The sequence below is a fragment of the Aristolochia californica genome, unplaced genomic scaffold, assembly GCF_029961685.1.
Source record: "Aristolochia californica isolate CCGP_79_NKW_82.1479 unplaced genomic scaffold, dmAriCali1.0.hap1 SCAF_14, whole genome shotgun sequence".
Taxonomy (NCBI): Eukaryota; Viridiplantae; Streptophyta; class Magnoliopsida; order Piperales; family Aristolochiaceae; genus Aristolochia; species Aristolochia californica.
In genome coordinates this window covers 6,813,585-6,883,238 of record NW_027181815.1, presented here as the reverse complement: position 1 = coordinate 6,883,238, position 69,654 = coordinate 6,813,585, and the positions used below count along the sequence as shown (strand labels likewise).

Here is a 69,654-nt window from a genome sequence, read left to right as displayed (position 1 = left end):
TAGGTCATGAATTTGATAAAGCCAATTGCAGCTGTGAAAAAGTTGTCCATACAATTGATGTTGGCACCAGATTTACCAGTTGTTGTTGTTGGTGATGAAAAGAGGTTTATGCAAACAATCCTCAATGTTGCGGGTAATGCTGTCAAGTTCACCAAGGAAGGTTATGTTACAGTCACAGCTTATGTTGCAAAGCCAGAGATGCTTAGAGATTCACGAGCTCCTGAATTTTATCCAGTTTCCTGTGATGGTTACTTTTACTTGCGCGTGCAGGTTTGTCAGCAGCTTACAATTCCTTTGGTTCTTTGTGTTAGTACTGTTGTTGTATTTCTACATCACCGGTGAATGTTATGTTCACTTCTCTCAATGCAGGTCAAGGACACTGGTTGTGGAATTAATTCTCAAGATATTCCAAACCTTTTTACTAAGTTCACGCAGTCTAGAAGTGGAACTAGAAGTCAAGGTGGGACTGGACTTGGATTAGCCATCTGTAAGAGGTAATCTTTTGTTTTAAAGGCAACTGACAAAACAGTGCTTATTTGTTAGTGGTCGCTGTTGTTGGTTCTTTTTTCTAACTGGGAAATAATTTATAATCAGGTTCGTAAACCTCATGGAAGGTCATATTTGGATTGAAAGTGAAGGACTGGGAAAGGGTTGCACTGCAACGTTTGTTGTCAAGCTTGGGATTGGGGATGTTTCGAATGAGCCTTCTCAGCAAGTTATCCCCAGAGTTCGGTCAGATAACAATGGTGTAGATTATTGTGGACCTAGGGCTTTATCCAAGGACGAAAATGGAGTAATAGCTTCTAGAGCACGATACCAAAAAAGTGTGTAATAGTGTGCAGATGAACTCGAACTTTTTTATTCTGAAACCCTGGGACCAGTTTTTCTATGGTTCAACGATTAAGAGTATCGGAAGGATAAAGGTATACATGAGTTTGACGTGAATATGATGAGCTGGGTCACATCAAACAGCCTCATACAAGGGAAGCGTGTCGTCGTTGAAGGGTGTTCTGTTGTATAAGATGACAAAAACAAAATTTATAGCGACTATTTTGACCGAGTGATTCGGCCTTATTTTATTGCATAAGTTGCATTCTCATTGAGTTCGTGCGCCATTCAGATGGACCAGATGTTTGCATCTGTTGTTAGAATTACAGTTCCACCACCGTTACAATGGCGACCATCTCCTATTTGGGTCAAGGCGTAAGATTGATTTAGTACCTAAGAGTTTGAGAGAAGCTAATATTGTGATTGAGAAGAATGGATTGAAAATTTGAGTCATAACACCTTGTAATAGGTAGAAGATGTTGTAAATCACTGGCTGGTGTGTCAAGTGAGTCTCTGAGAATTCCTGTGTGGATCTAAGCATGTATACCCAGTGAGAAAAATTATTTATTGTTGTTGTCATAGGGAGTTTCAAGCTATTGTAACAAACCAACCGTGAACTACCTAAAAATTCTATTTGCTTTATAATTGCTTCTACTAGTACCATTGATCATTGTACAATAACGTAAAGTTGACCTTGTTCTTTGAATTAACTTTAAAAAAAAAAAAAGAATTGAGGTAAAGGAGTTAAAATTAATAACATCCCTAGTTTTATTTTTCACCGAACCTTATAATATGTGTAAAATTGTTATATCTGCTAGTATTCTAGAAAAAAAATTGATCTCTTTCGACAAAAAGGTTGCAATTCCATCGCTAGGGATTTCTTGGAATTTTTTGTATTCTATTTTAAAAATATCTTTCAATAAAAATTGTGATTTCCACTGACAAAGTTTTTGCAATTTATTTTGGATTTTAACATGCTCTTAGTCGCACAATGGAACTTCTTTTTCCGAGATTCTATTGGTGGAATTTCCATGCAAACAGTTTTTTTTGGTGGATGTTTTCTATTGGCAAACATTTTTTACCGGAACAAGTTATTTTCCTTTGTAGTGAGCCAAAGGATGCAACAAAAACATGGGAAACTCTCAACTTAGTAGTGAAAGTAATGACTATTCGAATGTTTTCGTAGAATGTTTCCCTTCACGGAGAACTCAAAGAAGAAATTCATATGAAATAACCACAAGGTTTTGTTGTAAGATACTCTAAAAGGTATATCTATAAACTCAAATGATCCTCTCACCATTTAAAGTAAGTTTTAAAAATTTGGTATTACCAAATAGTCATTGCAGGAATCCAAAATAGCCTCCTTACCAGAGGTATTAGGCAAATCTGTGTTTAGAGCCCTTACTAATACAAACTTACTACTAGAATCCTAACCCGTCAAAAGCTGGCCAAATTTTGAAAGTGCAGGAAATTTTTTGACATGTCAGCTCCCTTAAAAGATTTCATGTTCCTTTCTCCATCAGGAACACCAATGAAGCTTGAATTGGCGCAAAAGTTAGTTCAGATCTCTTGCCTATTATCAGTAGGAGGAGAATCAACAAACTGGCCTCTTCTAAAGAGACCAGTTTATCTGATCGGTAGTAGATTCATAGGCTCTGGATTGTCCAATATCCATGTACTGTCTGCTAGCCTGATGAACTAACTCGGGGTCACAAGGGAATTGATTACTGATAGACCCTTGAATTTGGCTGTGACCCAGGTCATGAGGGACTTCATGTGCCAGTGAGCCACTACTAGCTACACCACTTTTGAAACCCCAAGAAGCATTGTTGCCAGCAATGTTGTTTGCAGCAGTGCCATTCTGTATTGGTTGACCCAAGTGGGGAATATTTTCCCGCACAAAGTTGTTTAAACCAGAAGGTCGACCTCTGTTTCCCCATGGCTGACTTGACAGAAGAGAGAGAGCACAACTAGAGTCTGAAACTGCTGAGAGACGTTCACCCACCGGAATTTCTTGACTGGGAAAAACTATGCCACCTGAAGAACCATGCAGATATGGGTGGGCCACATTAGTGACAACATTGTTGGACTCCTCGAAGCCTTCCTGCCAGAGATGTGGAAGGTACTTCCCCATAGGTGGCACTTGACCGATGGATACCTGTTCACCACTTCTGATTGTGGGCCATACATCTCGGCCAGGTAGCCTTGAGCTTGAGAAGTTCAAAAGACCTCCAACTCTGCCGGTGTCTTCTGTCAATGAAAAGTGTTAACAGTTTGAAAAGTATGAAACTGCATACAAGCTTAAAAAAAGAGAAATAAAAGTTCTTTTTAAAAATAACAACATTTACGTAAGTGGTTCTGACCATTGAAAGATGAAGCCAGTCTTCCATAGCGAGAAGAAAGTAGAGAACCAGGAGGTGGTTTTCTGCGACGCTCATTGTGGCCTGCAAGTCGTCTGCGACAGCTTCTTTTTCCTTGGTCGAACTCTACCAACTGATGAAATCTGTAAGAAACTCTCTGCCTTGGGATTAATCATAAAAAGTAAATAATACTCACCGAATCTGTTTAGCTTATACCTTGGACTCGGCATAATTGAAAAAAACAGACATGGTGTACAAAGTTCAATACATAAGATATCTTTGTAGGTTAATTTATACAGCAACGCTGTTTTTATATTGATTACATCAGAAAATTGGTAGATTGGAGTTGATTTGACAGTGTTCATGGATGGCCTCTCAGAAAGTCAAGCCTATGTTAGGTTTATGCAGTTCAAACCCTTCTCTTTTATGTCACATGATCCACTTTTTGTCCCCATCTAAGTCACTGCTGCTGATTTTTCAAATTCTAGTGAATATCCATTTTTTTAGTGCGCAAATTCTGTCTTCCTCTGTCTTAAGATCAAGCTTATATTTTCCTACATATCACATGTTTTGGCAAAGAGCATATGGAACACAAATTCCACATAAAAATAGTCATAGCAAGGAGGAAAGCTGCTAAAAAATCTTATCATCTGTTTGCTTTTGGAAGGCTAACACACACTGCCCTCTTTTAGCTGATTATCCTTATTCCAGAATTCTTTTTCAAATGAAAAATCTAGGAGAGTTGTTTTATAAAAAGCATTCAGTTAGTAAATTAAATGTCATCTTTTATTAGTAGTTGCTTTATTTTGAGTAAATGTGTATGATATACGCCTCTGTTCTTTCCCAGAAGCTTCCAGCAATCTAACTGTTAGCTAATTGTTTCAGTTTCAGCAAGTCAAGTAGTAATTATTGGCCTCCTAAATAAAATTGGGTTTCAGTACTGCTCCTCACAATATCTGCCATCAATATTCTCTCAATCACCGAAAGTTGCTACTCTCATGCTGCGTTGGACATATCCTTTGGGCTCTATAGAAGGAAAGAAATAGCAGAAAATTCAATTTTAAATCTACCCATACTGAAATTTTGATAGATAATATTATGGGTCATGTAACAACTTGGCTATGGACCCAAAAGGAGTTTAGCAGTTTTAGTGGTTCCAATCTCAGAGGAACTGGCAGTTGGTAGCTGGGTTGACACAACCTCCCGTCCCCCGACTATGGCTATCTTGGCTCCTCCACCAGCGAGCCATTACAAACTAAACTTTGATGGTAGCGCTTTTAGCTGTCCCAATCCTACGGGATATGGAGTTATCCACGATGCAAACGGTTGTCTCCTCTTGTTCTTTGTTGGGCCACTTAGAGTCTCCAACTCCACCACTTTAGAACTCTTTGGACTGCTCGATGGGCTTCAAATCTTCAAAAGCCGTCTCACAGGCCCCCTTTGTATCAAAGAGGATTCAAAAATTGTCATTGATAGGTATGGAAAGTCAACCCTTCCTCTTTGGTGGCATTGGGATATATATTTTGATATTTGTAATTTAATTTCTTTTATAAACTGTAATTGGAAGCACATTCCTAGATCTGCCAATTTGGTAGACATTTAGGCTAAATTGGGTATTTCACTCCAATAACTTGTTGTGGAGGAAGGCCCACTTAGTTAGGTTTGTTGCACTCTTCTCCTTATTTAATAGTTTATATATCCTTTATTTTTTAAAAAAAAAGTTGTAATTATTGGCCCAGGAAAGTTCTGCATCTAGTAAGTTACTTAGCCTAACAAGTCTACGAGTAAGATATACAACAAAAAAAAAAAAAAAATCCTCAATTTAAAGATGTTAAAAATAAGGGATTGAAGGAACACAATTAGATTGATATTCATATAAATCAAGTTTTTAAGAACCTATTGCTCAAGTCTTCATCTTTTCTTCTTAGTTTTTCCTTGTTTTTTGCATGCTTCTTTCACAAACTCAAATCTAGCTTCTAGACTGCATTAGATGCGTATTAGTAGACTAAATGTGAAGCTTAAGAGACTGTTTGAAAGACACCAAACATTAGAGAAGATTGAGGAAAATGACTTATAGCTCAAATGTTCATTTTCTTCTGTTTTTCTTGCACTTTTACAAGATTCACAACTCAACCCTAGCTCCTAGATTGCATCAGATGAGTATTAGTACCAAAGCTTGAAGCTTAAGATATTGCTTGGATGATATCAAACAGTACAGAGGAAAAGGAAAAAGTCGTCAAGCTCTCCACAAACGAGGACTCTAGCAATGACATTGCAGCACTAAGAAAATCGGTTGAAACAATAAAAAGACAATTGGATGCCATCTAAGTCACGTATCTAAGAGAATTTTCAAAAACCAAATCCATGATGTCATACCTAAGAGTGCCTAGATTGGGCCAACCAATCCATACAAAACATTGCTCCAAATAGATAGCACAAGAATTACACGTCTGACAGTGGAGGAGTTCACAGACTCCCAAAAGATGAAAAGTTCCAACATTTAAATTATAGAGAATAATTATTGATAGCTACAGATTGAAGCTTCTGAGTTATATTACCTCTCATGATGTTTTTAGTGTCAACATCACAATCCAAGGGGATAATTTAAAGGAATATGAGACACTGAGAGCAGATTAATATATTCCTGAGTGAGGAGACTGAAAGAGAAAAGAAAGATAACAATCCTATGCAAAGCACATTAACAGAAAAGCAAGAAGCAGCTTAAAATATAAACTTTTATAGTATGTTCATTAGTCGAAATGTTGGAGTAATGAAAAAATCTTTACTGAAGGATTAGAATTCTCTTACAAGTCTTTTTCTATGGGAAGAAAGTTGTCTAGCAATCAAATTCAATTAGCTTTAGGAGTTCTAGTTAGTTTATGTTTCTAAGTATTTGCACACTCCTTTCTGTACTCAAAAGTCAATTAATAAAATTTCTATAAAGGTAGGTCAACTGGTGGCTGGAAGGAGAAGCTCAACTTCTTTTCTCAGATTTTAACATGAAGAAGAGGAGGTTGTTGGAATTATGGTTTCAAATATATTATTTATAAAATAAAATTACCATGATTTTATAGGCGTGGGGCCCACTTCTAGATGCTTTGTCATTGGATGTTCAGTACAGAGAATAATGGCCAGCACATCCCCCTATAGAGGTAGATTAATTGGGTGCATTGACTTAGTGGACACATCCCTTAGGAATAAGGAGATGTATCTCTCTTGAGGGGATGTATCTCTCCTAAGAGGATGTATCCTTATGAATAATCATTAGTGCCACACCCTTTGGAAATCTATAAATTCCACCATGGTCTTACAAGTGAGGCTAATGCTATTTGCACACCTAGTCTGGCTGAACGGGAGCAACCTTGTAACTTGTAAACAAATTATCAAAGGTTATCTTGTGCATTTCAAATTTTATTTATATTCTTCAAGATGAAAGGTATGCTCTCTTTATTTCAATTCTATGATATATGTATGGCTCTCATGATAAGGAGAATTTAATATCTATGATGTTTATTTTATTATTAGACATCAAGTCTAACAATTACAAGTGATTTATGTATTTGATTGTATCATAGAGATAGATCCTATTTTTCCATATTTTTTGGCTATTTATTTGTGAATGGATATAAGCCTAGTTTAGGCTTATTGTGTTCTGGCACCGCAGGCGAGGGCCTACATGCGTGCGGGCCTTCATACAAGCGGGCCTTCATGCACGCGGGCTGCTGTACATGGGCCTGCTGGTGCAGGCCTGCCAATACACGGGCTGCTGTTTGGGCATGCCTGTTTACGCACGGGCGTGTGCGGTCTGGGTCTATAATGACCCAAGACCATGAACCAAACCAGGTTTTGCTTATATAATGAGCCAAAATGTGTTTTAAGGGTTGTTTTTTACCCAAAATTTTATTTTTAATGGAATTTCCATGTTATTTGGAATTTATTTGGCTATTTGAAGATTTATATGTAGATATTTTATAAATAGTTCATATCTAATGGGTTTAGTTTGTTGTTAATTATTTCTTTGCTATAATTTCTTGATGTATTTATAATTTGTCTTATTGCATGCCTTGTTATATATTTGTATGTGAAAATTAATTTAATTATATAATTTGCAAAATCCCCAAAGGGTAATGCATTTTGTATTAGATTAAATCAATTTTATGTGTGTTTATTTTGAGTATAATTTGTTTTATGTGTTATATTAATTTCATTATACGATTAGCAAAATCCCCAAAGGGTAATGCAAGTTGTATAATTAGATTAGTATATTGTAAATTAATTCATATGAATCCCCAAAGGGTAAGTATGAATTAATATTTTTTGTTTGTTTGTGATATTGTTTATTATGTGTGGAATGATTTGGCCAGTAACTCTCATGTATCCCTAGAGGGTAAGTGGGAGTACTAGATGGCTGAGATGATTGTATAATTATGTATGTTCTCCCAAATATTAAAATATTTTCTGGATGATAGGAACATCCAGTAGTGGACATAATTTTGCTGAGTCCCTAAAGAAAATGTACTTGATGGGACTAATTATGTGACCTGGTCACAACGGGTTGACTTAATGCTACGAGGCTATAGGTTTGATAAGATTATCAAAGTGGATACTCCTCCTCAAAGACCTTCTCGAGTAAACTACCCCAATAATCTGAAACAGTATAAGAAGGACCTTAGAAAATTTAAGGAATGGGATGATGCTAATGAAATTTCTAGGTCACATATTCTTGGGGCTCTAAGTGAGACTCTTATTCCTTTCATTAGCATCATCCCATTCCTTGAATTTTCTAAGGTCCTTCTTATACTATTTCAGATTATCGGGGTAGTTTACTCGGGAAGGTCTTTGAGGAGGAGTATCCACTTTGATAATCTTATCAAACCTATAGTCTCGTAGCATTAAGTCAACCCGTTGTGACCAGATCACATAATTAGTCCCATCAAGTACATTTTTCTTTAGGGACTCAGCAAAATTATGTCCACTACTGGATGTTCCTATCATCTAGAAAATATTTAAATATTTGGGAGAACATACGTAATTATATAATCATCTCAGCCATCTAGTACTCCCACATACTCTTTGGGGATGCATGAGAGTTACTAGCCAAATCATTCCACACATTATAAACAAACAACAATATCACAAACAAACAAAAAATATTAATTCATACTTACCCTTTGGGGATTCATATGAATTAATTTACAATATACTAATCTAATTATACAACTCGCATTACCCTTTGGGGATTTTGCTAATCGTATAATGAAATTAGTATAACACATAAAACAAATTATACTCAAAATAAACACACATAAAATTAATTTAATCTATACAAAATGCATTACCCTTTGGGGATTTTGAAAATTATATAGTTAAATTAATTTTCACATACAAATACATAAATATATATTAAGGCATGCAATAAGACAAATTATAAATACTTCAAGAAATTATAGCAAAGAAATAATTAAAAACAAATAACAAACTAAACCAATCAGATATGAACTATTTATAAAATATCAACATATAAATCTTCAAATAGGCAAATAAATTCCAAATAACATGGAAATTCCATTAAAAATAAAATTCAGGGTAAAAAAAACCCTTAAAACACATTCTGACTCATTATATAAGCAAAACCCGGTTTGGTTCATGGACCTGGGTCATTACAGACCCGGACCACACAAGCCCACACATAAACAGGTATGCCCAAACATTAGCCCATGCATTGGCAGGTTCGCACTAGCAGGCCCGTGCATAGCAGCCCGCATGCATGAAGGCCCGTGCATACGAAGGTCCGCACGCATGAAGGCCATCGCCTGCGGCGCCAGAACACAATAAGCCTAAACTAGGCTTATATCCATTCACAAATAAATAGCCAAAAATCCAAAAAAATATGGAAAAATATAGAAAAATAGAATTTATCTCTATGATACAAGCAGAGACATAAATCACTTGTAATTGTTAGACTTGATGTCTAATAATAATAAAATAAACATCATAGAAATTGATATTAAATCCTCCATAATTCTCCTTATCATGAGAGCCATACATATATCATAGAATTGAAATAAGAAGAATAAAGTGAGTGCACCTTTCATCTTGAAGAACAAAAATAAAATTTGAAGTGCACAAGATAACCTTTGATAATTTGTTTACAAGTGATAAGCTTGCTCCCGTTCAGCCAAACTGGGTGTGCAAATAGCATTAGCCTCACTTGTAAGACCATGGAAGAATTTATAGATTTCCAAAGGGTGTGGGGTGTGGCACTAATGACTATTCTTAAGGATACATCCTCTAAGGAAAGATACATCCCCTCAAGAGAGATACATCTCCTTATTCCCAAGGGATGTGTCCACTAAATCAATGCACCCAATTAATCTACCTCTACAGGGGGATGTGCTGGCCATTATTTCCAGTACTGAACATCCAATGACAAAGCATCTAGAAATGGGCCCCACACCTATAAAATAATGGTAATTTTATTTCAAAAATAATATAATTGAAACCATAATTCCAACAGAGGTGAAGCTGAAGTTTCTGGTTTCTAGTATTTCTCGGTCATTTCTAGTTTTAATACTCTTTCAATTCAAAACCAGTTCTATTGTTTGTTTTTCTTATTCATGTCTTACCGCAACTGGCTAAGGCAGACTTTTCCAACACTTATTTTGTTGGTTACCTGAGGTTGGAAAGGATTTTGGGCCAGATAGTTAGTGTTGATACAATGAAGAATTTGTGAAGTAGGAAAAAGTCCGACATAGTGAAATCTTAAGAGAAGTGAATGAGTTATAAGGTTGAGTAATAGGTATCCTAAGTGGCTAGTCATTTTGGGAAGGACCCAAATAGTGATATCAAAGTAGGTTGAGTGTGTGATCCCCAAGTTACTTGTGTATTATGGGCTCCATTAGGGGTGGCATCGAGCCGAGCCTAGCCCGAACCTGCCCATGTTTGAGCCGAGCTTGATTTAAATATTTCGAACTGAGCCGAACCTAGGCTCGAACCTAAATTTGTTATCGAACTCGAGCCTAATAATTTTAACCGAGTTCAAGCCGAGCTCAAGCTTCAACATTCATTTAAAACTTTTCAAAAAATACAAGTCTCGAGTTCATGCTCCAACATACATTTAAAACTTTTCAAAAAATACATGTCAAATAAATTGTATATAAAATTATGCATACATTTTACATAAAATTGGGAATGACATCTACTTAAAATTGGGCATAAGGGTGGCATCGAATCCAGCTGAGTCCGAACCTTGTTCAAGTCGAGCTTGATTTAAATATTTTGAACTCGAGCTCGACCAACCCTAGCCTCAAACCTAAAATTATAATCGAACTCGAGCCTAATAATTTTAACCGAGTTCGAGCTCGAGCTCTAGCTGAGTTTGAGCTTAACTTACATTTAATACACTATATAAAATATATGTCAAATAAACTATACATAAAATTATGCATATATTTTTAAAAAAATAATGATAGGGGAGGTTCAAGATTGAATTTCAATAATAGATTAGAAAACACCAATATTAATTTTTTTTACTCCAAATGTTGTCTAACTTATTTTGTAATTTTTGAATCTGGCCATAAATTGACTATGGCCTCCTTAGCGCCCCTAGTTGAAATTTTATATTCTAGGAAAAACTAGAAATGTTTTTCCTATAATACATATTTCCAAAAAAAACTTTCAATAAAATCTTATTACTATTAGTGACTTATTAGAAAATTACAAGAAATATTTTAAAATTTTCTTAGGAAAGCTAAATGGACCTCTTATTGCCTCTTTTAGGAAAATAAATAAAAATTAATAATCAATCTAATATATTACTATACTTATTGATAAATTTTTAATCAAATAAAATGTCAAACACAAAATTGCTATGAAAATTGCCTTATGCTAAAAGTATTACAGCATCAATTGTCAAATACTTATTCAAAAAATTTCAATACGGTTTTTTAGCCCATCTTGGAAGGAAAATCTTACTTAGAAAATTATATGATTTTTTAATAAGAATTTTCAATTAGAAAAATGTTTACAAAAAACATGAGACACTAATAGTCCCTTTTCAATTTCTTCAAGAGCCAAGAGGAAGGAGAGTTTAAGGAAAAAAAATCACTTTATGATCTCACACAAGCGAAAGTCGCACGTGCGAAATCATCTTCGCAGGGGGGAAGAAATTATGTCTTCCCCTGCTCGTTCTGGTTTTCAGCTGAGACGAGGAACAACGCCGAGGGAAAAGCTTCTAGCGACACCGGCGATTGTCGGGGATAATAGCTGCAAGGGGGAAGAAATCGAGCGGCGGCCGGCGAGGCAGCCGTCGACGGCGACAGAGGTGGCCACAGCAGCGGCCAGAGGGGCTCGGCGGTGACGAGGGGAGGAAGAATTTTTCCCCTCTTGCTCTTGCGCCCGCTCCGGTCCCACTCCCCAGTCCTGAATCCCGCGCCACTCGTTAAATTAACGAGCTGACTCGCCAACTTTCAAGTTGAACCTAGATTCAGTTGAGCTCGGCTTGTTAATTCAAATAAGTCGATCCTAGATCTCGAACTCGGCTCGAGATTCGGGTATACCGAATCGAACCGAGCCGAAATCAAGCCGAGCTTGAGCTATTCGCGAGCCGGCTCGGTTCAAAGCCACCCCTAGGCTCCATGAGATGAGAGCCAAGTTGTATGTGTGTTGTGGACATGTCGCAAGTTTGTTCATGTACGCTTGGACATGAGAGGTGGGAAAAAGTCATATACTAAAAAGTCTTAAGAGAAGTGAATAAGTTAAAAAATTGAGCAATAGGCCTCCTGAAGTGGCTAGTCATTTTGGGATGGAACCAGGTTCAACCCGTGTGCTGGTTAGGTCTAGTGAAAAAGCAGTGTATAAAGCCATGACACATACAGTTAGTAAACTTATGTGGATAAAATCAATTCTAGTGCAAATGAGACTCCCAAGTCAATGAGCTTATAGTCATTCAATGTGATAACTAGGCGGCTATATTAATTGTAAAGAACCCGGTGTTTCATGAGAGGAAAAAGCATATCAAAGTTCTTTGTCATTCTATTCGAGACGTTGTCATCCAAGAAAAGATAGTTGCCCCTTAAGTAAGATCTTTTGAACAACTAAAAGATATTTTTACCAAACTACTTGGGAAATGTGAGCATATGATACTCTGCAACAAATTGGGAATGTTAGATATTTATGCTCCAATTTGAGAGGGAATAATAGAAAATGTGTTTCAAGGGCATTTTGGTCTTTTTAACTATGTAATATCTACTTCTAATAGATAGCACATTAGGAAGTTAGTCTTCGAGTCTATAGTATTATCTATTATACAACTTCAAAATTAACTGTATATAAATTCATGTAATGAGGGGCATTATTGACCTTTAAGTAGGTTAGGAGTTGAGTTCCTCCACTAATGAGAGCAGTTTCTCCCGCTGCCTTTCATTCTTTTCTCTCTTTCTCTTCTCTTCTTATTACTTCGATTTCATGTTTTTCTATACAATTTATATTGCTGGACCTACAATTCCAAAGTTATTGTTCTATGGAATTCAATTTCCTGAAATCTGGTTCTCCATAAACTGATTTCTTATAAACCATTAGAGAACATACATCAACTTCACAAAATTCATTACATGAAACTACGTTCAAACAAACTATTTACAAAGAAACTATTTTCAGAGAAATCAATTTCGAGGAAATTGGTTTTTAGAAAAACACTTTCCTACACTAGCTTTCTAGGAACTTTCTTTTTCTTTAAATTTTTTCCTGTTGAAAAGAAATCCTGAACATCCAAGAATGTTCCATAACATGTCTCAAAAATCTTGGAGAAAAAAGGAAATTTCCCCAAAATTCTTGGGAGTTCAATCCTCAAATTCAAGAAAAATCCTCAATTTTTTCAGAAAAAAAACATAGAAAATTTTAAAAACTTTATAAAAATTTCTCAAAAATGCCAAAATTTATAAAATCCCCAATAAATTTAAAAAGAAAAAGAAAATTTGAAAAACCGGAAAACCCAGAAAGATTACATTCCCTTATTAGAGGCTCCTCTACTGCCTCCTCTCCCTTTGTTTCACCAAGGCTGGTCTATCCTTCACTGGAGTCAATTTGTTAAGTCCCAAAAACTGCTATCATTTTCCAGCCCAAAAAAAAAAGGAAGTGAAGGAGGGCTCAATTGATTTTCCTGAGATCAAATTTGTGTTTTCTTTTGGAACTAATTGATTTGTTGTTTTTAAATTCAGACCCACTTTATTTTTTTTTTTTCTGAACCTTTTATTACATTGTTTGGTTCTGGGAAAAACAATATCCTTTTGTTGTGATATTTAAATTATATGTTATGTTTTATGTTCCTTGGATAAGTCTCTTTCTGGTGGAATCTACGGGGTAATTCTTTCATGCTTTAAAGGCCATGTGTGGGATAAAACTGCTTTCACATTATCTGATCTAAATTTCTTGACTTAGTGATTATTATCACTAATTTTTGCATGAAATAAACTGTCATGTCTTTGTTGATTTTGAATTTCACTTTGCATCACCCTTTCTTTTACCCCTACGCTTCTGATTTTGTACATAAGAGTACCTCTCTTCACTTTATAAATTGTCTTATAGCCTATCAATTTGCCAAAGAGTTCAATCCAATTGGACTTCTTGAGATGGTGTTACTATTTAAAGGTGAGAAGAAAAAAAAAGTTTAAAGTTGAACAGCAATTTGAGGCTTTCTATTATGGTACACATATTTATTGGTTTAAGGTGGAGTTCATGTTTTGAAATCTCCAGCTTGAAGGGGAGTTACAAAATAAAGGCATTGGTGTTGATGAAGATTGGAACAAAAATATATTCGACAGATGCAAAAGTTCAGGGAACATATAAAGCCAAGAAGCTTTATAATTTTTTTGTGAAACAAGTTGCAGCACAAAGTTGGATCTACACAGAATGGTTCATTAGCTTCAACTTAAGGAGTATTTACCAAGATTTTGGCATCAGCTTCAATGTCATTGTTGGCAAGCTAACCTATATATGCCAACTTCAGGTGTAGTTATTAGAGAATCCATATCGAAGGATTAGAATTCTAATCTAAGTCTTTTCCTATTGGAAGAGAGTTGCATAGCAGTCAAAGTCAATTAGCTTTAGGAGTCCTAATTAGTTTATGTTTATCTTCAGACTCCTTGTACTAAAAAAAATCTATTAATAAAAAAGCTACAAAGGCAGGCCACTGGTGCCTGGATGGATGAGTTCAGTAAGCTCTTCTCTTCTCTCAACTTCTCCATCTTTCATTCTGATTTTCAAATTCTCAGAATTTTAACAGGAAATCAGTATGTATTCTAGGTTTAGAGTTCTTAAAGTCAGTCAAAAGTCTTAATATCTCAGGTGGTTTGTAAGCCCTAATTCTTCGTTTTGGTATCAATTTTTTTTTTTAGAAACTCTAAAATCAGTAAATCTATGATTAGCAACTCAAAAGTTGCTTTCCTCATTAGCTTCTAAAGTTTTTTAATTATATAATTATATCAGTCTCTGTTTGAAAATTTATTGAAGGACAACATCGTTATTTTGCACTTACTACAAAGTCCAGCAGCTACACTATCTTGTTCTGTGTGTTTAATTTATCTTTAGTTCCATTTTTATGTAATTAGGACAAGTATGTAGGGAGATATAAGGGCTTAATTGATTTTAAGTGACTATGGGCATTTCTATAATTTAGTTTTCAGAACCTTATCAAAGCATTGGGGTCAAAGTCTTTTCAGAACTCTGATTTCTCCTCTTTTCTCTGCTTCTCCTTCCCCAAAACCCTAAAATTCACTCTTTTACATAGTATCAAAGCAGTGGGTCTTGGTTGAAGCCTTCCAGTCCTCTCCACATCTCTCAATCAAAGCATGTGACTTCAATAAAGGGGATTTTCCAGAATCTACCTCCACAGGATAGTAAAAATCTAAAACTTTTGCCTTCCTATCCTACCATAACCCCAAGGTTGATGGCTCTAATTGTCTATTGAGCAGTTTTGAACTAATTAGTGCCCTATGATGATCATCACTGAGTGATAAAAAATCACTTTTTGGGACAGTGCAAACCCAGCACTGGGTCCTCTGCTTGCATCATCTAATCTTTTTTTATTTTTGCACAAATTGTGTAAACTTAAGTGTTTAAACCTGGAATTATATCCTAAAGGAGAGTTCTTTCCTTGAAATTCCAACCTTTTCTTACTGAGCAGCCTATTACTAGGTTGAACTACCTATATCATCACTGGATCAAGTGACGTCAGCCCTAAAAATTGTGGATTTTTTAGGGAATTACCTACAGCAGCAAAGAATTGCATATTAGGGTAGATTGGTTCTTCCAATTTATAAAAACTTAATTTTTCCTACAAAGTGGGGCCCACAGCACCTACGGATAGTCTCTGTGTGTTGTTTTAGGGCTGTTTAAAAACTATAATGGCTGATTCAGGTGAGGTTTTTACTCCTTCAAGGGGGTCTGTAAGCTCAGAAGGAAGAGATACTATTATGATAACTACCAAGAGACTAAATGGTCAAAATTACCCGAGCTGGTCACGATCAGTCACTCTATGTTTGAAAGGTAAGAAAATGACAAAATTCATTAGGGATGATCCTCCTGTCCCATTGAATAAAGACTAGGAAGCCGAGGATAGTCAGGTTATGACCTAGATACTTAACAACTTGGAACTTTATTAAAGTAATCTGGTTATGAACTATGGCACAGCTAAGGAAATGTGGAATTCCTTAGAAAATGTTTATGCACAAGAAAGTAATTTGTCAGGTGTTTTGGAGCTGTAAGCCAAGATGTTTAGCCTCAAGAGAGGTCAAAGGTCTATCATTGCATACTACAGTGAATTGGTTAGTATACTGTAGGAGATTAGTGTTTTCCATCTCGTTACTACAAATGAAAGGGAAATAAGAAAACAGAACGGACAGGTGCACATTGCTAATTTTTTTATGGATTAGGCTCAGTATTTGACTCTATTAGAGCCCAATTATTGGACTATGAGAATGTTCAAAAATTATACACAACCTATAGCCGAGTACTGCGTGCAGAGAAGGTTATTGCACCACCAGGGAATACAAATATGACCAGCACTCTAGCATCGGCCTAAACTCTCTGGGCTCCTTAGAACCATCTAAGGACAGAGTTGGAAGCACTAGAGGAAAGGGCAAAGATAATCAAGGAAGAGGAAAAGGCAGAGGTGGCTCTAAGCTGAACAAAAAATGTATTCATTGTGGCTATACGAATCACTTCTCTGACAAGTGTTAGGAGAAGTTTGGTAAACCTGCATGGGCCAACTCTCTTGTTCATGAGAGTATTGAATCGCCTACTGAGCCTTCTGTGCAAGTTGTAATAGGCGCCTCTGATGAAATACAGCAATTGATTCAGCACATGGCACAATTGAATATTGCCTCCTCTTCAACATCTGTGACTCAATCTTCCACTCCTACAACCACATTGGCCAATTTAGGTACATCTTCCCTTCATGTGCGTCCATCCTCCACTTGGGTCATTGACTCGAGAGAGTCTACTCACATGTCATGTATGTCCACCTTATTTTCTAATTTGAAAGAGTCAACTTCCATTAAACAAATCACCTTGGTTGATGGATCTACTTCTCTAGTACGAGGAATGGGTACATGAATTCCATCTACTTTAATATCACCACAGCTTGTCATATTTGTCCCTAAATTTCCTCTCAACTTGTTGTCAGTAAGTCAACTCACTAAATCTATGAATTGCTCCCTATCTTTTTAACCTTCACATTGTGTTTTTCAGGATCTTACGACAAAGAGGATGATAGGTTTCGCGCATGAGAGAGGTGGACTATGTTATGAGGAGAGAGATTCACAAAATACTCCACAAGCATTGCATTTTACGGTTTCCCCTCTGTAGTGGAATCTATGGTTAGGTCACCCCTCTCCTTCAAAGATTCAACTATTTCCTGCATTTCCTTCAAGTTTATCCTTCCAATGTGACCCGCCAGTTGGGCAAGACAAGTCAATCTCAAAGCAATCGCTCATTTGGTATTATTCATTCCAATGTTTAGGGGCCTTGTCTAGTACCAACTATTTTTGGCTATATGTATTTTTTGTCCATTACTGATGATTTTGGTCAATGAGAAATCCGAAGTATGTGATGTGTTCAAACTTTTTTATACTGAGATAAAAAATCAATTGATACTCTTCTATTCATGTACTTCGCACTGACAATGGCCTTGAATTTATGAATCCAAAGTTTTGACTTATTCTGTAAAGATCATGGTATTATACATCAATCTTAATGTGTTTTTACACTACAACAAAATGGCATTGTTGAATATAAGAACCGTCATCTATTAGAAGGGCTTGTACTATACTTCTCCATATGCATATATTGAATGCCTTCCTCAATTGTAGATGGAAAATTTTCTATCTAGGTATTTTTAACATCAATCACTTTATTTTCGGTATCTACTCGGATTTTTGGATGTGTCGGTTTTGCACATGTCTTTGGTTCCTCTAGAGACAAGTTATCACCTTGGGTTGTCAAATGTATCTTTTTGGGCTACTCACGCACACAAAAAGGATATACGTACTATTGTCCTTCAACTAATAAAACATTTGTTTCTGCTTACGTGACATTTTCTAAGATACTCATTTCTTTTCTTCATTCCCAATAGATGTGTCTCCATTCGTTTTTATTCTTAAGGTTGTTGCCCCAACACCCGTGGATGATATTCTCAATCCACTTCCTGATGCTATTGTAGAGAAACCGTGACAAGTATATCACCAATGAAAAGTTACTCATGATGAAACTGTTCCCTCTCTCCCATTAGACCAAAAACCCTCCGTGTCTACCGATCCTGAGGTAAGTGATCTATACCTGCTCATTCCTCTCAGAAAGGTGTTAGAAAAAGGCTATCATTATCCCTTGTCTCATTTTGTGTCATTTGATTCACTTTTTGACTGATACAAAAAGTTTTCTTTGTCATTGTCCTCTCGTATTGTTCCTTCACCAGTGTAGGCTGCTCCTTCCTCCTCTCAATGGAAGAACGGTATAGATGTTGAAATGGAGACACTACTGAATAGAGGCACCTTGCAGCTGTGTGATCCATTCGTTGGTGCTATAGTTAATGGTTGTAGATGGGTATACATTGTAATGTATAAGCTAGACGATTTTGTTGAACGATACAAGGTTTGACTGTTTGCCAAAGGCTACACCAAGACATGGAATTGACGACTTTGAAACCTTTTCTCCTATTGCACAGTTGTCTTCGGTTTAGATCTTGATGTCTGTCATTGTGGCCACTGTATCAACTTGATATTAAAAATGTCTTTCTGCATATCAACCTTGATGAGGAAGTCTATATGGAGCAATCTCCTAGGTATGTTACTTAGGGAGAGAAATACAAAGTATACCAACTAAAGAAAACCATATACAGTCTCAAACAAAGTCCTCAGGCATAGTTTGAGAAGTTTAGTCAAGTAGTCATGTCGATAGGGTTTGTTAGGAGCCATTATGACCATTCACTCTTTGTTATGAAAAGATCGTCTCGTATCGGAGTAATACTAGTATATGTAGATGACATCATTTTATTTGGTAATGATATACAAGGCTTTAAAAAGGTAAAAGCCCATTTAGCACAACATTTCAAACTAAAAACTTGGGAGCTTTCTAGTATTGAAATAGCTAAAAGCAAGGCATGTCTAATAATGACTCAGAGGAAATATGTTACAAACATGTTACATGAGTATGGATTGTTGGCTGCTAAGATGGTTGAGACCCCTATGGAGGTTGGACATAACCTTCATGATGAACAGAGTGATGAACTCCGCGATAAGAGAACGTGTCTTTGGTTGGTTGGAAAACTATATGCTACTGTCACTCGTCCTAACATATTCTTTGTTGTGAGTGTTGTTAGTCAATTCATGGAGTTCCCTCACATGATTCATCAGGAAACTACCCTCCTGATCTTAAGATATCTGGAAGTGACACCTAGAAAGAGACTATATTTAAACCTCACAATCACATAAAGATAGAGGTCTTCCCATATGTTGATTATGTTGGATCTAAACTGAACCAGAAATCTACCACTAGCTACTGCGTCTTTTTAAGAGGTAATTTGATTAGTTGGAAGAGTAAGGAACAAAATATTGTTGTTTGTTCCAGTGCTGAAGTTGAATATCAAGTCATGGTTCATACAATTAGTGCATTAATGTGGGTGAGATCTATGGTCAGAGAGTTGAAACTACAACAGGAGGGGCTGATGACTATGTACTGTGATAATCAAAGTGCCATATTTTTTGCAGGAAACCCAATGTTTCATGAATGGACGAAACACATTGAAGTAGATTGTAACTTCATTCGAGATACTGTGATGAAAAATGATGTCCTCGGACGTCTAATGATAAGATTGGAGACATGTTCAGTAAAGCATTGGGCAAACATGAATTTGATGTGTTCTACAACAAATTGGGCTTTATGGATATATATGCTCCAACTTGAGGGAGAATGTTAGAAAATCTACTAAAGGGCAATATTGTCATCTTGCACTTAATACAAAGTCCAATGGCTACACTATCTCGTTTTGTGTGTTTAATTTTATCTCTAGTTCAATTTTCATGTAATTTGGACTAGTATGTAGGGAGGTGTAAGGGTTTAATTATTTTAAGTGACTAAGGGCATCTGTAATTTGATTTTCATAACCTTATACAAGCACCGGGGATCGAGCTCGACCCCCACAGTCTTTTCAAAACTCTGATTTTCTCCTCTTTTCTCTCCCCCTCCTTCTCCTTCTCTAGAACACTAAAGTTCACACTCTTTTACAGTCTCAATAGGTCCAATTCAGTTGTAAATAAATATTTCAGTCCAAGGAAGTGCTATAATTGGCAGTTTAGCAAGTTAATGACTGAATTTTAATGGGAAATTCCATATACCAGGTCATAAATATGAGTTTGAAGGGAGTTGCTTCACCTTTAGTTCCAATTCATATCTGATCAAATATGAGCGCACCAAGAGCTCAAACTAACCCAATGAGTTTTACTCGCCCCCTCAGGAGGCCATTCAGGGTGCATTCTCACCTATAACAAGATTGCCAGCGTGGTACATTGGACCGGTCTTAAAAGAGACGTGCAAAGATTTGTGGAATCTTGTGAAGTTTTGCCAAAGAAACAAATATAATGCCCTCACACTAGTAGGGTTGTTCCAGCCACTTCATGTCCCTCTCCAAGTTTAGTTAGACATATCACTCGATTTCTTAGGTGGACTCCCCAAGTTTCGTGGCTTTGACAAAATGTTGTTTGTCGTGGACAAATTGACTAAGTCGAACCATTTCCTACTCCTCAGCCATCCATTCACTACTAAGCAAGTTGCTTACTTATTGGTCAAGGAACCCATACGGTTACATGGATTTCCTCAATCAATTGTGTTCGACCGGAACCAAATGTTTATTAGCTATTTCTGGAAAGAACTATTCAAGCACTTGAGCACTAAATCATGAATGAGCTCCGCCTATCATCCTCAGCTGTTTCGTGGGAGAACAACCTAAGACCTGGCCCACATGGACTCCATGGGCTGAGTTTTAGTACAATACCACTTGTTACCGAGCAACTGGGATGACTTCGTTTAAGGCTCTATATCGAAGGGACTATAAGTTTATTTTCTTATTTGTCATAAAAATTCTAAATCCGAGTTTTCTAGAGGGAGATATCAATATTGGAAGACTCAATGGTCATGCTAGCCAAAGACGAAAGAGTACTCGGTTCAGTCAGATTACAGAGTCCAAAATCTATCAAATTCTTCTCCCAAAAGAAGTATATTTTATAAAGAAATATTATACGTGAATGAAGGTATCGAAATCTAGTTTCAGAAGGAGAAAATTTCATATCGATCTGATCTATACGTAAGGAGATATTCGCATTGGACTCGGCAACAGTCAAGCTACATAATGAATAAATTAAAGAGGTCATAATAGATTCAATAACAAATATTTTTATGTCAAATTAGGTATCAAATTAAAGCTCTTTTAAGTCTAGTTTCTTAAGAAACAAACGATTTGTGATTTTGATCTATATTGTGGGAGATTAATATCAGAAATACTAAAAATCAATTATACCGAAAATCTCTCATTTTCCTATAATATATCTATGCTTTGGCATGAATTGAGTTTCCTTTTCTCCTAGAACCCTAGTTTTTTACCCAAATTTCTCTTCTAATCAGAAAATTTTGGTCAAAATTAATCACTCCATGATGTATTCGTTCAAGGTATGCAAAAATTTCCTACTTCGATGCTGTTTTCAAGTTTTGCGTTTTTTTTTTTTACTTGGTTGTCTAGCTTACGCATCATCAACACTGAAAATTGTGGTCACCTCCAAAAAAAAGTTATACTTGGTCTAATTTATTAAGTTCTACCCTTATAGTCTCCCTTAGTTTTAAAAAAAAAAATATTCTAGATTCGTTTGGAAGTATGAATGTTACATAGTCACCTCCTTCTGATTAAAATTGTTTTTCCCTAGTATTTCTTCAACGTATCTTTTTGTGTTTTCATCACTTCAAAGTAATGCCTAGACCCACTACCTAAAAAGTATAAGAGTATGCTCAACTTCCAACTTGAGTCAAATATTTTATTCTTCACCCAAGAGGTAATTTGTGTTTGAGCTATCTTTAAAAAGTGAGTAGTATCTTTGTTAAGCCCTAAAATTGGGTCATTTTTCTGCCTTTAAAATTGAATAGAATGTGTTTCAAACTATAACCGTTTTGACTGGTGTATGAAGTTTTGTCGTACGACGTGGAGTGATTTTCTTATCCCACATTGTGTTTTGTCTAAGTTGGGTCGCTATGTCCTTTTAATCCTCAACTTGAGGAGAGGTAGAAGAAGAAGTACAAGAAAGTGGTATTGTGTTCTACATGTTGTGGTAATTTTATGTGAAGAAAATATTTAAGTAAGGGGGAGAACAAATGATGAAGATTTAACGTATATGAAATTTTTTTAACCAAAAAAGATTGAAGACAAATAATCTTTTTCATTGCAAGTTGAAGTTATAAACTCCAACTTGAGGGGGAGTGTTGAAGAGCAGATATGGAAGAGTCTTACATGACTCTCACAGTAAGAAATCTCACATAACTAGAATTAATATGGTGGCAGGAGGTCTAATAGAAGAGTCTCAAGTGTTTTAATTATGTTAGTCTTCTATTTATGTTCAATTGTTTAATTATTTTAGAACTTATCTTTTAGTGTTTAACTTTGGGTGTAACTGGAACAATGGTAGTTTAATTGTAATTAGATTCTATTTGTTTCCTTTATTATAAACATAAACTCATTGTACTCAAATTATAACAAGTCAGTAGAGTAATTTTCTTTTCCAGAAATTCAACATGTATTAGCCACAGCTAAATCCCCAACAACAACTAACGACTAAAGTTCACATATCAACCTAAAAGATGCGAGCGTCTTCTTGCATAAAAAACAAATAAATAATACAAAAAAATGTAGCACAGCTAAATCTTAATGAAGCAAAAAATTAAAAAACTAAACGAACAACACAGCCAAAGTCTACAAAAAGAGAAAAAGAAAAAAAAAAAAAAAAGTAACACAGCTGTTAAGAAACCGAGCACTTTCAAACCGACAGAAAATTAAGAAATAAAATAAAATAAAAAATAATGGAAATATTAAAATAGTCAACGAAAAAATCTAAAACATTGATGAAGATATTGCTATGATTAACGAAAAACCCAGCGACAACATCCAAAAAACAACTACTGAACTCGTAATTGAAAAGAGAAGGAAGAAGTTTCAGAAGTCAGTCAAGCAGAAGGGCTTCCAAAAAAAAAAAAAGGTAGCAACATCGACGCCATCCGTCAGCTGATGTCTCAAAAACAAGAACAGAGACCACTAAAAACCACCCCAGAAACCTACCCAAAATAGAAAGGGAACCCTAATGACCAGAATTACGGAAGCAAGCTCAAATAAAAAAAGAGACCAGAACAGCACCAATTTAGCAGTGAAACCTAAATGGTTCTCCAGAACTGCAGCTCACAGAAGAAATAAATAGAAGGTTACCAAACGATTAGGCAGACATCTAATTTCAACCACAACAGGATTAAAAAATAAAAAATAATAATAATACCAAAAATGACAAAAGAATAACACCTCATGAGATCAACCTTCCAGAATAGAAGGCCGAAAAAACCCAAGACAACGACGTTAGTAGCAACTGTCAGTACCCCAACCAAACCCCTTATAAAAGAAATCTAAAACAACTATGCAAGCCCAATTTATGAGACTATTTTGAAAGAGAGCAGACTAACCGGCTGCACTGCTGGCAAAATCTCTGCTCCAGTCCAGCTACAATCACCTTGGGCGACTTTGAGTGCATACCACAAACCTTGTGCCTGCAATAATAAGCTTTTGCACCAGTTAAATCCACCTTACAGCCTTCAACTTGGCACCTCGGAATGTGGTTTCCTTGCACCAGCCCTCTTCCTCTCTTTGACGGCGCCGCCGCCGCGGGCTCCGCTGGAGGGTGACCTGAAGTAGAAGAGCTATCAACACTGCCGACATCTTCAAAATATATTTTTTTGCCAAATTTCAATCCATTCAGAGAATCACTGGACCCAGAATTAGACCCCAAAGCGGACGAGCCCATCTCCATTTCAGCTTCCTATCAGATATTCCATGCATGGGTTTTTCTGATGGGGTATAAGGAGAGAACTAGGAATGCCAGTTTAAAAATCCCTGGTAGAAAAATGAGGAATGGGCCTTGCTCTGTTATAGCTCTGTGGTTTTTTTGCCGCAGCTGGTGGTGTTGCAGAAAGCCGACAACTGCCACTCGGGCCATGCCAGCTTGAAGGTTATAGTACTCTGAGAAGCTGTCAAGAGAGAGAGAACGGGCAGTGGTACTTTCTCACTTCTCAGTAGTCTTGAGTAGCTTTTCCTCTCACACAACCTCACCCCATCCCAGAAAAGCAATGATTTTTAACATTAGGGACCTTTTTAATCTTCTTGCTTTTAAGCTCTTTTGAACTTTTGCTTAAGCAGATACTTTTCGCCGTGCGCAGCAGTTGGGATTGGAGAATGGGAAAAAATAATTTGTTTGACCTCTAGTTCCTTCGGCTTTAAGTAAATGACAGACTTGAACATTTACCTCTTCCTCGAACTTCTATAACTGGCAATATCTGTATTTCCACAGTTTGAAGCTGCAACAGAAAATTTCAAATTTGTTTGTTTTTCTTTCTTTATGATATAAAAGTAAAAGGGTCTGCGTTCATGTTGTCCACTGGCCACACAGTTGATTTGCTCATTTGTTTCTGCAAATATAGGTATGTAAATTTATTTTTTACGTTTCAAGTTTAAAATTAGGAGAGTAACTAAAGTAAAAGAGTTGACAAGGAAAGCAACAGATTTGCACTTGGATCCTTTCGAGGAAGGGGTGGGGGGAAGCTGGGAGTAAATGGGATTTGGATTTTCTGTGAGAAACTACTGCAGCAAATCTAGCAAGCCCATCGGCAGATTTGGTCAGATTCTCAGGTGGCAAAAGTGGCACTGGTTCAACCAACCAATCACTATGAGTTTGGTTGCGTCGTACTCTTTTATTCGCTTTTTCTCCCTCAATAAAAGTGGGAATACAGTTACAAGAGCTGTGGAAATTGAAATACTTACCAAAAACAAAACAAAACAAAAAAACGTCGAGCTACGAAATGTTATCTGCTTGGATTGGTTGAACTTTGAAGGCTTTCTGTGAGATTTCCCAATTAAACCCAGTAGCCAGCTCAGAGCCTCAGATTCATCTAAGGGCTCCGCTGGTTCAGAAACTTTTTCTCCCTTTTCTTCTTCTACCATGACGTAGTCGTGAAGAGCTTAGGTCCTGTACACAAATGTAACACAGATTCTTTACGAGGTTCCACCATAAAGACAGACAGTTTTCCGGTAGCTTAACATTACTATTCAGTAGTTTTCTATCGCACACATTGATTTGTACACCCGATGAGAAGCAAACAGAAATGCAAATCAATCATATATACCAAAATAAGCGAGTCTGCGCGTACAGAAAGGTTCTATTATTGAAGGAAAGAAGAAGCCTGATCCTGGTGGCCGTGGGTCACTACTCGTGCCAGTAAAAAGTCTCCATAAGGTTATTCTCGATGGTTGCCATCTTTCAGGAAGCAACGGAAAACACTGAAATGGGTGCCCTTTTCATTTTTCTGAAGATTTTTAGTAAATTTTGTCAGCAACTCAGCAGCCTTTGCTGACAAAAGGCATCACCAGTACAGAAAATAAAAACACAGGCACCGGGCGCTTATCGCGAGTAATTCTAACCACATATTTCCCACTTCGAGGGCGACCATCCACTGCCTCGGCCCCACAAATGTTATCTGCTTGATCATCAGTTTTGACACGTTGGATTAACTGATGTGCATCTACCACCTGTAAAATTCTGCAAAAAGTGTTGATGGATCGCAGAGAGAGTACCGTCACTCGCCAATAAATACGTGACACATCACTGACAAAATGGTATTCGTGCAAATAAGTTGCAAATCGATGGCTTTTATTACTAAATGTGGAATTGTGGCTGGCAAATGAGTTGCCCAGGAAGCTCGGACAAAACGGTACTTTGAAAGTGTGGATTGAACTGGAAGTGGGTCCGGGCGGAGTTAATTACTTGGACCACCTTGCGAGCCGGCAGGTCGGAACGAGTCAGGATGAACAGACGCCATGAGTCGGTTGGACATATTTACACTTTATGCAGAATAAATCGACCAAAAAATAAGAAAAAACGGAAGGGAAAACGTGCGGGTGCAGAGCTGACATAATGCAACTTTGTGGGAGACGTCTTTCAGTTGTAGCCACAAAGACATACGGCCGTCACTGTCATCATCGTCGTCGGCGTTGTCGTCTTTCTTTGTTTTCTTCATACAAGAAGAAATATTCTTTTGAAAGCGAAAGACGATAAAATTAGTTCTATATTGGATCTCTTTGTTTTAGAATTTAGTCATTTTAAACGATACTGTAAACAGTTGCATACGATTTCCTCTGACGAGAAAAAGAAAACTAGTCCTCCCGGCACTCTGGGCAGTAACGATAGCGGAAAGATTGTGGCAAGCAGGGCGGCATCAAATTTGTTTCAATTCCGGTTTGGTTCGGTTCAATTCGGTATATCCGAATTTCGAGTCGAGTTATAGATCTAGGATTGGTTCGTTTAAATTAACGAGTCGAACTCAATGGAATCGAGGTTCGGCTCGAAAGCTCGCGAGCCAGCTCATTAATTTAACGAGTCGGCACGGGATTCGGGGGAGTCGAGACCAGGGAATTGGACCAGAGCACTAAGCGGAGCGGGAGCAAGAGCGAAGGGGGGGAAATTATTCCTCCCCTTGTCACCGCCGAGCTCCTTTGGGTGCTGTTGTGGCCACCTCTGTCTTCGTTGACAGCTGCCTTGCCAGTCGCCTTATGCCTTTTCATCATCGTCCATTATGTGGCCGTCGCTCGATTTCTTTCTCCTTGTCTACCGTCGCTTTGTTTTCGTCATCGCCGCCTCCGTCGTAGCTGTTATCCCTAACGAAAGTTCCTAGGTGTCGTTCCTCGTCTCGGCGAAAAACCAGAACCAGCAGAAGCAAAGATACCTAAATTAAGGGGCGCAAAGATGATTTCGCACGTGCGATATCATAAAAGTGAAAAAAAAAATTGAAAGAAATTGAAAAAATTAAAATTGAAAATACATTTAGGTAGAAATAAGTTTCTAGAGACTATTAGTGTCTCATGTTTTTTGTAAATAATTTTTTAATTGAAAAATCTTATTAAAAAATTATATAATTTTTTAAGTAAGATTTTCCTGCAAGATGGTCTAGAAAACCGTATAGAAATTTTTTTAATAAGTATTTGACTGTTGATACTATAATACTTTTAGCATGAGGCAATTTTCATAGCAATTTTGTGTTTGACATTTTATTTGATTAAAAAATTATCGATAAGTATAGTAATATATTAGATTGATTATTAATTTTTATTTATTTCCCTAGAAGAGGCAATAAGAGGTCCATTTAACTTTCCTAAGAAAATTTTAAAATATTTCTTGTAATTTTCTAATAAGTCACTAATAGTAATAGGGTTTTAATTAAAGGTTTTTTTAAAAATATGTATCATAAGAAAAACATTTATAGTTTTTCCTATAATATAAATTTTCAACTAAGGTCACTAAGAAAGTCATAGTAAATTTATGGCCAGATTCAAAAATTACAAAATAAGCTAGATAACATTTGGAGTAAAAAAAATTAATATTGGTGTATTCTAATCTATTATTGAAATTCAATTATGAACGTCCCCTATCATTTGTTTTTAAATATATGCATAATTATATATATAATTTATTTGACATATATTTTATATAGAGTATTAAATGTAAGTTAAGCTTGAACTCAGCTAAAGCTCGAACTAGAACTAAGTTAAAATTATTAGACTTAAGTTCGATTACAATTTTAGGTTTGAGACTAGGGTCAGTCGAACTCAAATTCAAAATATTTAAATCAAGTTCGACTTGAACAAAGTTCACCCTTATGCCCAATTTTATGTATAATTTTATGTATAATTTATTTGATATATATTTTTTAAAAAAGTTTTAAATATATGTTATAGCACAAACTTGAGACTTGTATTTTTTAAAAATTTTTAAATAAATATTAAAGTTCGAACTCAAAATATTTAAATCAAATTCAATTAGAACACAGACAGGCTCGGCTCTATGCCACCCTACTGCTTCTACAGGAACTCTAATTCGGAAAGCGTGCACCCGAGATTCTTTGTATAGTCTTAATACTAGCAGAAACCGATGATGGAGAAACAGACGAAGTGTTTGAACAAAAATGGAGAAACAGAATGGAGAGTTGATAAAACTTGTAATTTTAGATAATTGATTACCAATGTTTTAGGACTTTAAGAAGCATTAATTTTAGCTACGGTGATAGGTCCAATGATGAAGTTTGCTATCTCTCTCGTTGGCTTTTAAGAGCCAGTATTTTTTTGGACTATGTTCGAAGCACCCGTCGTTACCGATATTCGAATTGTTTCTCTTCCGCTAGGTTTTGCCCACCTATTTTGCTCCACTTTCTTTCTGCATAAAGCTGTAACAACATATATCTCCATGCGAATATAGGAATCGATTCACTTTCTGCAAGAAAAAGTTTCCTTCCACCTGCAAGCCCACGACGTTTGATGCGGGACTAACCTCAGGTTGGAAAGCCAATCGTGTTCCCACCTTGCTTTTCTTTCACTCTACCTTAATCTCCTTCAAAACCCTAACCCTAACCCTAACCAACCTCTTAAAACTGATGTTTTCTTAAAGTCTCTCGAGTAAAAAATAAAAGATAGGAGCTTCGCTTTTTTCTCCTAATTTTTGTCTTCTCCGCCAATTTTCCACATACGGCAGATTTTCTGCTCTTCTCTATTTTTTCTCTTATTGTTTTTTCCAGATTTCTCAATTATGTTATATTTTGTTAGATTTTAGTAATTGGAAAACTGGAAACAACCAAGGCTATTTGTTGAGTGCTCAGTTGCTATAATATTATAGATAGATTTGAAGTGGGCATGTTCGTCCGGTTTCAACCAGTTTTGTGGGGATCACAAGATTTCCGAACAAATGACAAGCCAAGTACCAGAGTTAGACAAATTTATCGTGGCTTATCACCGTCCTAATTGGTGTCTCACTGTTATTGGGAGAAACCAAATACATTTGAGGTTCGCTGGCCAGAACATCAGTAAAGCATTTGCCACGTTCACTGGATTCTCTTGCATTGCAACACACCTCTCAGTGTTGGCAATTCCGCAACACGGCCGCCACATTTCAGAGCAACTACCAATCCATAGAGATCACCCAACAGATTCAGTTCGCTATAAAGAAGCAACGAAATTCATTCTTCCTAATTATGCCAAGTACACGCACAATGACAAAAGAAAAAGGATCTTTATAGGTTTTGAACTTCTCCCAGAACTGATTCTCAATGTCCTGTTGTGGCTGAGACGCCTCAGCAAATTAACATGGTAAGGAACAGATGTGAATGGGAAAGAGTCTCAAATAACCCAAATCCATATGTGCAAAAACGAGTACCATAATATAAACAACTCGTTTCTTCAAATCATCTACTGGATCAAATGAAAAAGTAATGTATATGGTTGTATATCTCATCATCATCAGAGCCTCATTGCAACTATGTATAAATAAGGTCACAATTTTTTTTTAAAAAAAAGCAATATAAAGATAGCAACTTGAAGCACTATTTTGGAGACAAAATTCTCAATAACATCCAAAAGACAAGAGTTGATCCTTTAGATTTATTAAGAGAAGAACCAGTCTGCAATCCAACACACCATTATAAATAAATATAGAAATGAGCTCTCTCATTACTGTAACTGTGATAATGCATGCAGCCTTCTCAAAAGCTGAAATTTCATGAGCAACAAACTAACATCTATAAAACAGGGGAAGAAATACTCTGGTTACAAGCTCCACATCATCTCGTATAGTGTAATAAGAAAACTAATCAAAGTAAACATGGAGGCCTTGTGACTTCAATGAAGAACACAAAGCAGTATAACCTGTCCATAACCGCCAATGTAAAAATCATTCATGGGAGAGGGGGTAAAGAAAACAAAATCAAAAGAAGAAAAATATTTTGGAAAAAACAATTGGAAGATGGAAATGTATGGATTCATTATCCACAACGTGGGTCAAGGCAGAGATCTCCATCTGCAAGCCTATTTTGTATTTCATTTGCATTCAACTCCAGCTTCGGCAGCCCTTCGAGGCTTGCTCTTGCGCCTGCTCCCATTTTGTCGAAAACCGTTGGACTTGGTTGACTCATTTGCACCAGATTGGCCCCCAACACCATTCTCCTCTTTGACTAAGTCAACAGTTTCTTTCACTTGGGAATACTTCTTTCTTTTCTTTCCATTTTCTGTCACTGCTGCAGGAACCTTCAGCTCTTTACATGCAATAATCTGTTTTGTCTGGTCCCCATCTTCCTCGTCAATCTTTTCAACATCTTCTTCATCAGGTTCGTCTTTCAAAGGTTTTTGTGGCCGCCCTCTTCTCTTATAGGCTGGAAGAGATTCTTCCCCACCACTTCCCGGGTCCTCATGACTCGCAACAACAGTCAATTTCTTTCCTTTTCCTCTACCTCTACCCATTAACCCTCCAAAAAGTAATAAACTCAAACAATCAAAGAGAAAAGCTGCAGAAACAAAGATACTAATCCTTAGGCACAGAATAAATACAAGGAAACTATATGACCATCTCAAGAGACTTATAATGCAGGATCCAAAACTGTCGAAACCAGAAAATTCCTTCCACCACTAATAAAGTTCAGCAGATGACAGCACGCAGGTGGGAATCAACTAGAAAGAAGATAACAACATCAGCTTTAGGAGAGGACTAAATGCATTGAAAATATCACAAAAGAAAGAAAAGAGAAACACTGAGTCAAGTTTTCCCACTAAGAAAGATGGGACTTGTTACAACACCCAACACAGCTTGTCATGTGATAGACATTTCAAATGAGAAGGTAATACCTTGTGCTCTATAGAATTCAAGAGGAGATTATCTGAGTGAAGACAGAGTACTCATTTTTAATAAGATCATTGCAATTATTCATCCAACACAGCTTGTCAAATTATAGAAATTTCAAATGAGAAGGCAATACCTTATGCTCTATAGAATTCAAGAGGGAATTTATCTGAGTGAACACAGAGTTCTCATTTTTAATAAGACCATTGCAACTATTTGCAAGAAGCTTCAGTTGAAGAAAATCAGAAACCAGTAACAAGGCTGAATGAGAAAAGTATTATAAAGAAAGGGACGAGTGAGAATATGAAACAAATACTTCCAGGAGAAATAAAAGAACAAGAGGATATAATTGCTGCCACAAAAAACAGAACAAACTTTGCGATAACTAAAATTTCAACATAATAACATACAAAAAACCCATCATCAGATAAGTAGAGAAGAAATCATTAGCTTGAAGAGCCCCCTAATGTCCTACATAACCCATAAAACGAAATATAGCTCTCTAAGTCCTGCAAATCGGTAAAGATCTCGTTATTTATCGAAAAGAAGATGAAAAGATATCGAAAAGTTCACTCTGAACGCTGAATAATGAATCAGAGAAGAAAACGACGATAGGTAGATAACGTGGATAAGTAGACAGAGAGATAAAGAACCAGTCGTGACCTTATATTCCCAAATAAACCTATTATCCTACACCAAACTCAGTAGACGAGCCATCGATCTTAACGGATTAAAAGAAAAGATCAATTTCCTCCCAAAAACACAAATCTTAGAAGAAGCAGAAACATTCATTCAGAAACTTCAATTGACATCAAAATCAATAAATTACAATAAGAAGTAACACCATCAACTACAAGTGAAAACATCACAAAGACTAAGCAAATAAGAGGAGTAAGGAAGCGCGCCGACTGACCTTAAATGGAAATACCTTTCTCTGCAAGTGCATCTCCAAAACCATATCTGCCAATACGATACAAAAGAAGATAATCGGATATGAAACTGAAGAACATGAACCGCAGGGTAAAAAGGGTTTTTGTAAGGTTTAGAGCGTGAAGGGAAAGACCAGATTTAAATGGCTGTAATGGTGATCTGACGAAAAGCAAACAAAGACCCAGATTGGAGAGGAAGTAATCAGTGAAGATTCCAGTCAAGAAGATAAAGATTAAAAAAGATGAACCTCTGACATCTTAGCTCTGAGCTTGAAGAGCTGCTGTGTCTGAGGAGGGGAGGTGAGGAGGCGAGGAGGTGAAAGAAGAGAAGATGAGCGTCTAGGATTGAGATATTTATTGCTGGCTTTGTGGAATAAATAAGCTTAAAAACTGACTGATGACTGTCATTTGTATGGACAGAGCACAACTCACAGGAGGCTCCACAATACCCCTTTTGTCCTGTATTTCAACAATTTTAGCTTAAGTTAATACCAAAGTCCAAAATGTTATCTTGCGCTTGCTTGCTATCTTTCAAGTCATCCTCCAGAGAATCATCTTCACTCAGCAGGCTTCTGTCATCTCTTGACCAATTCAATTAATCGAAGGTGAGATGAGCCCTTATACCCCTTGGATCACTTTTTGGACCGACAAGATCGACTGCCCCAGTATGATTTCTTGTACCCATTTACTACATTTTTTTACACCAACATGTGTTTGTTAGTAAACCTCCTTCAATTGGATGACCGACTTTGAATGATTTACATCTAGAAAGGGCATCAGTCTGGACTGACCAAATCTGCAAGCGAGGATTGGGGATGATGGTGATATATCACCTCTGCTCAACTAGTGACTGGTAAACTGCAACTGGCTCCACCCATTGAATCTACCCAGTTTCATATACTGCAGACCAGTAACTCTAATGGGCTTCTGATTTGGTTCACTACAAGTAAATCTCACCGATTCTTCCAGACCTTACTGTTTGAGAAATCTCCAGTGTTTGATATTCTTAACCACTTCTGTTACCCATGTAATCTGTGTGCCCCCATGATTCTTGGCCATTTTTATTTTTTTAATAATTTAGGCATATTTATTCTCCTAAAAAATACTAGCAGTAGTAATAAAACAATAATAATAATAATAATAATAAGGGAAGATCTTGATATGTGAATGTTTTTCTTATTTTTTAATATTAAATTTATTTATTTTTACATAGTTTTTTATTTTCTTAAAAAATTATTTAAAAAAACATATTAAATGTCAGTTGAGCCTTTTAAAACAAATTAAAGATGAATGGGTAATTAAAACCTGATAGGTAAAAGTTGATGGAAACTGTTCCAATCTCAAACCCACAAAAATATTTGACAAGACATCAATCAATCCGGAAGGGCCACATCTCGGTTACTCTTTTCACTGCAAAAGGGGGTGGATAATGGATACAATCATACAACTAGGTTGAAATCACACGCTAGGTTGATTCGGGGTTTCTCGTTGCCAACCTCTGAAAGGGTGAGTTGAAGATTGGTAAGGCATGGACCCCGGATGAGTCCACTTGGAATTAAATGTTCAGAGGGGCTGGTTTTTGAGGTTAGAAAAGGGTTCCCCACTTGGGGCCACCATCTTTTCCGGGAGTAGCCGCCAAAACTACCTGGTTTCTTCTATTAATGTGCCATTTTTACTTTCAAGGTCTCCTTCTTACTAGGCTTAGTAATTTAATTTTACATGCAGTCGTTGACAAGTAACTATGCTACGCTAGCAGAAAATTATTATTTTTATATAATTTTATGAAAATTAAATACATAAGAATAAAAAATATAAAACAAAAACTCTGATGACATTTGAATGATCGATTTTCTTCTTGTTTATTCGTATTTCTAATTATTTTTGTTTCTGCAGACTTGTCTGAAATTCCTCATGAAAAACTTGATGAACTAAATAAACTATACAACGCTGCAGGTGGGGGGCTTAAATGCGGGGTTAGACCGGTGATGGGGCTCACGTGGGGATGGGTCACATGGGGGATCAGTGCAGAGTGGGTGGGGACTTCAATAATTTTTTTGAAATTTTAAATAAATAAAAATGTTAATTTCTAACATAATTGAATATATAACAATTAAATTTAAATTTAATTAACTAATCAATAACAATTATTATCCACTCTGTAATTTAAATAATATTTAAAGGAACAATAAGTTAACTAACTAAACTATAATTTAATTAAGCTGATTACACTCAGTGTAATTTGATAAAATATAATTTAATTAAATTTAAATAAGTTAAACTAGTTAATTAGTTAAATTTTAATTTTAAAAATTAGATAAATAAATAAAAGTTAAGTTTGTTATCATGTAAGTAAATAATAATCATAATAATCAAGTTAAAAAATAATAATTGAGCTATATTTTCATGAAATAAATTATAATGTTAATAGTTTAATTTATTAATATAAATTAATTACACCAATCAACTAAAATTATCTCTTGATTATAACTTTGTAAGAACGTCGAGTTAGTCCGTTGATGTTGCTCAATTCAATCCAAATAATGGTATGATTTTTCTTGATGTGTTGTTAAATGATGGTAAAGTGAAAACTCTTAGGGGGGGGGATTGGTGACAACCATCATGTTGAAGAAGGTCGAGTTAGTTCGTTGATGTTGCTCAACTCAATCCAAGTAATGGTCAATAAACTGCTTTTTCTTTATGTGTTGCTAAATGATGGCAAAGTGAAAACTCTTGTTGATTTTGGAGTTACCCACAACTTCATCTCGTCGAAAGAACAAGACGATTACACTTAAGGAGGAAAGAGGTAGACAATTGAATACAAACTATCAATTCCGAAGCCAAAGTTGTGCTTGGGGTGGCCAAACATGTCCATGTCGCTATTGGGGAGTAGGTATGATTTATAAATTTTTTTAGATCATTTGAATGACTTTAATGTAATCTTTGAGGCGAGTTTCCTTTATAAAAGCAAGGCCTTTGTAAAACCTTATATGGGAAATTGGGAATGATAGAGATTATGAACGAGGGTAGCCTTGTGTAATTTCCGGTGTAGGGGACTATGTAAAGGAGAAATTCGTTATACTTTTAGCCCTACAACTTAAGACGAGTCTTAAGGCTGGAGAGTCTAATCTTCTTATTTCTTTGGCATGTGACGAATAATGGGTTGAAGGTCAATCCATGTCGATTGAAGAAGGGGAAGTCCTAAAAAATGATTTATTACCAAAAGATTTTCCAAATAACTTGTCTCTATGGAGGGAGGTATTAAACGGGGGCGATCAAAGTGCCAAAATAGTGACTTTGACACGAAATATGCTTTGATCCGAAGGTACGTCTTAAGCGACTCGAGAAGTTAATGGACCAATTTTTTGACTTGGGCAAGTTGATGGCATTTGCGGCGGGACAATATACCCTTGTATCATGACACATTTTTTAGCAAGTTTGGGAGGAGCCCAATTGACTTGCGTTTTGCCAAAGTATTGAAAGAGTGCATTCGATTTAGTAAGTGTTTCTTCTCAACCGTCGAGGATTGCATTATTGTTGTGGGAGAATGATATGAGGGCGGAGGCGACTCTGCCATAGACGGATGTATATCAAACAGACAAAATAGAGAACACTGGGCAATGACATCAAAATGGTACTTTCGATGTGGTATGAACCCCAAGCTATCAAAAAGCTCACCCGAGGGCAGCAACAACTTCTAGTGGCTCAGAACACCACCTGGCACAGTGCACTTATGTGGCAAATTCTCATGGGCTTATGTAATATAGGGTACAAGGGTGGTTTGTCCTTCGTTTCCTTATAAATAGGCCTTGTAAAATTGATGTATTCATCTTGAAAATCATGCAAAGAATATCCTATTTTTGGCAAAGGTTATTTCTCTTCATTTTGGCTTAGTTTACCCTTCAAACAAAAGTTTACTAGCTTTTCGCCCAATGTAAGTTTGGTCCCATGTCATAGCTTTAGGATTGAATCCTAGTCCGATGTGACAACCGAATACATGGAACAACAACTTCCTCCATATGTCTTGAATTTGTTCTATAACCTTGTTTCTAGCTGTTTTGTAATGGGGTTGGTTTCAAACCCATCCCTCGTTTCAACCCTACTTTGCTGCCCTATCTTACCTCTTCCGTTAATAGAGTTGATTTTTCAACCCTATTTTCCCTTGAAATCCTACCCAACTCAAAAGAAGGTTAATTTAAATGGGGAAAGGTGCCGCCATCGACATCTTCGAGCTTCAATAAGGGAAGAAAAAGAGATGAGGATGGTTGTAGCATGGAACTTGAGCAAGAGAGACACAAAAACATAAAACCTAGGGTGGAGTCTTTTATACCCTCCCTTTCCAACAGTTTCTCTAATGAGAAGCTACCATTTCCCCCTTATCCACTTCCTAATCACCCATGATCACTTGGAAACTATATTTGGCAATTGCTTAGGTTTCCTTCATTTTGCTGAGGGAGCAATTTTTCAGCTCGCCGGTGAATTGACTGATCAAACCGAGGTAAGGGGCCAGGTCCGGTTGAATGTGGTTTAACCGGTCTGGTCCGACTTTTAAAGCACGGGTTGCAGCCCTAGGTTTCTCCCTTCTGTGTTTTGCTAGTCCAAAATCCTGAATTCCTTGCTCCGAGTCTTGCCGCAACACAACGAATCCAATCGATGTCCTCCATTGCCCTATTCTGTGCTATGGTTGTCTCTGGTTCCATAGCTCATCTTTGGAGGTTGTCTTCTGAGTCGCAACCTTGAGTGAGTTCTTCGCTGCGAGGTCGTTGCTGATATTGTTTGTTGGTGTTGCCGGCGCTCCCGATCATCCTGGAATCGACGGCGTCGCCTGTCTTCTTTCCTTTTTTCTAGATGTTAGACAGCACCTTATTGTCCGCCATAACACGTCATGATACATCGCCGACTCTGTAAGATCTCTAGTTTCTACAAAATGTTTTCCATCCACATCCTCCCTCATGGTTCTCCTATGGCACCTGAGAAATGCATTGATTTGCGCTCATGCTTGTCTCTCAGTTCGTGGAAAAACCAATCCTTTCTCCATTCTGCACGCTCCCCTGTGCTCAAAATCTCTTTCTGTACTACCAGCACGTCATCTGCTGGAACCAGAATTTCCCGTGTTGCGCGAAATGAGGCCCAAAATGCCCTCTTCGACTACCTCCATTCAACTAGAGGTTTCCACTTCACCGATGCCGAACACATTAGTAAGAATTCACCAATTTTCCTTCAACGTCTTCTCTCAAAGGTTGAAAACGAGCAAGATATCGGTTGGTCACTGAGTCGATATTTTCGCTACAATCCTATTAATGAATTTGAGCCGTTCTTTGAGAGCTTGGGTCTGAAACCATCTGAGATTTTACCTCTCCTCCCCCGACGCTTCATGTTTCTCATTGAAGATGATCTCATGCTTGAGAACTTTCATGTCTTGTGTAATTACGGGGTTCCTCGTAGTAAAATTGGTAAAATGTTCAAACAAGGGGTGGAGATCTTTAAATATGAATATGGTGTGCTAAGTTCCAAATTAGAGGCCTATGAAGAGTTGGGGTTGAGCAAGCAGGCAATTATTAAGTTGGTTATATGTTGTCCAACACTCTTGATTGGTGGCGTAAATCAGGATTTTGTTGGAGTACTTGAAGAATTGAAGGGCTCAGACAGTGAAAATGATTGGATTGCACAGTGTCTCTCGGTCAAGAACACTTACCATTGGAACAGAATGCTTGGAATGTTGGTTTTCCTCAAGGAAATGGGTTGCAGTAAGACCGGTTTGGGGAAGCTGATCCGAGAGTGTCCTGGTTTTTTATTTGATGATTCCGGCAACAAAATCTATGTGCTGGTTGCTCTCTTAATGAAATTAGGTCTTAAGACGAAGGAGATTTTGAGTTTGCTGTTGCAGTACCCACACATTCTTGCTGGAAAGTTCGCACATTATCTGTCTGTGCATTTTCTATTTGAGATTGGGATGGAAACTGAAGAGATCACAAAGATTGTTCAGACTCATCCACAAGTTTTAGGTTCGTGTTCACTAAATAAACCTAGAGCTTTATTGACTAGATTGAAGGTGAGCCGTGATGAGTTATGTGATATCATAAAGAAAGATCCAATTCAGCTGAGCACTATAGCATCAAGATCCAAGAGAAAACTCTTGCAGGATGCAGGTGACAATCGGTTGCATCTTCTTGAGAAGACCAACTTCCTTCTGAAATTGGGTTTTGTTGAAAATTCGGATGAGATGGTCAGGGCTTTGAAACAGTTCCGAGGTCGAGGAGACCAGCTACAAGAACGATTTGACTGTCTTGTAGATGCTGGTTTGGACTATCACGTTGTCTCGTCCATGATTAGAGAAGCCCCAGCGGTGCTAAACCAGAGTCGAGATGTGATAGGGAATAAGATTTATTTTCTTGAAAAACATTTGGGTTATCCCTTGCAGTCAGTGGTTACATTTCCAACATACCTGTGTTATGATATAGAGAGAATTAGACTAAGATTTTCTATGTTCAGGTGGCTAAAGGAGAAAGGTGTAGTGAAGCAGCCAATAGCTTTGAGTACACGATACTAGCTTGTTCAGAAGCCCGATTTCTTAGATATCAAGTAAGTCTCCATCCGGAAGGACCCCAGGAATGGGAAAGATTAAAGAAGTCATTATCCTCCCCAAGCTAAAGTTGTATCTAGTCATAGGAATTTCTTCATTTTTCCTTCATTTCTGAAATTTCATCAGAGACCTTTTGATCTGTATATCCTCTCTCTGCTTCAGTCAAAAGCAGGAAGTATACTGGCAAAGCCTTGTAAATATATAACATGTACTTTAACTGATACAATCAGTGCTTTGAAATTGATTAAATTTATTTGAAATAAAATAAATACAGACTACATTTTTTTTAGACTGTCTTCTTTGCAATTTTAGCTTTGAAACCAAAACTGAATAAGCTCAAAACTTTAAGTCTTCTTACTGAATCAAGTCATTCTTTCTTTGAATATACCCGGGTCGTTTAGAAACCTTTTTCTCCTTCATCAGCCTTCTCACTCTCTCTACCTTTTCTAGACTTTGATGCTTCTGACTGAAACCTGAGATCATTGCATTCCAAGTTGCCAAATCAGCATCTAATCCTCCTTTCATTCTGAATAAAAGGTCATGGCATTCCACGTAAACTCATTTGGATCCACCCACAGATCAAACAAGTCCATGAAGCCACACCTCTTATAAGCATTTTGTCAAACAACCGACGAGCAAGCAACAAGACCACCCACAGATCAAACAAGTCCATGAAGCCACACCTCTTATAAGCATTTTGTCAAACAACCGACGAGCAAGCAACAAGACCACCCATTTGCAATACATGTCCAGTAGAGCATTCCCTACCATCATTTCGCACTCAAAACCTCTCCTGATTGGAGACATCTGTTACAGAAGCTTCACTTACAAAAAAAAAGAGACAATCTGACATACACCAAGAACTTTATTTGAATCATTTATGGCCCGTCTCCCTGCCTCCGCTGTCTTATAGGTCTTAAAGCCAAAACAACTGCATCAAGATCCCTTGTATTCAGTTTGGCGTGGAAAGTGGGTGTATGTACAGTGAAAGACAAGAAATATAAGACGAAGTAAATGTTTCAAATATGAGAAACATAAGAATGAAAAGGTTTCTGAACTGGTGCCATGATTTCCTTTCTTCTTTCTCATAAGCAATTGAACCTTCCTCTATCACCCCATGTCTGCTGAAAAAATTTGAGAAGAGTCTCACTTGATGTGTCTGGATATAAACCTACGATATACAGCTTCCTCTGTGAAAGATATGTGGATATAGAAATGCTATCTAGGCCCTCCGGGCACGGTTGAGATACTGTCTCATGGACACTTACCCGTACTGTAATACCAGTAACAACAGACAAGATGGAGATAAAAGTGTCACGGGCCCTCACAGGTGCAAGTGAAACGACATCTATTGTACCTCAATCAGCTTGCTTGGTTCTCTTTTAATGCTCTATGAGTTGATTCTATGTCATTGTATGTGATTTTCCAGTAGCCTTATCATTGATGAGAGCTTACTCTATTTCTCCACATACCTTGAAGCCTGCAAAAAAGAGAATTTCAAATATCTTTGAATGAGTACTCCACTACATAATGTGTAACAAAAGCCCAACACACAACTTTTGCGTTGACATCTTGCCAGTTGAATCTAAAAAAGCTGAACCTACAATATAGAATATAAATAAGTAAATTTTCGAACCTAAAAGACAATGAAATAGTGACAAGCAGACCAAATAAATGCACAAATAGCACAATGCAAACTCACTGCACACAAGGTTTATCTAGTATTTCTCATGTAGTTTCTTGGGCCAAGCGAAGAACAAAAACCTTTCTGTTGTCAAGGAATAGTCTCACATAGATTAGTGAATAGAAAGATGTTGAGTATATTAGTTGGAAAAGAGGTTTTCTCAATGGACTAATCATTTTGGGATGGACCTTAGACCCAACTTCACATGGTATCAGAGCAGGTACTCATATGTAGGCCTTCATCCCACATGGATTAGTGAGTAGAAAGATGTTAAGTTTATTAGTTGGGAAAAAGGTCTCCTAAGTTGGTTAGACTTTTTGGGATAAGCCTTGGACCACGCTAAACATACATTGAGAACCACCACTTCATGGCTCAACATGCACCATAAATTGCAAGGTCAATTCACACAACAGACAATCAAGAAAGGCAGACATGCATGACTCTTCCTATTGTTCTACACAAAAGATGACAAGTTTTATTCTCTCATCATCTATTATTTTTCTGACACAAAGAACTAGAGTGTTTTACATCACAATGGGAATAAGCTCATTCTTCTGAACAGATAAAATTATGTTACAATGGGAATAAGCTCATTCTTTTGAACAGATAAAATGGAGTATGAATGGGATAGCCTCAGAAGACAACGAGTACCACAAAATCTGATGTACATATAAGGTTTCTCAACACCAAACTGATTATGATTACATAATTTTTTATTTTTTTATTTACTTGATGGATTGATCTAAGATATATTTGACAGTGGTACAACTTTTGTATAAGTTAAAAACTATTTATTTTAATTGTTTTTCATAAATTCTTTATCTTTCTAGTGTGTATGACATATTTTGCCCTAGTTGATGTTAAAGAAGATAGTGGTATTATATGTAATTAAGTGAGTGAGTGACATGAGATGTAATTATGTAATAAGTTAAGTTCCTTTTATTTACTAGTGTATTAGGGGTTTTACCCTCACAAGTTATAAATAAGAGGTGGGGGGAGAACTCATTACATGCTCTCATTGTTCCCTTTTTGAAACCTAGTTCTCTCATACTCGTCCCTTCTCGTCTCTTCTTCTTGCTCTCTTCTATTTTCTTCTCTCTTCTCTTCCTTAAAGCTAGACCTTCTAGTGATGAAACTCCTAGAATTTAACATGGTATTAGAACAGAAATTCTAAGGTTCTTCAAGCAAAGTTACTTTAAGGTGTTGAAGTATGCAAATAAGATTAAATACCGGCCTTTAGAAGAGGTAAAGATGTTATTTTTCTCCAAGTTTCAACAAGGCCTTACATTAAATATGTGCATTAAATACCTTGTACATTGCCTAAACTCATTCATTGTGATATTAGAATCAATTTTACAATCTACCCAAAATTCAGTGCAATTTGGCCAAAATCATGGTTGAACTCAATTTTTTTTTTTTTAAGTCCTTATTGCTTTTGATTGATTTAATATGCTACAAATTCACTTTGATAATTTCTGTATCAAATCTCCACTTATTGCTCAAGTTATTTGTTCTCTTTTCAAGAAACCCTAAATTGGGGTTAGAAGTTTTATAGAAAGTTTCCTTGTTTGTTCTTTTCAAGATTTTTAATAAGAATAAACACTCTTTTTGTTGAATATAATTTTTTAAAGTTATTTTTAATAAAAATAATAGTACTAAATGATAATATTCAATTATGTTAGTTATTATATTTTTAATATTTGAAAGGTTCAAAATTTTAACTAATTTATCTAAGTGTTTGTCACAATAGTATAATTATTTTATGTCTAATATAGTTCTACTAAGTGTTTGGTATGTGAAAAGAGGCATGACTCCAAGTACAATAACAAAACCAAATTACAAGAATGTGATGTTATAAGGTCCCATAGTTTTGAACACTTCCATAGACAAAATAAAGAGTGGGTTAAAAGACAATGAGTTACCTAGCCTCCGCTTGGCCTTTAGAAGGAATTTGTTTGTTACAGTTATGAGGGGAAACTTCAGCTAGGTGAAGCTTCTTTATGACACTCTCCATCTCCTTATTGTGAAATCCCCCTTCCATGACGATGAGAACACATGACAAAACCAAGTCTTCCTTCCATAAATATGATACAAGTGTGGCAAACCCAAGCCCTGTGTCTAGCACAAGACATGTGGGTATGCATGGGTGAAATTCAATACACGCATGTGACTTTTGTTTATGTGATATGTGGTATTAGATAGAATATCCTCATGATCATCACATGTCACTCCTAGTTGGTACTACATGTTACTTTGTTGCCTTAGTTTAAAGGCCACTCCTATGCTGATATGATCTAGATTGTTAATCTTGATTAAAAGTATTTTAAAGAGTGATCCACATGTTTGATTTAATTCTAGTGGTGGCCCCTACTAGTCAATACCTTTGACTTTTTTAATTTAGGTTAACCATAAGTTAGTATTTGTAATTATGGATTTGAACTTACATTTTTTTATCAAAGTACTTTCAGTATTGCTTAATTGTTGGTTTAAGTTTTTTTTTTTTTTTTTTTTTCCTTTGACCACTACTTGGATGTTGCATCCATTGGCTAAAACTTTTTCACTTTTGGTTAAGCTCCAATTAAAAATTTAAATGCCCTAAAAAACTTTTTAAAAATATACCTCTTTTATCGTTTATCTTTAAAATTTTCTTATATAATTTACCTTATCTATTTATTAAATTTACAAAATGCTTGTAACATAAAATATAATAAAATATATTTAATAATCATTTAGTGGATTAAAAAAAATAAAACTGTCATTGTAAGTATTTTATAGTCAGATATTTTAAGAACATATATGCCATTTTCGATAATTTAGTGAAGGGTGTTTTGGTATTTCATTGAAGAAAGGACAACAGAGATGACCGGCTTTTGCTTGAAATGGGATGTAGTCAATAGTCAAACCTTTGATAGGAATATTAAAGATAAGTTTATTGCAGACATGCTGATGCACGATAGCCTCCAATCTAGAAAAATATTGCTTGCCTGTCGACAAAGAGTTCAAAATAATACTTGGAAAGTCAAGCATCAGTAATCTGTACTCTGATCTCGTCCATTCTGCAAGGAATCTCTCTTCTTCATATATTCCAACGCCTTGCACCGGTGAAAGAGAACCGGAACGCTTTCTTCTTTGTTGACCTGGCTTTCTTGCGCCTCTACTCATGGGTGTTCCAAACCTCAATTACTCTCTTCCGGTGAGTAGCGTCCAAGAACTTGTCAAAAAACCGTCACCAACGGTCCCTCGCCGGTATGTGAGGCCTGATGCCGACGATCCGGTTACCAACCCTACCGACGATTCCCTCCGAGTCCCCCTCATCGACATGGCAAAGCTGCTGAACATAGACACCAGGGAGACGGAGCTGATGAAGCTTCAAGAAGCTTGCAGAGATTGGGGAGCCTTTCAGGTACTTCATTTAAATTACCTTTTAGTTATCAGAGCAACACCAAATTATTGGTTATTGGCAACTAAAGTACTTGGCTTTATGCTTGATTATTAATGAAATCACTGTTTCATATATACTTCTCAGCTCGATTATTAATACGTTTGTGGGATGACTTCAAATAATTTCATGACAAATCAAAAAAAAATAAAAAATTCTTGAATCTCTCTGCCCTACTTTCCAGGTAGTTAATCATGGGATCCCCGACGAGACTGTAGAAATCATAAGGAAAGAGATCCGGGATTTCTTTTTGCTGCCATTGCAGGAGAAGTTGCACTTAGCACAACAAGAAGGAAGTTTGGAAGGTTACGGCCAGGCCTTTGTGGTATCAGACGATCAACCTCTTGACTGGAACGACATGCTGTATTTCAAGGTTCTTCCTGTTCGTCATAGAGATCCAAGACTCTGGCACGATTGTCCTCAAGGATTGAGGTAATTATAAACAATATTATTTCTCATCGCCCAGTTATCGATCGAGGTCCCCCTGTGGATTTACATTCTGTGCCTCAGGGAAGCCTTGGCGATTTACACGGAGGAGACGAATAGTCTAGCAGTTTCTCTGCTGGGTTTCATGGCCATAGCCCTGGGGCTGAGCCGGACGACTTTTCTGAGAGTTTCAAGGAAGGTGAATATAATGTGAGGATGAACTGCTACCCACCTTGCCCTCAGTTCAAACAAGTTATTGGAATTACGCCACATACGGATATTTCCGGCATCACTCTCTTGCTCGAGAGCGACGATACAGCGGGCTTACAGGTTCGGAAGGACGGTTACTGGGCCACCGTCAAGCCTGTATCCGGCGCGATCACGGTGAACATCGGAAACATCTTAGAGGTGAGGGAATTAACAAGTTGCCTGTTTTTAAGGTCAAGATATATATATCGAAATTCATGACTGAACGTTGACCGCCGGTTTGGTTGTTGAAAATTTCAGATTATGAGCAACGGTATGTACAGAGGCCCAGAACACAGAGCAATTGTGAACGGAGAGAAAGAGAGAAGATCCATCGTTACCTTCTGTTACCCTCGACAAAACACCATTATAGGGCCTTCTCCTGGTCTTCTTCGTCCTGAAAATCCAGCAAAGTTCGTCACGGTCAGCTGCGATGATTATTTCAACAGATTCTTCAACCGGAAATCTGTCACTGATTCGTTCATCAACTCCTTCACAATCAATGTCTCCAATAACATGTAAGAGTTTACTCGAAACTATCAAAGATATGTTGTGATCCACCCCTTCTCGGACCTATGAGTAATTCAAAATCGCTCAATATTAGAGCAATTTGTACCCTACACACATACATGTAAATATACGTACATTGGAAAGAAAATATACTCCAAGTTAAATACATATTATCACCTCTCATATACACATAAATGACTTTTTGACCCCACAACTTATGGTCAAAGCTGCATACAAGTTATTCGCAAATAATACCTGCTATTTCCAAATTGCGGAAGCCAATTTGAGCCGAACTTGGCACGCGAGAGTCACGAGTGTCAACCACCGATTTAGACTGGCATGTCTTTGTCTTTCCTAAACTCCACGTGGGAATGAGTACAAAGTTTGGTCAAATTTTCTTTTCCAAACGTATCCCACAGTGGCATTCCCGTCAATATCTTCCCAAATGTCCTAGTAACCGCCTGAAATTTATATAACGCGGCTTCCCCGTTTGGACTCGAGCTCGATCAAAATAGGCAAATGAGAGGCCATTTTGTTGTCGGAGGAGAGAGCGAGAGGATGGGAGTCCCTCAGCGCCTTTCTTTCCCTACAAACCCGGAGGTTCTTCCTCCCTGCCTTTCCCTCTTTTTGGCAACCTAGAACCCTTGCCATTTGCCGCAAACCCCTCACTCACTCTCTCCCTCAAAACCTCATTTTCCAGGAAGATGGCGGCCAACGTCTTCGCTCCTTCTTCTGCTTCAGATATCCGTACTCATTTTTTCGGCGCAAGTTTGGACGCTCAGACCAACTTCCCTGCCCTAGGTTCGAGGACTGTTCGTTTTTCTCAGACTGTATGATCATTTCTCTCCTTTTTTTTTTTTTTTTTTTTTACTCTTTTCGGGAATTTTGTGGTGTGCATTTGATAAAATTCCACTCCTTTATATTTTATGACAGGAATTAAATCTGGAGTACTTGCATTGAATTGGTTTCCGGCCTGAGAGAGTTCTTTTTTTTCTTTTTTTTTTTCGTTTCGAGTGACTTTTTGTCGTTCTGGTAGCTTTTGTTGGATATTTTCTTTACTGGCGTTGAACGACTTGGAACTTTGGTCTATTGTGGATTATGTTTGTTGTGGTATGGTATGTTATGCTATAAGGATGTCATATTTTTATTCGCGTCCCTGAATTCAGCACTTCTTTTATTTCGTTGTACTTTGGTTCCAATTTTTTAAATTTTGTGTTTGATCAAGTTTTTGTTTATTATTATTTTTCCTGATCTTTCGTTAGTCCTCTATTTTTGTACAAAAAACCTTCTAATATGGCTTATAAAATATGTGGAGTAGAGTTATACTGTGTTTTTTCTTTTAACTGGGAATTTCGGGAACTAGAGCTCATGAGTCCCGGTGAAGTAGCTAGCAAAGGAGGTTGGAATGGCACTGAGGCATTAGAAAGAGATGCGTAGGCATTAGTTGGAGATGAATACGGGATTGCTGGCTTCCACATGATTTGATCTATTAGAGTAAGAACAAAATGTTAATTGAGGTGGACTTGCTCTGCTGTCTTCTTATCTTGTAAGAGTGAAGTGAAATTGAATGATAAATGCACTCAACAGTTAATAGAGATGATGAATTCATCAAAGTTGGCAATATTGCTAATTTTCAGATGGATCTGTTGTTTTTGCGATACAAATAAAGGACTAAATGCTGATATATTACCCAGGATGATAAAATTTTACATGCCCATTGTGCAGGCAGTAAGTCCATCATCCAGAAGCATCTTGTACTTTGATAGCGTTGCAATTTTTGCGAAAACATGTCTGCTATTGAACATGCAATACTTCTACTGAACTTGTTTGTTTTGTACATGTCGACAAATGTTATGTCAGATGCAGTCTATTGAGCATCCGTTGCTCTATTTCAGTCTTTTGCTTTTTGTGGTCATGGTTGTTTTTAGAGGTTAAATGTGCCTCTTTAATGGCTCCGATCGCATTCAGTTATAATTTTATATGTTTTCGTTTGTCTTGGGATGCAGAAATGCAATTCAGCGAATATAATGTTATTTATAAATGGAAAGTTGTGCGCACCAAAGTCTAAAGACGAGAGATTAGCCGATAGCTTAGTTACTCGGCCTGAGCCTGCAATTACTCCAAAACCGGATGCTAGACTGAGCATTTTTTCTGGCACAGCAAATCTGCCACTGTCAAAGGTTTCACTAACTGTTCATATTCTTACCAAACCACTGTACTAATATCCTTACTCTGTGTTCATCAGTAAAGATACAGTTAAATGTTGGCTTACCTTCTTTCTGTTTCTTGTGTTTTTTCCCAAGGAAATTGCTAGTTTCATGGGCCTGGAACTTGGAAAAATCAGTATAAAACGATTTAAAGATGGGGAAATTTATGTACAATTGCAAGAAAGTGTAAGGGGCTGTGAGGTGTTCCTTGTGCAACCTACTTGCCCCCCAGCTAATGAAAACCTTATGGAACTATTAATTATGATAGACGCATGCAGAAGGGCATCTGCCAGAACCATTACAGCTGTGATTCCATATTTCGGGTATGCCAGAGCAGATCGTAAGGTATGATGCTCTTACTATTTTTAACTATTGAGGACTCAATTACATGTTCTTCCAGTTAAAAGGGAATGCATATGTGAGATAGTCATTCTTGATTTCTCACATTTCAGACTCAAGGCAGAGAATCAATTGCTGCGAAACTTGTTGCCAACTTGATCACTGAAGCAGGGGCAAATCGTGTTCTTGTTTGCGACCTTCATTCTGGACAGGCACATGGATATTTTGATATTCCAGTGGACTCCGTCTATGGGGAGGTAACTCTAGTCCATCTGTTCTGCTGTATGGGGTGTTTAATCTTTCTTTTGAATACTGCTCCCACATCGCCTTTGTCCCCTGACAAGATTTGAATCTAATAGCTCACACTAGAAAGCCTCAAGTCGTATGGGTGTTTTACTTTTTTTTTTGAAATAAATTCATTTGTATCTTCTTTGAAAGAAGTGACATTGTTAAAACATTGACTAGATTGTTTTTTTTTTTTTGTTTTGAAGCCTGTGATTGTGGACTACTTGGCCAGCAAAATGAACTCAGAAAATGATTTGGTAGTTGTTTCTCCGGATGTTGGAGGTGTAGCTAGAGCAAGACACCTGGCAAAAAAGTTATCTGATGCACCTCTAGCTATTGTGGATAAAAGGCGCCCTGGACATAATACGTCTGAGGTGATAGTTTTTTGTTGTTTAATGAATTTGATATGATATTATATGACATTTTAATGGCAGTATGTATTTGATCATGCTTCAATGTATATGTCATTTGATATTAGTGCGAAGAATTAATGCCTGTGCCCTTGAAGTTAAACATTGCCTTCTTAGGATGTTATTTTGTTTTCTGAGGAGATGTGGAACCAAATTTGACAGGTGATGAATTTGATTGGGGATGTGCGTGGAAAGGTGGCCGTTATGGTGGATGACATAATTGACACTGCAGGTGAGCTGTTTGTCAGATCAGCGTTCCCTTCAATGGCACAAACCAGCCTCCAGGTGGTTGTTATTGATTTGAGGAAATGCGTGATAGTATTCAGAACTTGCAGGTACTATCACGAATGCTGCAGCTTTATTACAGAAAGAGGGAGCAAAAGCAGTTTATGCATGTTGCACACACGCTGTTTTCAGGTATCTCATCGTCATTATGGATGCTGCTTTCGTTGTTTCTTTCATTGAATGTTGAATACAGGTTTTGTTTAACGCCTTTGTTTTTGTAGTCCTGATGCAATTGCGAGATTGTCTGGAGGCCTTTTTCAAGAAGTTATTGTTACAAACACAATTCCATTACCGAAAGAGAAATATTTTCCTCAACTGACCATACTCTCTGTTGCGAATGTTCATGCCGAAGCTATTTTGAAAGTTCATCGTCGTAGCTCTGTGTAGTTCCCCGTAAGATCTATGAGGTTTTTGTTTTGTTTTCTATCAGCTGCATATTCTCATTTCCTAGCAACTTTTTGTCAAATCTCTTTTCCTTCATTGATTGGATCAAACATCTGCACCATCAGTTTTGTGTGGTCGGCTCTTTTCTTCTTCTTAATACCAACTTATAGGATCTCAAGCAAGCAACCATTGGCAGTCATAAGTTTTGGAATGACTCCTCCGTTGTTTATACATTCATGTCTTAGCAAGCAGACAAAAGAATTATAAGTAAGATTGGATTCAGCATAGATGTCAATTAAATTGCTTCCTTCAGATTGCCAGAAACTTTTTAACTTTACTGTGAATAGATCCTTGGAAATATTGAGAGGGTTCAAATGTATAATATCTGTTCACAGGGTCAATTTGTAAGGCTGGTGGTAGTGAGGACAGGATTGCTGCTTCAGCATGAACACTGAACTTCGGTGGGAAATCGAGCATTTCGACCAAGTAAAACCATGTAAATAAACAGTTCAGAAGTAATTTGGCTTGTCAGACTATAAGGTCTTAAGTGCTACAAATTGGAAAAGAAAAAGTAAAATTTTTGTCGATAAGACAGAACAAAGGTGTGGAGTTAAATCCTTCAGATTCAATAAGGGCAATTGGTGGAAGGAGCTCTCTTTGCTATCAACAATAAAATTCAACCTGAGACTAAATCTGGTGTGAAGCTCAATGTGACATTTCATTTAACCCAAGTGTACACTAACAAAAGAGAAGATGAAAGAAAAGCGCTACACATTACATTTACATGGGACCAAAGAGGAACAGATTTCATGGAGCCTCAGCTCTCTAGGAACTAATTTACCCCAACAAAAAAAAGAACCTCCGAACGAATCATATATGTAGTAGATATTGCTGCCACCCTTTCAACCTCCTAATATCAGAGCCATCTTCTTTGTAAACTGTAACAGCAACAGGCTGGCAGAAATGGGAAACCTGCTTCAATCCTCCATGGAGCTAGTTTTGCATTTGAAACAGAGACAAGTAAGATATGCGGTCAGAGATGAAATTATGGCATACTCGGAGAAGAGTTAAAAACTGGTGGACTACTTGAATAATATGGCTCATCTCCAAGAAAAAAATTTGAGTTTATATGGAAAGGTAAACTACAAATAATATCCATGTATCTGGCTGATAACTTAACTCACAAGATTCATAAGGTAGACTACAAATAATTTTGAGTAAGGGGACTAAATTTCGCTTCTGTTGTGTCATAGGATGGCTTGTTGGGTAAAGGCTGCCATTGCTGAAGTCACTTCTTTGTTTTGGTAATAAAGTACCATTTTCATGGCTTCCACCGGTCACACACGTTTGGATTCCTATCTCAAAAGATCAATCAAGAGTTTTAGTTATTTGATTGACTAACATAAAACTTAAAAGGGAAATTGAGGGACAAAGAGAAGTTGAGGGAAATTGGGGGCAAAATTTGAAAATCCCAACTATCTAAATGCATTTGCTCTGTAACGTATTGATTATACTTAGTTGAGTATACTAAACTAGTGTAATAGCACAAATCAAACTATTCATTAAAGTTCAAATTACTAATTATGGGCTATACTTTGAAGTCATTATTCTATTGAGTTGTTTTATGTGTTTCCCCTCCTTTGAAAAATATTCAAAATACTTAGAAATCAAACTATCAACAATTATTTGAGGTGCTATTACATAGGTGGGCGCATCAGACTGGTTGTGCTTATCGTTTGCACTTGAATAATAAGCAAGTAACCCCTTGCATTTCTAGGTCAAGTCTTGGCTTGGCAAAACCATCATCATCATCATACTTGATTAGGATAAGCCTATGTGACTCGGTGAAGGTTGTTAAGGCTTGGTTGCTACAGTCGTGAGCCATTAAATCCTTGTGTAGACAAGTAGGGTTGGAAATTTAAGTGGGTCTAGGCTGGTGCCCCTAATAAGCTCTTGTAAATCCCTTTTGTGGATCTAGGCAAAATAACATGTCAACTGTTGGAAAATCTCCATATAGGTCTGGGTTAGATAACCTAGCATGTTTTTGTATTCCTATGTGAGAGTGCACCGTTTCATGTTTTCTCCCATGTACAAATGATTGAAGGGGATGAAGCAACTGAGAAATAATCGATGCTGACCGCAATCTCTGCTACTTCCCAACGTAGTAACCCTCCGGCCCGCACCAAAAGGATGAGTGCCTTCTTTGGCCTCGATCAATGGCTCAACTAGGACAACCCCACGTCACATTTTGGATGCCACAACGCACTCAACAAAGATATCGCCCCGATTTCCATTCGTTTGTTGAGGAATGAACAAAAGACTGTTTTTAGGATCCCACGGCAGAGAAGAAGACGATTCAATTAAAAGGGAGTTTTCCAAAGGGAGAAAGTTAGTAAATTTGTAGAGAATAAAGAAAAGGACGTGATGTATTCCAATCTTCCATGCGATTGGATGTATCTGACTAAAGTTAGCTTGGGATTTTCTTACTGTGACTGCTCCTCATCCCCTTTGCTTCCTTTGTTCTATATTCTCTTCACATCTGCTACTCTCAGAAAGAAAGTGATGAGTTCCAATCTTCCTTTATTTTTTGTTGAATTGAACGTAGTAGTACTACTACGTCAGGTGGCCTTGGAGGGTACTTCCGGTATTCAGCCGAAGTTCACGAGGTTCCCCTTTTATAAAGACATTCTACCCATTCGCCTGCTCAAATGGTCTTCTGCCTCCCGCAACACCTTCCAGTTACCTCTCATCAGTTCACCATGCAGGTCGTTCTCCCAGCTCCAAACTCCATGAAGATCAAAACCTTAGTTCGATCTCCGGTCCTAAGACACTTGTGCCATCTACTCCGTATCCTCACCAGAGTCAAGTCCATGCTCATGAACCTCGTCAACAAGAACAAAAGCTACTGTGACAAGCATAAGAGAAGCAAGAAGAACAGTCTCTACGGCTTCATCAGATTGCATTACAATTGGTGCTCCTCCCACGTCCGTCCCATGCCGGATCCAGCACCTACAGATGCCAACAACGTGGACTACGACTCAGTTGTCACGATCGAGGACGGCGGTGACTGCGAACCAGGACCTCCCTTGACAGGTCTACCGCATTGGCTGGAAGAGAAGCAGGCGGAGAATCACACAGGGGATGGAGATGTAGATGAGATTAATCGACTTGCTGATGTTTTTATCGCGAATTGTCGCGAGAAATTTAGGTTAGAAAAGCAAGAGTCTTACAGGTTGTTTCAGGAGATGCTGGCTAGAGGATTGTAAACGAGCTGTACTCTGCTCTCGTTTACGTTTCCTGCGTGGTGCTGAGATGAGGAGACATTGTTGGTTGTAGAGTGGGATTACTTCTTTTTACTTTCTCTTTTGATTTTCTTCCTCTTTCAAGGGTATTGGATTATATTAATTATAAGTCACTATGAAAGGTCTCAATGGTATTCGCTTTCTTTCTTCTTCCTATGTACTCAATTTATGGGTTTTACTGTTTGGAAATTTTAATGATCCTTATTTTGAAGGCCTGGTCTGGTGGTTGGCCTGACACTCTGCTGTTCGATCATTACCTACTCAAAACTTCCAATTTTTTTCTTCTTTTTTTATTAATCAAAACTTGTCACGGTGAATGCTCTCCTTCAGTTAATGTCTGCCAGCCTTCTGTTCTTGAATCGTTATGAATTATACTAATTGTTTGATGCATCCACCAACATAACGGGTTCAACAAGACTAATCAATGAAAACTTCCAAAGATCTTCATTTTCCAATTCTGATTGTCAGATTATTGGTGGCTAATCGTGTTACCAGTTGATAAATTTCAGCATATTCCTGATGATCTTTCACTGACAGCACCTCTTTTAATGGCGGAGTAGAGTGATACATCCGGCGTTACAAACTCCTTTGTTTTGCAGACAAATTGTGTCAGGTAGGCCTAAAAGGGGTCCGACGAGGTACTTGTTCATGACCTCTTTTCGGGCTAACTAAAAAAGAAACCGGCGAGTAGAACGAGGAGTTTAAAACACATCACTTGTCATTCTACTCCGCCATTAAAAGAGGTGCTGTTAGTGCGAAATTGTTCAGAACGTATTGAAGTGTACCTCGTAACGCGGATAGATATCATTTTAGAACTTTTACCATCAATTGTTGGTATGAAGGGTATTGATTCAGTCAAGCTGCTTCAGTGTTGATAAAAGCTTTGGCCCAGTCAAGCAATATCTCCATATTGCACAACCAATTCATCCATTGCTGGGTCAAGACACTAGGAAGCTCGAATGACAAGGTTGCCTGATTCAACTTGACGCGAGCTGCTAGACTTTTTAAATGATTACCCGTTTGCCTGATCTCCGTACTGTAGGGCTCTTATGGAAGATCATTTCTTGATGGATTACCTTAAAAAGAGTTGATTTAATCTTGAGTAGCTTAGTTAGGATTAGAGTTCGCCTTAACAGAGTAGTAGTTGGAAGAGACAGTCAAGGCCTTGAGGGGTTGTGGCTTTCTTTTTTTCCCTTCTTTTGGCGTCTTGAAGATCGAGAAAAAAAATCCAAAATCCAAGAGAGGTTTCTTTTCTCTTTTTGTTTCTTTATTCCCAGCATTTGTGCTGGTTTTACCCAATAGAAATTAAAACTTCAACAGAGGCATGTCGAGACCTTTGGTCTCCTCTGATTTAAAGAGTTTGGGAAAAGAGAGAAGCAACTGGCTGAGGTCTGCTTTTTGGTCATCTTCCTACGAAGACAGCATTTGAAATTTCAAAGAAAACTACCCTCCACTGTCCTGAAGTGAAGAAATTTTAAAAGGGGCCCCGGCAACGAAAATGATAAGGTAGGGAGGATCAACTGAAGTTATTGGCTATTCAATTAAAAATGAACTTAAACCCAACTTTAACACACTCTATATGGTTTTTATATCACACATCTCCAATGCACTTTTATTCTCTAGCTAACCAGTGTGTACACATGGTGGTTGTCTCTGATAGTTATCCTTTACAAACTAGCTTCCTCCAATCCTTGCAGAGGCCTTGCTCGTCTTCCTCGTTCTTCGATATGAATTTGTCCCTAGGATCACTCTTACATAGGGATACCAGGTGGGATGGGTTTTAAGAAACCTAACTCTAACACATGACAGCCCAACCCCAACCCTATAACCACATCCACACCCTCCCTATGATGGGGTTAGTTTTTCAACCCCACCTCGTAACTCCATCCCAGCTTCACCTGCAAGGGGTTATTTTTGAACCCTACTGTACCTTACAATCTCATCCATCCATTATAATGGGTTTGATTTTAATCTTGTGTGTACCTTGTTTATAAATAAAATTGCATAAAATTTTAAAAACTACGTGCTAACTATAGATGCTAATAAATGCTCAGTTACTGCTCTCCAATGAGCTTTAAAACCTATTTATAAAATTCCTAGCCAAAATGATTGTTTTTATTGTTTAAAAAAAACTGTAAAAAGTGTTAATCAATCAATGAAAAAGTATATTCGACCAAGATATCAATCAACAAGTTCTTAACCTTTTTATAAAACTTGTTGGTCGATCATGTCTCATCAATTAACTAATCATGTTTTATAGAATTGGCTAAATAGTATTCTATATGATCGATCATGCTACAGTGGATGATCGATCATGTTTGTTTAGAATGATCGATCTAGCTTTATAAGTCCTACCTTATTGCATTCTATATGATTGATCACACCTATGCAGGATGGTCAATTAAGCTTTATAAAGTTTGTCCAACTACATTCTATATGATATATCAAATCTTTGTAGAATGATCGATCACACCTACTGCAAGTGTGCAAAATTGATTTCCAAGCATGATTTAAGCCTTATTAAGGAAATTACAGTTTTTGAAATATTTGAATGCATCGCTAAGACATGGTTTTAGAAGAATTGCATGTCCTAAAGCTCCAATGCTTATATATATGTTAGGGTAGAAATATTGGTTGGCTATGGGACCATGCATTTAGTGGGGCTTCATATATGAGAGTTAATTAGATGAGTTGAGAGGCATGTTTCTCTTTCATGTGGCTTAAAAGTTGTTGCTTGTTTTTCAAATAAAGGTTGCTTATGAAAAACTTGCACCAAGTAAATGATTTTAGTCCTCTAATTCAATCACAAAAGGACAACAACATTATGAAGACTAAACTGATCAATAACATCACCTTAAAAATGGATTATGTAAGCTACAATATTTAGCTAAAATTTCCTGTTATGAAAGTTGCACTTGGGAAATTCAACATTTATTATTGATATTTCTATTACCAACATTTAAAATTCAATTTGTGAACTATTTATCAACTAATGTAGTGCCTTGAGAATCAATTCCTCTTACCCTCATTTTGCAGTTACTTTTTATTTACACATTGATCCCATACTTGTGAATTTTGCTTTTTATATAGTTTATTTGTGCCTTGCTCTTCAGTGGCAGTACATTAATATGAGCATCATATTTTCTAAGCAAATTCACATTGTATGATATTACCCATGATTACGTGACTCAACCTCTTTCACAATCAAAACTTTACGATCATTTTGTCTTTTGTATAGAGCGCAATGATTTTTATCTATAACAGTCTCTTTATTGAAATTATTCGGATATTTCTTGGAACATTTACTTTTTATTAAGCACGGTGTGCTAGTATCCAACGTACCACATGGATCATGCATCATAAATCTTACTATTGCTTCTTAAACCTTAGAACTTATTGCTCTATCAAGTAATTAGATCGAAATAATTTACTCGATTTGCTCAATACTTTGTATTTTATCATCTTTGTTAATATCATAAGTATGTGTGAATGTGGCAATCTTCTTTTTTTAAACATTCAATTGTGCATATATTTTTATAAAATTAAATTATAAAATATCATTACCTAAAAAAAGACAACCATATCATATAACAAATTCTTTGTTGTTGAATTTAAATATTTGTAATCACTTTATTCAAATTTTAGGAAAAAAAGTAATTCATTGACTATGTATATATTGAGTATATTGATATCTATTTATAATAAAGAGAATACATAGAATCAAAGTAAAACTGAAGAACCCATGTTTCAGGTACACCCATGATAGAACTCATAAGAAGAAACGAAGTAAAAAAAAAATTATAGAGAACTAAAAGAATTAAAACATGTTTGAACTAAAACACTTATGTGAGACGTCCTTCGATGAGACTCTTATAAGACTTTGTTATGCTAATTCTTGCTTTGTGAGAGTCCTTACGACAATAGTCATGTAACACTTTTTTCATATTTGTTCTTCAACAGTCCCTTCGAAATGGAATTATAAACCTCATCTTGCAAAGAAAAAATTCTTAGTCATCAATATTCTTTAGTTACTAAATTCTTCATTTTTTATTCCCCTTCTTACTTGAATGTTGTGTATTACTAGTTGCATAAAAATTCATATTACAACTCGTAAAATTCTTCATCATAGGCTCATAAATGCCTCTTCATATGTACTTTGTCTTCTGCTTCTTCCCCTCGAGCTAGGGATCGATCTTTCTTTTTTAAGTGGTACAACTTGCACAAAACAAATATAAGAGAAAAAATCAGTCTTAAAAATCAACTAAACAAACGAGTTTACACTAAACAACTCTAAAAATTGACAAATATTTTAGTTTGTTTAAGTAGTTATTAGATTTTTTTTTTTTTATTTGTTTCGATGTGTATCTTTCTCTACCAATCTTTTACAATGCTTATGAAAATTTGTGTTAAGCTTTTGTAATTAATTTAGATTGCAAACATCTTTGATCATTTTGGCCGACTTAAACCGAATCATCAAACTTCACTTTTCATATTGCCCATTTGGGATGACTTGTTCCTCAAATTGCCCAACATCTAAGCAAGGGATTTATTTCCCTTGTCATCACTCAACCCTCACTAATGTTTCTCTTATTTGTTTGAAAGTAGAAAAAGAAATAAATTTTTTTATTGAATTAACTAATCCGGGTGACACCTTAATCACGTAATTGATGCTATAAAGCTAATTTTGACTCTTCAACCGCAGAATTTGGTGCACCTTTCCCGGATTAATTTCATAAAGCTTTCTCGTTAATTTCGTTTCTTTATTAGACACCAATCTGAGAGCCTATAAGCATATGGCTATAATTTCAGTATAGGCCCACAACGTGTCGTCTGCATCTTCTTCATCGACGCGTTACAATCAATCGCCTATCGTCCATGTTAGTGGGGACCATTAATGATTCGCCGATCGAAGGCGGAACAAGTGAACAACTCCAACACGAGGGACGAGTCCCGAGTCGGGACCGGACTCGGGAGCTTCTTTTTGGCAGCATGTACGAGTACGGTGCCTCGATGCGCCGATCCGCCCGAAAGAGCAAGGACGTCACGCACTGCTCATGTGAGCGGAAACCGCGCTTATACTTGACGACGGCTTTTCGCCTATAAAATCAACCTTCACCCGCCATCGCGATTGCTTTTGCCGGCCTCTCTCTCCTTTCTCCTTTTCTCTCACGCTTATTCTTCTCCCTGCCGGACGCGCTCAACCGATCGCCTCTGCGGGTGGCATCGCTGAGAGCTTCTTCGCCTCTTACCCCGGCTGCTAAATTGAACCTTTTGGCTACTTTCTCGATGATTCCGCTCTCTGCATGGTTGGTTCCTTCGTGTATTGGCTTTTCTGTTTGTCTTTTCCTGTCTGATTTTGCAATCTGTTGAGAAAGATCCGGTTTGAACTTTGAACATGTGTCTGGAATTATTTTGAACTTCTGATTATGTTGATAGATCTGTGACTTGTCGGTATTTTGAACTTCATCAGAGTTTATCCCCGTTTCAAGTCATTAGTAGAGTGCCGGAGATGGTTAGCTTGAATGTAGGTGTAGCCGTTGATTCAGATATTGAGCTTTTTCATTTACCATTACTTTCATGAATCCTCTTATTAATAAATGATATCTGAAATGTCCTGAATTTGGGTGGCTTTTGCAGATCTGTCACCGGAGATCGCTTGCTTTCCGGAACGGCGTTAAGATCTTGGATCCGACTGTTGAGCTTTTCTGATTGTTGATAATTGCTTCTTCTTCCAAAATTTTGGATACCTGCAGGCTTTAGCAAGTATTTCTCTCTCTTCATAACAGTCTTCAAGTTCGTAGTTTCACCCTTTGATCTGTAGAAAGCTCATATTTTTCTAATATCTGCTGCTTGGAGTCGTAGGCAAAGGTATCGTTACCTTTTCCAATCATGTGGAGGTTCAAACAATTCATGCCCAAAGAACACACGGGTCTTGAAGGCCGCACAGTCGATATTGGAAATTTCAAAGTCCATGTAAAGAATATTGTTGCTGAGGGTGGATTTTCTTGCGTTTATGCCGCTCGTGATGCTATTAATCCGTCAAAGCAATACGCTTTGAAACATATTATATGCAATGATGAGGAATCTCTTGATCTTGTGAAGAAGGAAGTTTCGGTCATGAAATCTCTCATGGGGCACCCAAATGTCGTCACCCTTCATTCTCACGCTATTTTTGATATGGGTAGGACAAAGGAAGCTTTGCTTCTGATGGAATTTTGTGAAAAGTCATTGGTTACTGTGTTGGAGAGTAGAGGTGCCGATTATTTTGAGGAGAAACAAATCCTTTCCATTTTCAGGGATGTGTGTAACGCAGTATTTGCTATGCACTGCCAGTCACCACCAACTGCTCACAGGTAAGAACTTCTGTTTGCAAGTAATTCCTTCTTGTTCCTATGGTTTCTATCTTCTCTTCAACTTTAGACTCTGTTTTTCTTGTTTTATTGAAGCTATCATCATAATTTTCTTGTTTGATTGAAGCTATCATCATAATCCTGTTTAGTCATATCCGATGAGGGTTTTCACCGATCATGTTGCTTAGGATGGATATGTAGTCAGATTTTTGTCTAGTTTCATCGTCTGAATGGCAACTCCCTCTCTATTTCAGTAGTGCATGTGAAATCTGGTATTTTCTTTAATGATTTTGGTTCTCCAAATCCTAGTTTTTGTGACCAAATGGTATATTTGTTATGAAAGTTAACCTGGAATTTATTAATGAAGAAAAAAATGATATTGTAGAGGTCTGGCTGAAAAGCCAGCTGTAAAAAACAGAACTTTTGCATTTTATTTGAGTTCGGTTTTGACAGGACCAATCTTGGTTTTGTGCCTGTAATCTATTGGCCTTGATACTGATTTTCTGTGTGAATGGCATATGATTTTTTTAGGTGATTTACTTATTGATTGTATTCCTTTGATTAAACCACGATGCAATATGTACTCCAGGATTTGTGTGACCCTTTTGGTGGAAGATATACTAAATAATTTACTTGTAATTTATATTTATAAAAAAAATTGATGACTATTTTAACGCCTTTCATCGCTATTGCATTTGCAGAGACCTGAAAGCTGAGAATGTACTCTTAGGACCTGATGGAGCATGGAAATTATGTGATTTTGGTAGTACTTCAACAAACCACAAACGCTTTGATAGGCCCGAAGAGATGGGTATTGAAGAAGATAACATCAGGAAGCATACAACGCCTGCATATAGGGCACCAGAGGTTGATTTGAAACCTTAATCTGCTGTTTTTAGTTAAAGTGGTCCATTTTGACACAACCAGTAACTTCTATATTTGTGTTTTTTTATCAAAGTTCAGATGTGGGATCTTTTCCGAAAAGAAGTTATTAGTGAGAAAGTGGACATATGGGTAAGATGAATGACAGTTATGTTATCTAAGACATGTAGTTGTTGGTAATTTATTTCTGATTGAAATGACATAATTGTTTCTAAAATGATGCCAAATATACCGGGCATCTACATCTCTGTTCCTTCAATTATAGAAGTTACACTAATTTCTGTTTATCCTGCAGGCTCTTGGATGCCTTCTCTATCGCATTTGTTACTTCAAATCGGCATTTGATGGTGAATCAAAGCTACAAATCCTGAATGGGAATTATCGCATCCCTGAGCTTCCAAAATATGGTCCTGCACTGATAGACTTGATCCGTGACATGCTGCAAGCCTCTCCAGACAATAGACCAGACATCACGCAGGCAAGGGCTTTGCTTGATTGGACATTCATCTCGATGAATCTAGGTTAGTTCTAGATTATCTGTATCTGTGAGAGTAATCATAGATGCTGATACACTTCCTTTCTGATCATTTATGCCCAACGTCTCCTCTGTAACAGGTGTGGTTTCATGTTAACGAGCAATTACCTCCAGAGTTGCAGAAGGAGCTCCCAGACTCAACTACTTCAGGTGTCTCTGATGAAGGTCAGAACATACTTTTTCTGAAAGCCACAAGATAGGTGTAAATCACTTCTTGCAGTAAAACTGTGTACCTGGTCTTATAGTGGGTTTCTTAAATTGTGGTCATTCATAGTTTCCTTTATTGATTATTTACGGATTGGTTGTACAGGCAAATTTGGTCCTCCTAAGAGGACATCTCCCTTTCCTCAGAAGGCACATCCTCCACCTTCTGGAGATCAAGCTAGACATACTTCCCCACAAAAGTCTAAGCTATCTCATGCTACTTCAAAGGTAGCTGGTGAGGGAGGGCCCTTGGGTGCTTTTTGGTCCACGCTGCATGCAAAGGATGCCAAGGTTGCAGAGGACAAGGGTCCAATGTTTGATGAGCCTCACAATGAAATAACACCAAAACACACTCAACACAAAGACAACAATAGCCCTCCAAGAGATCATAATCATACTCAGATGGCAAGGACTCAATTCAGAAGAAGTGGTCATGGAAATTCGCTGAGGAGATTTGATGATAACCACAATGAAGATTTCGAGATAAGGTTCTTCTCAGAGGACAAACAACACCATGGTTTAGAAAAGCCGAAAACATCAAATTTCGACAATGTGGGAACTTTCCAGAATGAGGCATTCAACTCATTTGTAGCTGAATTTGATAATAGTAAGCTCAACACAGGGGATAAGAATAAGGCCAACAGTGATTCAAGGAAGGAAGAACTAGAATCTGAAGTGGAGAGACTGAAGGAGCAGCTGAAGCAAGCTAACTTGGAGAAGGCTGAGATGACTTCCAAGTATGAGAAGCTTTCTGCAATTTGTCGCTCGCAACGGCAGGAAATCCAGGAGCTAAAAAATGCACTAGCAGCAAGATCCCCATCCCCTAAAAAGGATGACTCAAGAATCCAAAGCTCTCCTGGAAGCTCTCTGGTATTGCTTCTTTCCAGAAATACTCCAAATCAGTGTCCTGTTATGAGTGATCGATACAGTTTGCTACTTTCTAGGACATGAAGTTGAATTCATTTTGGAAAAATATTTTTAGCTCAGGAAACATGCAATTCAAGAAGAGAAATACTCAGTGGAGAACAGTCATTAGAATTTAAGAAAAAAAGAGAAATACTCAGTTGAGAACATTTATTAGAATTTAAGGAACAAGAAGAGAAAAATAGATCAAATGCTTCTGTGTTTCAAGTCGGTCAAAATGTGTCTTAGCTCCTGAGAGTGTTAAAGATTCATAGATCCTAAAAACTTGTACGACTGTTCTTCTAGGACTTTTTACTTAAACTCTAGGAAGATTTTTTTTTTTTCCTTACTAAGAGTTTTTGTTTGGCAGCAAAGGGAGAAAATTGAAGGTTCTATTTGGGAGCTCCAGCAGGGAATGTTTGCAAACATTTCGACCGCATCAACAGAATCCAACACCAACACATGGCAGGCTTTCTCAGACGAGTCAAAGCCAACGCCTTCATTGAAGAGCAACCTATCTAAATCTGTTCGAACAATAAATAATCACAAAAGCAGTCAGCCTGCAGCAAACTCTCCTTTTGACAACTGGGGTTTCGGTCAGGATAATTTTGGCGCAACTACTGCTGGGTCTCAGATATCCAGGAATCTTGGACGAGGAAGTCATTCTCAGCGATTTGGTGAGCCTAAAAGCAGAGAACCGAAGCAGGTTTCTCAGCCTGCTGGGTGGGCTGGTTTTTAAGTACCCGGTCGGTGATAGCAGGTAACCTAATACGAAATGCGAAGTTTATTCATTTTGGGAGGGCTTATTTTGGTTTGCTGCCAATGCCACCATCTGTTTCTGTTGCCTATTTTTTGCTTTAGGAAATTATGAAAGAAACCTGCGGCCTGGTGCCTGGTTGTTGTCCGGTTTCGGTCAATTAGTGTTTGTGTAAATTCAATTATCGAAAAGCGAGTGGCGTGAAAAAGTTACCAAGACCCAGCGGCAAAGCGGCAAGTGTACAGTTGTTGCATCTTCTGTTGTTGTGCCGTTCAATAATTATTTTGGCTTTCGCACGTTGTTGTTAAACATTTGCCTTCACTACATTGCTTCAGGTTTCTCTCACTGGGTTAAGAATATTAGATTTTCCAAGCCCGAGTCTGCCACGTGAACCGTCCCACCTCTTCCCTATCCTTTTCTCTGGGTTGAACTGGACCAGAACATTGAAAATCTGGTCCAGCGCGGACGAAACCCAACTGAGTTGGAATTAACCATTTTGATTGACTCATGTCATCCGAGTTTTATCTATGGTTTTACCATGTGTCGGGGTTAAGCTGTGATTTAGCTGAGTCGATCCAGATTTGGAGAGGATGAATCAGGCCAGGGGTGAGACTCGTCCCTCATTTTGTCCCCAGTCACCAACAACCCGGATTTCACTGGGTCCATTTTAACTCGAGATCAATTGAATCTGGTGTACGTTCGAATCAGGTTCCTCAACCCCTGAACCAAAATGGCTCTCTTTAAAAAAACGTTGCAAGTTAGCATAACCATGATGGATCATTCCAACTAAAACATCGAGGATGGGTTCCATGTTGGGATATCGTTACCGGGTATTTTAAAGTAGACACAGATGGATTCTGAATCGGTTGATGTTTGATAGTATTTCTTAGTGCTCCCATCATTGGTTTTGAACCACGCACAGTGCTCAATTTTCATATTTTACCGACTTCTGGGTACGATTGAGTTAAAGTTTAAGAAAGACAATTCGATCAGATTTTTTATAGGGGCCGAAGTTTTATATATTGCATTATCCAATATCTAAAGGTTCTGTAAATTGTTATTAATAGTCGCATTATTACATTTAGATGGAAATTTGGATGATATTACATCTAAAAAGCCGCTCCAATACAATAACTACATAAAAATGGTCAAAATGTAAGGTTGGTTTCAATAAATTATAAGGCCATGCCTCAATAGCAAAAAACTAAAAATACAAAAAGGATAATGCAATACACATATTTCGCTGATATATAAAACACAATTTCGGCTATTAGTACAAGGAGGAAAACGCTTCTTTCAGTCAGGAGCATCAATGGCAGCATATGTGTGTGTCTTCTTCTTAATAGAGAAATTAGCTTGCTTTTTCTGTAGTTGATATGTGACTAATGTCTAGATTGATGCAAGAAATGGGGATGGAAAGCTGAATAACCTGGCGCTCCCACTTCGGTAAGAAAATGCAGCTAAAAGACATTTTTCTGTTGAAGCTTTGGCCCTCGATCATCCCTGTGAATAGTCCAATACGAATTGTACCAGAAATTGACATAAGCTGGAGTAGTTGCATAATGTTGTACTGCCTATCAACCAACGTGGTAGTCTCAAGTCCGCTCTCGTCACAACTCAAAACGACTAGATTAACAGCAATATATGTACATGATTTTCAGCCCCATTAGCTAAATTTCTAAATTTCTTGGATCATTATAGACTTCCTGCCCATCTACATACACTAGTACACTTGTAAAATTCTCCAAGCAAAACCTGCTCAAGACGAACAAGACAACATACATACACCCGGTCTGTAAGCCCACGCTGGAGGTAATCGTGCATATTTTTCCATCCCTGCTTGTTCATCGTAAGGTCTTTCCATAACCTTTAGCAACCTTCGTACCTCTTCATAGTCACCTTGTTCAGCTGCATCAATGGCACTTTGGCAGAGATAATTCCGCAGAACGTACTTGGGATTCACCTTATTCATTGCAACCTTCCTCTCCTCATCTGATATGCCAGAGGATTCAAGCTTTGAAACAGACAAAAAAAAAAAAAAAAGTCAATATGAATTTTTCAAGGTGAAAATCTAACTTTACCAAAAAATGTCTTCATATAAATACAAGATGGGACTGGCAATTCTCATACCTCCTGGATGTAGGTCTGCACCCAGCTGATCCATGCTTCCTTCCGCTCCTTCCCAATATCTAGCAGAACAGACTTCAAAGGCACAAGCAGCTCATCTTTTGGAATGTTGGGATCTGCCTTAATATTAGACAGGGTCCGGAAGAAATTTGTGTAGTCAACTTTATCCACGGCCATGTTATTAAGAAGTTTACTGATAAGTAGTTTGTTGTACTTTGGCAAGCCAAGTTTTTTAGTCATTATACACTGGTACTCATCCATAAATTTCGTGCCATATCTGTCAGAAATTAGAACAGGCAATCAATCAAGAAAACTATCTAAGAATAACAAGGTTTTTACTTAAGAGTACCTCACCAATCAAACTTTTCCACAATACCTTTCCATTGCATAATTGGCCTCCTCCTTGCTAATCAATTCAGCTGCTGATAGAGTTGTTGTGAATTGTGCAATATTCCACAGGCCAATGTCTGGCTGGTTTGCAAAGCAGTACCTCCTTCCAGGGAGGTCCGTGGTGTTTGGTGTGTAAGATGGATCAAAGGCATCAAGGAATCCAAAGGGTCCATAATCAATAGTGAGACCTAACACACTCATGTTATCTGTATTCAGAACACCATGAGTGAACCCTACTCCCTGCCATCTGGCAACCAATGAAGCTGTGCGTTCAGCGACCTCAACCGACCATGCTGATAAGCAATTGGAACAAGTTAACTTAAGAGAGAAAGATAGAGAGGAAAAGAAAAGCACAGAAAAAACATGCCTGCATATCTGTTTGCTGTCAGATCCACTGCTGAGGTCCCTTCTTGACCTTCTATCTTGAAGGATAAGTCTTCACTTTTGTTCATGTTCTCCAAATGAGGAAAGTGATGTCTTATAGTATAGTCTGCCAAAATGCGAACAATTTCAATGTCTTCTTTGTCTCTAGAAGCATGTATCTGGAATGATCCGAAACGCAAAAATGACTGAGCAACTCGGCAAACAATAGCCCCTGGTTCATCTTTTGGGTTGCCACTGCACAAGAAGAGAAGAACAAAATCAAAACCGGATGAATAAAATCAGCAGATGATGCAGGAAAGAAGCAATTAGTTAAGTCTCAAAAAGAAAGGCAGGAATCACTATTCCAGTATCTTGAAAACTTTCATACAGAAGATGGAACAGCATGTTAGCAAAAGACAACACCAACTGCATGCACATGAGTTAAAGCACCATTTTTTAGTGAAATAAGTAGCACATACTCATAAAACATGTCACGAGTAACATCCTTCCCTGTGGTGACAAGACAAAGAGCACGAGAGGTTGGAATTCCCAAATGGTGCATGGATTCACTGCAGAGGAACTCTCTGACACTACTACGCAAGACAGCAAGACCATCTGCAAAACGACTGTAAGGAGTCTTTCCAGCTCCTTTGAGCTGTAAATCCCACCTTTCACCTCGGGAATTTACAAGTTCTCCCAAAGTGATTGCACGGCCATCACCCAGCTGACCGGCCCACATGCCAAACTGATGACCTCCATAGCACTGGGCATAAGGCAACCTGTCAAAAGAATTTTACAAAAGAAAAAAAAAAAGAAAAATTTGATATTAGTTGAAAGAGCAGGATACAGAATCCAATATAATATAGCAACTGCAGAAAACGTTTAAGTGAGGAATACGATATTTGCAGCCAATACTCACCCTCCCACCAAAGGGGAAGCCCCGGAAAAAATAAGTGGGAAATCTGGCCTTTCAAACCTGAAAGTGCAAACAAATGTCCATACATCATCTTCAAGAAGCAAATGCATTAAAAAAGAAAATATCATTCATGATGATCGCTCTGTACACTAAGCAAGGAGACCGGAACCAATTTGGGCAAACATATTCGTCAGTCAGGTTATGCGACTTACTAAAAATGGCTCGAAGAAGTGAAAAGGCATGTTTAAACCTGATCCAATCCTTGACCCGGTCAAGTTACTGAAACCGGTCCAACCAGTTGAACCAGTTAGTCCACAAGTTCAACTGGTACGATGAATAAGACAAAAATAATTATAAACATCCATATATACAGTGAATCAATTTAATTAAGCATTTAATTTTTAATAAATTTGAGTGTTTGCTTTGTCCAAGAAGAAAGCAGATCATTAGATAGTCATTACAAGTTAACTTTTAGCTTCATTGTATAATATAAAACTTACTTGACATCACATTGCGGATAATGTTTGAAAAAGTCAAAATTGATTAAAAACCTTAAAACTCCTCTCAAAAAAGTCGAGTTATATATGAGATAAGAAAATAGGTATGGGATAGTAAAGCATGTGCATGACAAGCAAACGCCCTGCATCTCTCATACTCAGACAAGTTGGGTCAGCCAGGTCCCAGTTGGACAAAACAATCCAACTGGATTATCTGGAAAGTTTTGAACTGGATTATCCAGCATAATGCAATCCTATCTAGCTCATGTGTCCTGGTCTAATTGAAACATTTATCCTTGAAACCTTGACATCATAGATTTGAGATAAATGCAACCAATAAAGGAACTGTTTTTGGTGGCTTTCCAAGGTTCTTGAGCTACAGATGTAAATGACAGTTCATAAGGAAACATATCCTTATTCAAATTGAAACTGAAGCAGGGATATAGACATACCATTAGCACTAATTGGCAAGGGAAAGCCAGGTGAATTTTTTGGACACAAATTTTCAGAAAAAAATTAGTTAGTTGAGATGGATGCTAGCATGAGCCATATCAGAGTTAGGATGCACTAAGAAAATACCTAACCAGAGAATTGTTGCATAACAATGATTCATGGACCTACGCCATTTGGTCTCTATCATTGGTTACCTATTGCTTCAAAAGATTTATGGCTCCTTTTGCATCAGTTTGTGTTATAACTTCTGACCAATGATTATCATCCGGTCAACAGACAAAAGAAAAAATTTACGCCTTATCCATCATCTAAGGAAACAAAATTACTAACATTGAAAGTCGTATGATGATTGAGAAGAACCACTTACTCCTTGGGGTCCAGGTCAAGCAACTCAGCGACAGACTCTGACCATACCACCAACTCAGGGTTGTTCACTTCTGCAGAAGGCGATACTTTGGAGTAACAAGCGTGTGGGACCTGGAAAAGAAATACTAAAAATCATAACCATAAACCCAGTCTTCTAAATGAAAATCACGCTTTAATATACAAGCAGTCCATTGAGTGGACTCCCTCGTCTAAAATGTCACTGTGCCTACGAAGAACCCTATGAACAGTCAACTCTCTGCCACTTCGACCGGTTTCTACCATCAGAGAGAGAGAGAGCAAATCGAACAGGAGCATCCACCGAGGACCAAACTAGACAGAAGTTCACAATCTTAAAAATTCCCACCATAGGCTGCAAACCAACCATACACTGTTCCCTCCACTATATATACCTCCAAAAAATCCATATTTATTTTAAAAAGATAATCAATACAGAACGAAAGAAGGTATTGTTGGTTCCATTTTTCCTTTTTCTCACATTTTTGGTTATGGTTGAGCTTTAGCAGAACTGTCAGAAGGAAAATTCATAAAATTCAAATCAGAAAGAACACCTTAGATATCCGATTAAAAAATTAACTTTCAAAAAAATCAGAATTAAAATCCCACACAAACGAAACAACTTAAAATTATCAGGCAAATAAAAAAAAAGTACCTGCCGAGGCATCGTATCGGATCTAGGATCCCCCGGCAACTCGCGGACGAAAGAATGATCCCATTCTAATTCTTCAAGCTTCAATCTGGGGCGTTCCTTACCAGAACCCGTAATCCTTTCAACGCCAGCAGTCATGCCAGACTCCATCTGTGGATCAGCTGCCTTGTCAGGAAAGATATCGCTGGCAACGCCGCCGGAAAAACCCTCGCCGACCATGCAGGCAAATCCAGGCAGCGAAGTGGGTTGAAAGCGATCAACCGGACAGAATGGTGGTCTGCAGGAGAAGAAGCGAAGAGAGGAGGCTCGTGGGCGTTGGTGGGGCGAAGGGGGAGGGGGAGGATTATGGGAGGAAAGGAGAGCCGGGAGGAAAGCGGCGGGAAGTTTGGAGAAGGCGGTGAGGGAGAGACGAGAGGGAGATTGGAGGTGTCCCAGCATCCCGTTCTCTCTATTAAGTTTCTCCCTTCACACTCTTTCTCTCTCTCTCTCTCTCTCTCTTTGGAAAATGCGTGTGAAGCGAGGAAAAAACAGGAAAATGCGATGGGATCAATTGTGGGTCAAAGACGCATCCTCCTTTCGTTCTCGTCTCGTGCTTCGTCGTGCTCCGTCTTTTCCTAACTTGTCGCTCTCTACAACATACAACTGTGTTTGAAGATTAACTGTGGATGACACAGCAAGTCGATTGAGCAATTAATGTCATTTAGGCGTACAAATTATTCGAGTGGCCAATAAACATGTAAGGCTGTTAGTGCACAGGGAATCGACGAGGAAATTTACATTTTCCTTTGGATGGAACCGAAGATAATTTTTTTCCGCGAGCAAGGAACGGATATTACTTTTTAAATTTACTAATAAATATTTAATGATTGGAAAAAATAAAATAATTATATATTTAATACATTATTAATCATCTTTATTTAACTATATTACGTAATTAGTATTATTTTATTTTATCTCCTTTAAGATTATTTTGTAACTTTATTGATCATCTAGAGTGTTGTTTTACAGTTGTTCAATCAAACAAAAAAAAAAAAAAAAAAAATCTTTTGGAAGTGATCAATCTTTATATAGACATTGATCATTGACTAGTTAGTTATTTGATTGATCCCTCTATTTTAAGACTTCCTTCTAATTTCTCTCACATGTTTTCCTCCTATATAAAATTTTCACCAAAAGACATCTAGAGGGAGAGGAGGAGGTCAAGGTAGGTGTCCTACCGAAGATAGAAGTTGTTATTTTTGTGGCATTGTGAGACATTTTTGCAAAGTACTGGAAAAAAATTTAGTAAACCAATGAGGTAATAAAAGTGTGGCTAGAGTTTTGGATAACTCCAAATATGGGCGATTTCACAAATGAACTACTATTACTACTTAAGAAGGGGAAGGGTCAATCAAGTGGACTGAATGGAGTTGGTTCCTCAATTTAGCCTAACTCTTCTGCCACTGTAAGTACATTGTTTCCTCAACCATGTATGCTTGTTTTTTCAAGTCATTCTTACCAGTAGATTCTTCTTCTGTTACTTCCATTATTTTTCTAGACGAGTCTTAGACTTGTGTTGAAGAAGATTATGCTATAAAATTATCACTATTCGTTTCATTGTCTTCATTGTTTTGTATTCTTATATTTTTTTGTGAATATGCTATCTATTAGTAAATTAATCACTTGGTTATATTATTTTGTCACATTCTTTCGTTCGTATTGTGTGTTTCAAGATCTGCAATGAAAAAAAATGATTGGTATGGGTTATGAGATATGTATCCTCTACTAGTTTGACACTGGTTTGAGTAACAAATAAGTAGCATTAGGCAATTTTGCTTTAGCATGTGATTGACATCTCTAATTGGGTCATCCATCTAAAAAACACTTTGTCATTTGTTTCCTTTGTTTCCATCGTATTTGCAGTTTGATTGTGAATTATGTCAGTTGGAAAAGCATCACACAAGTGATATTTTCCTTTTGAATTGATTCAATAAGATGTTTAGAGTTCGTGTTGTACTTTCAGTGTTTTTTGTTTTCACTCTTTTGCTACGTTTGTTGATGACTTCACCAATCTTGTGGGTTTATTTACTAAAAGATAAGTTTGGAGTGTTTGATACATTTGTGAAGTTTTGATGGGAAATACAAATAGTTTAATGTTCCTATTAAAGTTTTTCACATTAATAATGGTATTGAATGTATGGATTCTTGTGATCCTAGTTGGTTCGTATTACACGGAATTGTGCATCTAACATCCTGTGTGTATACACCTCAATAAAATGGGGTAGTCAAGAGAAAAAATTGGCATTTGATTGATTTATGTTATATATATGTGTGTATGTGTGTGTGTTTTAATATAAATGTTCCAAATTTTTTTAGAGAGATGCAGTTCTTACTTCATGTTATTTATTTAGTAGGATGTCATTTTTAGTTTTGTGTGGTTAGATTCCATTTAAAATTATTAAACCTTATTCTTATTTATTTGATCTTCATTCGTAATTTTTTTGTTCTATTTGTTTTATGCAAATTGTTGGAGTTCCTCATGATAACTTGTCAC

The 69,654-nt window shown here is 37.3% G+C and overlaps 8 protein-coding genes across 16 annotated transcripts in view; 5 read left to right on the top strand and 3 right to left on the bottom strand.

The window, feature by feature from the left end:
- The window catches only part of LOC137950044 (probable ethylene response sensor 1), a 6,779-nt gene extending 5,680 nt beyond the window's left edge, over positions 1 to 1,099 (top strand). For both annotated transcript variants that reach the window (XM_068796394.1, XM_068796393.1), the window contains exons 5-7: positions 4 to 270; positions 370 to 494; positions 595 to 1,099. In XM_068796394.1, the coding sequence (XP_068652495.1) occupies positions 4 to 270; positions 370 to 494; positions 595 to 832 (630 nt within the window). In that variant the 3' untranslated portion in view covers positions 833 to 1,099. The remainder of the gene's footprint in view (positions 1 to 3; positions 271 to 369; positions 495 to 594) is intronic.
- A 1,029-nt stretch (positions 1,100 to 2,128) lies between these two features.
- LOC137949971 (squamosa promoter-binding-like protein 17) lies at positions 2,129 to 23,946 on the bottom strand. 2 transcript variants are annotated; one of them, XM_068796263.1, is made up of 3 exons: positions 23,445 to 23,946; positions 3,192 to 3,331; positions 2,129 to 3,078 (listed from the first exon to the last, which is right to left on the bottom strand). In XM_068796263.1, the coding sequence occupies exons 1-3, from the start codon at positions 23,786 to 23,788 to the stop codon at positions 2,441 to 2,443; spliced, it is 1,122 nt and encodes a 373-aa protein (XP_068652364.1). In that variant the 5' UTR covers positions 23,789 to 23,946; the 3' UTR covers positions 2,129 to 2,440. The 2 variants fall into 2 exon arrangements, with proteins under 2 accessions (XP_068652364.1, XP_068652366.1); XM_068796265.1 differs by having other exon boundaries at positions 2,129 to 3,075.
- A 5,529-nt stretch (positions 23,947 to 29,475) lies between these two features.
- Positions 29,476 to 31,963, bottom strand: LOC137949972 (uncharacterized). Of its 3 annotated transcripts, XM_068796268.1 has the most exons (3): positions 31,863 to 31,911; positions 31,599 to 31,645; positions 29,476 to 30,353 (listed from the first exon to the last, which is right to left on the bottom strand). In XM_068796268.1, exon 3 carries the CDS (start codon positions 30,307 to 30,309, stop codon positions 29,890 to 29,892), a length of 420 nt encoding a protein of 139 aa, XP_068652369.1. In that variant the 5' UTR covers positions 30,310 to 30,353; positions 31,599 to 31,645; positions 31,863 to 31,911; the 3' UTR covers positions 29,476 to 29,889. The 3 variants fall into 3 exon arrangements, with proteins under 3 accessions (XP_068652369.1, XP_068652368.1, XP_068652367.1); XM_068796267.1 differs by having other exon boundaries at positions 29,476 to 30,516; positions 31,599 to 31,963; XM_068796266.1 differs by having other exon boundaries at positions 31,599 to 31,963.
- A 4,398-nt stretch (positions 31,964 to 36,361) lies between these two features.
- Positions 36,362 to 38,237, top strand: LOC137950817 (transcription termination factor MTEF18, mitochondrial-like). Its single transcript, XM_068797444.1, has one exon. The coding sequence runs from the start codon at positions 36,497 to 36,499 to the stop codon at positions 38,159 to 38,161; it is 1,665 nt and encodes a 554-aa protein (XP_068653545.1). The 5' UTR covers positions 36,362 to 36,496; the 3' UTR covers positions 38,162 to 38,237.
- Positions 38,238 to 43,035: 4,798 nt separating this feature from the next.
- Positions 43,036 to 44,511, top strand: LOC137950335 (2-oxoglutarate-dependent dioxygenase 11-like). The gene is given in 5 exon segments (XM_068796739.1): positions 43,036 to 43,281; positions 43,502 to 43,749; positions 43,828 to 43,904; positions 43,907 to 44,151; positions 44,251 to 44,511. Coding segments are annotated over 5 exon segments (1,074 nt in total). The 5' UTR covers positions 43,036 to 43,038.
- Positions 44,512 to 45,030: 519 nt separating this feature from the next.
- Positions 45,031 to 48,475, top strand: LOC137949825 (ribose-phosphate pyrophosphokinase 1-like). Of its 2 annotated transcripts, none has more exons than XM_068796020.1 (8): positions 45,031 to 45,329; positions 46,506 to 46,679; positions 46,803 to 47,051; positions 47,159 to 47,302; positions 47,537 to 47,704; positions 47,903 to 47,972; positions 48,076 to 48,157; positions 48,247 to 48,475. In XM_068796020.1, the coding sequence occupies exons 1-8, from the start codon at positions 45,204 to 45,206 to the stop codon at positions 48,410 to 48,412; spliced, it is 1,179 nt and encodes a 392-aa protein (XP_068652121.1). In that variant the 5' UTR covers positions 45,031 to 45,203; the 3' UTR covers positions 48,413 to 48,475. The 2 variants fall into 2 exon arrangements, with proteins under 2 accessions (XP_068652121.1, XP_068652122.1); XM_068796021.1 differs by lacking the exon at positions 45,031 to 45,329 and adding an exon at positions 45,859 to 45,993.
- Positions 48,476 to 56,857: 8,382 nt separating this feature from the next.
- Positions 56,858 to 61,489, top strand: LOC137950294 (uncharacterized). Of its 4 annotated transcripts, none has more exons than XM_068796684.1 (10): positions 56,858 to 57,017; positions 57,182 to 57,235; positions 57,349 to 57,474; positions 57,574 to 58,064; positions 58,763 to 58,928; positions 59,025 to 59,075; positions 59,239 to 59,421; positions 59,559 to 59,643; positions 59,789 to 60,552; positions 60,956 to 61,489. In XM_068796684.1, the coding sequence occupies exons 4-10, from the start codon at positions 57,601 to 57,603 to the stop codon at positions 61,322 to 61,324; spliced, it is 2,082 nt and encodes a 693-aa protein (XP_068652785.1). In that variant the 5' UTR covers positions 56,858 to 57,017; positions 57,182 to 57,235; positions 57,349 to 57,474; positions 57,574 to 57,600; the 3' UTR covers positions 61,325 to 61,489. The 4 variants fall into 4 exon arrangements, with proteins under 4 accessions (XP_068652785.1, XP_068652784.1, XP_068652783.1 ...); XM_068796683.1 differs by having other exon boundaries at positions 57,148 to 57,235; XM_068796682.1 differs by lacking the exon at positions 57,182 to 57,235.
- Positions 61,490 to 62,512: 1,023 nt separating this feature from the next.
- LOC137949897 (uncharacterized) lies at positions 62,513 to 67,600 on the bottom strand. The gene is made up of 8 exons (XM_068796138.1): positions 67,125 to 67,600; positions 66,456 to 66,565; positions 65,142 to 65,198; positions 64,702 to 65,001; positions 64,227 to 64,477; positions 63,846 to 64,152; positions 63,473 to 63,746; positions 62,513 to 63,356 (listed from the first exon to the last, which is right to left on the bottom strand). Exons 1-8 carry the CDS (start codon positions 67,557 to 67,559, stop codon positions 63,102 to 63,104), a joined length of 1,989 nt encoding a protein of 662 aa, XP_068652239.1. The 5' UTR covers positions 67,560 to 67,600; the 3' UTR covers positions 62,513 to 63,101.
- Between the last annotated feature and the right edge of the window lie 2,054 nt (positions 67,601 to 69,654).

Bases quoted from the DNA above. Each gene is read 5' to 3' on its own strand.
- LOC137949825 (XM_068796020.1), top strand. From the start codon at position 45,204: ATGGCGGCCAACGTCTTCGCTCCTTCTTCTGCTTCAGATATCCGTACT. The intron at 47,303-47,536 runs GTAACTCTAGTC...TTTGTTTTGAAG, and splicing joins TGGACTCCGTCTATGGGGAG to CCTGTGATTGTGGACTACTT. The intron at 47,973-48,075 runs GTGAGCTGTTTG...CAGAACTTGCAG, and splicing joins TGACATAATTGACACTGCAG to GTACTATCACGAATGCTGCA.
- LOC137950817 (XM_068797444.1), top strand. From the start codon at position 36,497: ATGATACATCGCCGACTCTGTAAGATCTCTAGTTTCTACAAAATGTTT.
- LOC137950294 (XM_068796682.1), top strand. From the start codon at position 57,601: ATGTGGAGGTTCAAACAATTCATGCCCAAAGAACACACGGGTCTTGAA. The intron at 59,076-59,238 runs GTAAGATGAATG...TTTATCCTGCAG, and splicing joins GTGAGAAAGTGGACATATGG to GCTCTTGGATGCCTTCTCTA. The intron at 59,644-59,788 runs GTCAGAACATAC...TTGGTTGTACAG, and splicing joins TTCAGGTGTCTCTGATGAAG to GCAAATTTGGTCCTCCTAAG.
- LOC137949972 (XM_068796267.1), bottom strand. From the start codon at position 30,309: ATGGGTAGAGGTAGAGGAAAAGGAAAGAAATTGACTGTTGTTGCGAGT.
- LOC137949897 (XM_068796138.1), bottom strand. From the start codon at position 67,559: ATGCTGGGACACCTCCAATCTCCCTCTCGTCTCTCCCTCACCGCCTTC. The intron at 66,566-67,124 runs GTACTTTTTTTT...TTTCTTTTCCAG, and splicing joins CCGATACGATGCCTCGGCAG to GTCCCACACGCTTGTTACTC. The intron at 64,153-64,226 runs GCATGTTTTTTC...ATTGCTTATCAG, and splicing joins GACAGCAAACAGATATGCAG to CATGGTCGGTTGAGGTCGCT.
- LOC137949971 (XM_068796263.1), bottom strand. From the start codon at position 23,788: ATGGAGATGGGCTCGTCCGCTTTGGGGTCTAATTCTGGGTCCAGTGAT. The intron at 3,332-23,444 runs GTTAGTCTGCTC...AGTTTCTTACAG, and splicing joins TTTTGCCAGCAGTGCAGCCG to ATTTCATCAGTTGGTAGAGT. The intron at 3,079-3,191 runs GTCAGAACCACT...TTTCATTGACAG, and splicing joins ACTGGCTTCATCTTTCAATG to AAGACACCGGCAGAGTTGGA.